Raw genomic sequence first — 60,633 nt, forward strand, 5'->3', positions numbered from 1 at the left:
TCACTGTAGCTGAGCATGCATTTTGGAGGAAGATGAATGCATATTAGTTTTCACGGAGGTTTTGTTTCCAAGAAGAAGAATGGCTTTGTGTTTAGATGAAGGAATTAAATTGTCCATAGGTATCAGATGTTGCTCCAGTCTTTCCTTCTTTGGATGTATACTGTGTACTTCTCTGGCTGGGAGCATAGAGGGCAGATCCTACCCAACAACACCCTTAGATCTTCTTGACTTGCGTCTGTCTTTGTTCCTGCTGAGACAAGGTGGGACCCTTGTTCTGGAAGACCCATGGGATAGCTGCTGTGGGAATCCCCATGGTGATAGGAACAAGAATTCTCACCAGTTTGCTCTTTCAGCCTTGGGTCTCATTAGTCCCCATAGTGGCCCTTACCAGGAAATGGCAAACATTGAATGTTGGTGTCTCAGAGCAGCAGCAGCCTTTTCAGTCTCCCCTCCTATCAGCTTATTTATACTCTGTTGTGATCAACTGCTGTTGGGAAGCCGCTTGCTGTCACTGAACCTCAGTTTCTACAACTGTAAACGGGGGGTAGTAGCATGACCCTGTTTACCACTGCCCAGGGAAGGCAAAAAAAAGGGGCTGGGGGCTAGAAACAAAGTGGAATTCCTGGGACTTTCTACCTTCATTTTCCTGGAGCTCTCTTTCCAGCTTCCCATGTCTGTCCTTTGTTAGTATTCCAGCTTGCAGCCACTTCTCTCCTTAATTCCCTCTCTGTAACGCTCCATTATCCCAGAGATTCCAGAGGTAATCCATGTTCTGAGCAGAGTTATGTGTCTGTCTCCATCCACTGGGATGCTGCTCCTGAAGAAGTGGACTGTATGGCTTCTAGCCCACAGCCAGCAGGATACCTATGTAAAACATTCACTCGCTTGTCCTGGGATCAATGCACAAGTGAGCAGATGTATTTGTGCATTACACTTTCCAGTGGCAGCTATGGATTTTGCCAGGTGCCTCCTTGAGTAAACTGCAACCCGAAGGTGACCAAGTGTCATGGTATAAATTTGGGGTTGCACAAGAATGTCCCAAGTAAATAAAAGGAGGCAGTGAGATACTTTACCAATGAGACATCCACCTTCTCAGGCCGCTGGCACGCAGCCCTGGGGACTTTCAGGTCGGATAATTGGAAAGAGTTGGTGAGCGGAGCGTGTCACTTTCTGCAGAAGGGCTGAAAGTCAGAAGGGATAAAGAGAGCAGGAAATCCACAAACACTGCTTAAATGTCTCTGCTTCTGTCAACTTTAGAGTTTCATTTTCCATATAACCCACCATTTCTCAGGCCAAGCAGACACAGAACCTGGGTCAGAGTGGCAGTGATGAGCTGGTGCAACTTCCAGATGCTCAGCCCTTGGATCTTTCCCATCAGGTGTGTGGTGGGGGGCTTACAGGTGACCATCACTGCTACTGCAGGCTTTCTCCTTACAGTTCCTCACCACCAATTAGAAATTCCCCCACTGGTCAAAAAGCAGGAAGCCATCTGCTCTGACCACTTTGCACCAGAGAAAAAGGTCATGTCATCTTTCTGTGGTCCTGGGTGCTACGTGTGACCCGTGGTGACATCTTTGGTGGCTAAAGTGGTTGGGGTCCTTTTGGCCATCCAAGCTGCTTTCTCCTCTTCACTCCCTTCACATCCGTTGTTCTTGGACATTGATCTTTCCAGGGAGAGAGGGCCATTCTGTGGTGAAGGATCTGTCTAACTGGCTGTCTACTGTAGGACCCTCTGAGGGGCTGGACAGGAAGCAGCATGAATTGATACCACGTGCTACAGCCATCACCACCTTGTCCATTTCCTACCTCTCCATCAGGTGCCCTCTTGACAATAGAATATGATGGACCAGCCTAAACATGCAGTGATGGTGGTCGAGTTATAGCCAGGCCCTGTTGTATTAACTATCCAGGAAGACAGTGTGGCCACCAATGAGCCACAGAGAAAGGACACGCAGGGGGCCCAGCATTTCCATCTCTACCAACTCAACTCCAATAATCTTTCTGGATGTCCCCTCTGCACAAGGCACTCTGTTAGAATATAACAGTGATTAATACCCACACTGTGCCCTTGAGAATCTCTCAGTATAATAGGGGAACTAAGTGTGAAAATCAACAATGATGCTGGAGGGCAGAGAGGACAATAATAGAATTGCGGGGGACAGAAGATGCCCAGAGGAGGAAGTGGTTATAACTGTTCAAGGAGGTTGGTGAGGAAAGACTCTAACTGAGGGGGTTCTGCCTCTGCTGGGTTTTAAAGGATGAGTAGGAGCCTTCTGGGGAGTCCAGGTGCATTTCTGGGCAGAGGAAACTGCATGGGTAAGATCTGTAGATCTAGCTTGTTGGAAGGAGTTCAAGCACTTTGGAGTGCATGCAGCCATGGAGCCAAGTGCAGATCAGAGACTGAAGGCCACTGGCTTTACTTGAGTTTCTGTAACCTTTGGGCTTACTGATAACACTGATTGAGTTGTTTATTTATTTCTCACAGAACAGGAACTCAAAGGATGTCAAACTGGGAGTTCCCATGATGCTGTGCCAGGGTGGAGATGGTACCTGCAGATGGAGCCCAGCTGGCCCTTCTACTGGCTGCAGCTCCAGCCCCACCCCCTTCCGAACATATAAATCTTCCAGCCTCAGTGACTCACTGCTTGGCTGGAAGGGAAGCTCTGTACCCACAGGCCTGGGAACAGCGGCACCGACTGCTGAAAGGAAAATCAGAGGAGAGAATCTCAGCAGGAAAGTGGCCATGGACCTGATCCCAACCTTTTCCATGGAAACCTGGGTTCTCCTGGCTACCAGCCTAGTGCTCGTCTATCTGTGAGTAACTGTCCAGGCTTGTGTCCTCTGTAACTTTGGACTTGAAATGCTAATCAGCCCCCCTTTCCCTTACCGGTTTTGAAGATTAAAAGAGTTAATGAAGGGGAAGTTGCTTACTGTTGGGTGCCACAAACACACGAGGGGTTCTTATTGATCTCATCCAGATCTGCCAAAGGAGTAACCCTCCCACTCCCAATTTCTGTGCTTAGCGGGTTTTAGTGACACTACTTGCTTCTTGGAATGACCTTCTGATTGACCACCAGTGTGGATGTGGACTAACCAAGCAGAATTTAGCAGAGACAGATTAAAAACAACAGACCCCTGGGCATTGGGGTCCTCACCCCCTTCCCAAGGTCTGAGGATCCCAGAGGCAGGAGGAAGTGGCTTGGGTTTTTGTCTCATTATCTTCGACTTCCAGGTTCTTTATCAGCTGCAGCAGAAATGTAGAAGGAATGGCCCCTGTGTCACTCAGGTGGCTCCCGCTTTCTTCCTCCCCACCACTAGGGATCATTTACACAAGGCACCTGGGGCACTCAGAGTTTGCAGGTGGGCTGGAGATTGCTCTGCCCTTCTCCTCAGACTCAGTTCTTCTCTCTTTTCTGTGCCCCTTCCCTGGGAATCCCCTTTTAAGAATCGACTTCCCTATCGTGTAATATGCAGAACTGTTTATCCCTAAATGAGAATCTTTAGAGCAGAGGAGATCTGGCAGAAATCTTCAATTTGTATTCTTCTTTTCACTTTTTCCTTCCATTCTCTGGGAGGGTTAGCATCAGTATAGAGATTTCTTTTCCCTCTGATATGATATCTGCAGGCAGCCTGCAAAGGCACGAGCCTGAAAAACCAATTTGGATTTTAAATATTTTTTCCCTTTAAGTTACAGTACAGGAGGATGAATCAAAACCATCCGGCAGAGAATTCCTTTCAGTGGTGGGATTCCTGGTATCATGGAGCAGGTTGGGAGAGGAGTTATTTTCTATGTGTGAGCAGCAAAGGGCCCTCCTTGTCTCATTTGACCTCTGTCTCAATCTCACTTTCTGAGAGTAGGAAACCATGGACACAGATGTGAGCATAGGAAATAGAATCTGGGTTTAATTCATTGAAAGAAATGTTAGGAATTATGGGTATTTTGGCAACATATTTGCTGACTGATGACATTTTAAAGTTAATTGATGTGCTTTAATTTCATTCTAGTTAATAGTAGATTTTTTCTGAGGAAGATCAGCCCTGAGCTAACATCTGCCACCAATCCTCCTCTTTTTGCTGAGGAAGACTGGCTCTGAGCTAACATCCGTGCCCATCTTCCTCCACTTCATATGTGGGACACCTGCCACAGCATGGCTTGACAAGTGGTGCATAGGTCTGCACCCAGGATCCAAACCAGCAAACCTTGGGCTGCCGAAGCGGAACATGCCACTAGGCCAGCTCCAATTCTAGATGTTTTATTTAGATGAGACTATTTCCAGTATATACTTTCTGAGAGACAAAAGAAGCCTATTGATTCAGTATTTGTGACTAGAAAAGTGCATAAATAACCTCATCTTTGTAGGATAAAGCCAAGAGTATGAATCTAGAGTCCAAATATATACTTCTATGATACAGACAGTATACATTTTTTTTTGGGTGGGAAGATTTGCCCTGCTGCCAATCCTCCTTTTTTTTCTGAGGAAGATTGGCCCTGAGCTAACATCTGTGCTCGTCTTCCTCTATTTTATATGTGGGACACCTGCCACAGCCCGGCTTGATAAGCGGTGCATAGCTCCGTCCCTGAGATCAGAACCAGCAAGCTCTGGGGCACAGAAGTGGAGCGCATGAACTTAACCACTACACCAGTGGGCCGGCCCCATGTATACATATTTTTAAACACCCCTGTTGAGCAGGTTCTTTTAATCTCTCAGTGCAGGTGAGTAAGTGGGACTATGAGCCAGTGAAGATATGAGAGTCCTCCAGGTAGGAGTCAGGAGGAAGTGGGAGAATATTCCTCACCCCTCAGAACAGAGATTCTCCTCAGTTCTGGTCCCACAGGTGGGCCCTCACAGGAGCAGAGTTAGCATCTCATCTGCTTGAAGCATGGAGATAAGGACACCATCTAAGTCACTCTGTGTGTGGTCTGCCTGGCAGTAGGACTGTCACTAGATAGTGTCACCACTGGACAAACAACAGTGTACCTTAGAGACAATGGTGCAGCCAAGAATCAGTTGCTGTAGACACCGCCCTCCTTATGCCAACGCAGTGTGAATGTAATAAAAATGATTGGCTTTATTGTGAGCCCTTCATTTGTACCACAAGCCTAATTACTCTACCACAGAGAGGGAAGCTGGAAAGAAACCTAAGAATTCACCAGCCCACCCTCTGCCGTGATTTGGAACCATGAGAGTTTAGACGCCAGCCGAGATCTTTTCTTGGGACCAATACTGCTGACACACTCACTCAATTGGTTGTCCTTGCTTTCTCATGTAACACACTGAAAGTTCAGAAGCAGAAATTGGTTTAATTGATTTGCCATGGTTGTGATGACAAAGGAAGGACCTGGGGTGGGCCTAACTCAGGCCACCCCTGTTTTGGCAGTTGGTGCACATGCTTCTACCAACTGTTCTGGACGAAGGCTCCAAATGCTCAGCTGGGCCTAGTTGACGTGCCTCTGCAGGGTCCTTCAAACAAAGGTCCTTTCCTGCAATTTTGGGGGTTTATTTTATCACATAAGATTTTCTGGATTTATACAGAATATTTGGAACTTGTACTGCCTTAAAGGCTAACTTCCAAAGAAGAGGAGACAAGGTATTAATTCAACTCTCTGGGACATTTTATGGTTACCCATTGTATGTTGCATAAGGCACGTTTTGGTATCAACAGGAAGGTACGTGAAGTTGGGAAGGCCATCAATCTTTTAGCTGAAATCTGTTGTAGGGCATGTTGAACTGATTCTAGATACCATACTTTTGAGCCATACTTTCCTAATTTGCCTCTATAGGGTTAGCCTTGTAAGCCTAGCAGCTTCGTGGTTAAAATGGTTTTCAGCTGCCTCTTCCCTCAGCCTCTTTTGTTCCTCCCCTCTGCCACCTCTCAGTAACCCTGGGGTGGGAAGACTTGCAAGGATCCAGAAGCCCTAGTTGTGAGATCCCATACATGACACATGGAAGATGAGTTGCAAGCAGCCCTGCCATAGGGAGCACCGACCTTAATGGGTTTCTGAGATGTTTGATGCGCAGAGACAGTAAACTAACTGCTTCATGACTGACCATTTGGAAAAAAAAATTGTGTACCTGGCAGGTGAGTGCCACAGGTGGGGAATCAGATGCCACGAGAGGAAGAATGGTCCGGGAGTGGATTCTTTAGTCTTGGTCCCTTTATACAGTATCATTCAGGAAAGATATGGGTCAGTCACCCTTGTCTTTAGCTCAAATCAACCACATTGCCTGACAACAGAGACTTGGGCGAGACTGAAAGATGCTCACATTTCTATGAGGCCGATGAAAGCGTTGAACACAGTCTTCATTCTATTGAAACAAGAACCCTGGCTGCTCCAAGGCCCGTCTGAAGATAGATTTAAGAAGGACCAAACCCTAAACTGGGGCCAGTGCATAGGGGAAGGAAAAGCATAAAAGTCTTCGAATAAACTGTAAGACCAATGTCACAGTGGGGTCTCGGTAACTCTTATGTTATTGAGTAGATGCAGTTATGCAAAATCCCATCAGAGCAGAAAAATTTTTTCCCCTTTCTACCTAGAATGAGATTCTCCAAGTCATGGGAAAGTCAATTTACTAAATGGACATGAATGAATTCCCTGGAAGGATTCCAGCCTGGACCTCTCAGGAGCACTCTAATTTGGAAACATTTTTCAAGTATTCATTGTAGGATGGGACCATGGAGACTTCAGCTGCTTTTAGCTACTCATCATTCCATTTTGCGGATCTCACAGTGGAGGAGGGAAAGGAGAGGAGGAGTGAATGTAATCACTGCCATTGGAGTTGCTGTTATTATTTATCTCCTACATGTTAACTCCCTTTCTTGACCGTTCCAGTTCTGAGTCAGGGACGGGCCAGCCGCAGCACCTACTCCACAATCCCTGTGATCTGGCTTTCTCTTTCACCTTATAGATATGGGACCTATACGCATGGACTTTTTAAGAAGCTGGGAATTCCTGGGCCAACACCTCTGCCTTTTTTTGGAAATGTTCTGTCCTACCGTAAGGTGAGTGTTGTTTGAAGTCCCTCTTTGCTTTTTATGGCTGCAAATTCCAGCTTAGATTCCTAGTAAAACTGCTCCTCTTCAGCAGGAAGTTCTGAGGCCTCACACATCCCACTAATGGCATCATAGGCCCCACCCGGCACATGGCCAGGTTTACCCCAGGGATCTATTGTCAGCTGTCAGGAGTCTCATGTTTTGCCTCAGTACGACAGCCCAGTTCTCTGGCTTATTCAGCACAGGACTTGATGTTCCAACTTGTGAGCATTGTGAAGAGGGTGTTCTTTCTTCCAGATGCAGATTCCTAGGAAGGCACAGTTGTACTGAGTATTAGGAGAAAAGAATGAAGGGAGTTCCCAGTAGCTCATTCAGCTGTGTACACTAGAGTCAGACTCCCCTGTTTGAGCTTAAGCTCTGGGCAGCTTTTTTTCTTTTCCTTCCTCCTGGGTGGTTTATTTTTGCTGAGGAAGATTAGACCTGAGCTAACATCTGTTGTCAATCTTCCTCTTTTTGTATGTGAGCCACCACCACAGCATGGCCACCGACAGACGAGTGGTGTAGTTCTGCCCCCAGGAACCAAACCCAGGCGATCACAGTGGAGTGCCCTGAACTTAACCATTAAGCCACTGGTGTTGGTGCCCTCCCGGGTAGTTTTAAAACTTCAGTTTACTAGTCAGTGCCAGTATTCACCATCAGGTGTTTGCACATACTTGAATTCTCTCAAGAACTGCTAAACCCTGCAGTTATACCCAGTGCCCTATTCCACCTTTGCTACCCATGGTAACTTTTGGGATTTGGGAGATGGAACAAGAGCTTCCTGCTTCACGTCTCTTCCTTCAAAGGAGGCTCCCTATGGATAAGTCTGAATAGAGAGTGGATATAACTGAGACAAGGTGGTGCTTGTGTATTGACATTAAATTTTTAACTACTTATTGGGTTGTATGGTTTTTTTTTTTTGAACAAATGCAGACTCACTTTTATAAAACCACTAGAAGGGAGATGATTTGACAGCATTATTAAAAATTTAATATAAGTGAACGGATTATAGTAGGTGATGCCTGGACTCTGAGCTTTGGTGGAGCCTTTGTGGTTCATCCAGCTGTGATGCCTCTCCCAGGGCCTGGCCACTGGATGGAAGGTTCCAAGCTCAGGTCCAGAAGGCCAGCAGGCAGAACCATGCATGCAGGCTGCCCTCCGCCTCAGATTTCCTTTCCTGCAGACCTGAGGCTTGCTTCTCAGATCCCAATTCTCCCACCAGGGGCCTTCAGTGTCTAAGTCCTGCCGAAGAACTTTCACATATTTTTCTCTAGAAAAGCAATAATTTCCTTTCTACATTTTGCAGATTAACTCCTTAGCAGATGCATCCCAAGACCCACATTTCTGGGACCTTTCTTTGCATTGTCAAAGCATCATAACTGAAACTTAGTGAGGAGGAGATTTTTTGTTTAAGTTACAGAGTTGAAATCTCAGAGCAAGTGTTTTAATTTCCTCTGTCCTTTGTGGAGTGATGGCTTCTCCCATCCTTTCCATGGTGAGCTGGAAAACTGGAAGGCAAGTCTGCTTTGTCATTGATTCATTCACTCACTCACTTTTTCACTTAACAAACATGGCTTAGTCTTATTTAAATCTGCTAGTCTAAAAAAGGCCCCTGGTGACTTAAACTTCCTAATTCTGCTAGAGTTCTAGAGAGGGCTCATGAGATAAATGAAAAGGTTGCTTAATAGGAGATCAAAGTGTGTGCAGGCCATTCTCGCTTTCCCTCAGCTTCAGTTTTCTCACATGTCCATTGAGGTAATAAGTCAGAGGGTTATTTGATTTCAGAGACAACACATGCACCAGTGGAAACACTTAAGAGGACTTACTTAATATTCATAGACATGGATAAGTCATTTAGTGTCTATGATACTTGGAGAAAATTCAAAATTAAATTCTCCTTGTCAAATAGCTCCTTTATTTTCCCTCCTTTCCCCTAAGACGCCTTTCCAATAAGAGCTTCCCTTCAATGAAAGACAGTAAGACTGATTTTATGGGATTTGAGTCATTTTTGTTCCAATTATAGGTATGGTTCAATACATTTAGATTAGCAATCTAATTTTGTTTCTCCCTGCAGGGTATTTCGAATTTTGACAGGAAATGTTTTAAAAAGTATGGGAAAATGTGGGGGTGAGTATTCTGGAAACTTCCATTGGATAGACTTGTTGTTATGATGATGGCCTCACCGTGTGTAAGACAGTCTCAGTCCAGAGCCACTTTTAGCAATTTTAGAAATAGGGGAATGAAATCATTCATAATCCTACTATCACTTTTTGAGCATTCCAAATCTTTATCCATTTGTAGACACCTTTTCACATATTTGTGATCAGTAAATCTACAATTTTCATCTAATTATATGTCATACGCATTTGTCATGTTTTTGATACATCTTCAAAATTATAATTTTTCATGACTGGGTGGACTTTCCTTAATTAATCATTGTTTTGTTCTAGAAAATTTAAATTGCCTTCAATTATTCACTAACCTGCCTTTATTTTTATAATGAAATATTTTAAATGCGGAAAAAATTATGGGGAATTGTACAGGGAATACCCACGTACACACCACCTAGACTTAGCAAATATTCTAATATTATTTCCAACCGTGATCTCTAGGGTTATGGATTATGTGACATAAGGATGAAAGTCTGGACTCCCAGGTGTGGCTCCAGCTCTAGAATCTGGCTTATTAAATTTATTCAGCTCTGTTTTCCCAACAGGGTTTATGATGGTAGAAGGCCTGTGTTGGCTATCACAGACCCAGACATGATCAAAACAGTACTAGTGAAAGAATGTTATTCTGTCTTCACAAACCGGCGGGTAGGCATTAATTTCTTTTAATTTAAAATTTTATTTATTACATTTTTATTTAGAAATAATTATAGGTTCACAGGAAAAGGGGAGGTGCCATGTCATGTGCCCTTCATCCTGCTTTCCCCATTGGTAATAACTTGCGTAGCTATAGCACAGTATCAAAGCAGGAAATTGACATTGGTACTATCCACTGAGCTTATTCAGGTTTCATCAGTTTTCTGTGCGCTCATTTGTGTGTGTATGTGTTGCTCTATGAAAATTTATCATGTATGTAGATTTTTGTAACAACACCACAATCAAGGTACAGAACTGTTCCATCACCACAAGGCTCCCTCTTACTTCTCTTTTATTGTCACAGTGTGTAGCTTGTATTTTCCTATTCTCAGGTCTTTTGCAGGGCTAACAGTTTTTTCTGATGAGGCCAATTTATTAATTTTTCCTTTTATGTGTTGTGACTTTGGCGTCAAGTCTGGAAACTTCACCTAGCCCTAGGTCCCAAAGATTTTCTCCTATTTTTTCCCCAAACATTATATAATTTTATGTTTTACCTTTAAGTCCTTAATCCATTTTGTGTCAATTTTTGTGTAAGGTGTGAAGTTTAGGTCAAGGTTCATTTTTTTGCCTATGGATGTCTAATTGCTCCAGCACCATTTGTGGAAAGTCTATCTTTCCTCCATTGAATAGCTTTTGCACCACTGTCAAGAATCGGTTGGACCTATTTGTGTGTATCTATTTCCCATTCTCTGTTCTGTTCAATGATCTATAGGTTTATCCCTCCACCAGTACCACACAGTATTGATTACTGTACCTATGGAGTAAATCTTAACATTGTGTAGAATGCTTCTTGTCATTTATTTTTTTTTCAGAATTGTGTTAGCTATCCTAGGTCATTTGCTTTTCCATACAAATTTAGAATAAGCTTATCTATGTTTACAAAAAAAAATTGCTGAGGTTTTCATAATATCTAAAGATCAATTTGGGGAAAATCCGTATCTTTACTAGGTTAAGACTTTCAATCCATGAACACAGTATACCTCTCCATTTATTTAGATTTCCTTTGATTCCTTTCATCAACATTTTGTAGTTCTCAACGTAGAGATTCCATACATGATTTGTTAAATTTAGATGTAAAGTATTTCATTTTCTTTGGAGTGATTGTTAATGGTATTATGTTTTTAAAGTATTTTCACAAATCCGTTGTTATTATATAGAAATGTGGTTGATTTTTGTGTGTTGATCTTGCATCCTACATCCTTGCTAAGCTGATTTATTAGTTATAGAAGGTTTTCTTTTTATGTTCCTTGAGATTTTCTACATTGAAATTATGCCATCCAAAAATTGGGACACTTCTATTTTTTCTTTTGAATCTATATGCCTTTTCTGTCTTTTTCTTGCCTTACTTCACCAGCTAGGACTTCCAGTATAATGTTGAATAAGAATAGTGAGAGTGGATATTTTCCCTTTCTCATTATATTGGGAGGAAGAATTTATTCATTCACCATTTAAAAATTTTTACTTACTTATTTTGGACAAATAAAAAATGTATACGTTTAAGATGTACAGTATGATGTTTTGATATATGAATACATTGTGAAACGATTACCACAAATGAATTACCATATCCATCACCTCTCATAGTTACCTTTTCTCGTGTGTGTGGTAAGAACACTTAAGATCTACTCTCTCAGCAAATTTAAAGTATACAGTACAGTATTGTTAACTATAGTCACCATGCTGTACATTGGATCTCCAGAACTGACTTATCTGATAACCAAATGTTTTTACCCTTTGAACAATACTTCCCCTTCCCGCCGACCCCCAGCCTCTGAACCATCATTGTACTCTCTGTTACCATCAGTTTGACTTTTCGTTTTTAGACTCCACCTATGAGTGAGACCGTGTGATATTGGTCCTTCTGTGTCTGACTTAATTTTCTTAGTACGTTGTCCTCTAGGTTTATCCATGTTGTCACAAATGGAAGGGTGTTTTTTTTTTTAAGCCTGAATAATATTCCACTGTATATTCACCGTATATTCCACTGTATATAGACATATATATACACACATATTTATATATACAGATATGCACACACGCACACATATATATATATACACACATATTTTCTTTATCCATTCATCTGTCCATTTACATTTAAAGTAGTCATTGATTGAAAGGACTCATTATCGACATTTTGTTAATCTGGGTGCTTTGCAGATCCTCTGTTCCTTCTTTCTCTCTTCTTCCCTTTTTCCTTTCTGAGTTGACGCTTTTCTATAATGGTGTGCTTTGGTTCCTTTCTCTTTACCCATGCCATCGCTACGATAGGTTTTTACTTCGTGTTTACCATGAGGCTTCCATAAAACGCCTTAAAGATTTAACAGTCTAATTTAGGCTGATAACAATCTAACTTTGTTCTTACTCAGAAATTCAGTGCTTTTACTCCCCCTGACATTTTATGTTTTTGATGTCACCATTTACGTCTTTTTATATTGTGCATCCATTAACAAATTACTTTAGCTATAGTCATCTTTAATTCTTCTCTGTTAACATTTGCCCTAGAGTTCTAAGTGATTTGCACACCACCATTACGATATTACTGTGTTCTGAATTTGACCATATATTTGTATCTACCAGTGAGCTTTATGCTTTCACGTTACTAGTTAAGGTCCTTTCTTTTTAGCTTGAAGAACTCCCTTTAGCGTTTCTTCTGAGACAGGTCTGGTGGTGATGAACTCTTTCTGCTTTTGTTTGTCTGGAAATGCCTTTATTGCTCCCACATTTTTGAAGGGTCACTTTTCCAGGTAGAGTATTGTTGGTTGCCAGATTTTTTCTTTCAGCGCTCTGAATACATCATTTTATTCTCTCCTGACTTTCACGGTTTCTGCTGAGCAATCCACTGATACCCTTGTTGGGGTTCTTTTGTAGCTCTTATTGCATTTCTTAGTTTAGTCTTTGTATTCTTCAGCTATAAAATTTCTTCTTTTTTTGGTTCTTTTTTATGTTTTATATCTCTTTGTTGAACTTGTCATTTTTTTGGGTAATTTTTTTCTGATTTTGTTAAGCTGGTTTATATATGTTGTCTTGTAGCTCTCTGAGCTTCTTTAGAACAATTATTTCAAATTCTTTGTCATGCAATTTTGGGTCTCCATTTCTTTGGGGTCAGTTACCGGAAGTTGATTGTGTTCTTTGTGGTGTTACTTTTCCCTGAATCTTTGTGATCCCTGCAGACTTGCAATGGTGTCTGTGCATTTGAAGAAGCAGTTACCTCTTCTAGACTTTATGAACTAACTTTAGTAAGCAAAGACCTTCACTTGTGGTTTGGGGTACACTGTAGTGTGTTGTGGTTGTCACTCTGTTGGTGCTTGGTGCCAAGTATGGGGGTGTGTGGTGGCTCCATGTTCAGGCAGCCATGGCTGGCTCAGGCAGCGGGGGTTCACAATATCCTCAACTGCATTATCCTTGGCAGCAAGAGCTATGAAGTTTCCAGAGTGGCTTCAAAGGCTGTTGAGGTCTTCAGCAGCACCTCTTGCTCCAGCAGCAAGGGACTGAGAGGCAGCAGTGGTTGCCAGAGTTGGTGGTATGTGCACACTCGTCTGGGGGAGCTGACTGCAGGCACATGTACTGCCTTGGGGACTAGTGACTGGAGATGAGGCTGGCAGTGTGCAGGTGTGTGGCTGCAGGGGTTAGCTGTGGGCACACATGGCAGTGCAGTCCACTGACAGGAGTCAAGACGGGCTCCAGGCACCTGAACAGCTATGGAGGCCTGGGCTATTGTCATGCACACGCCTTGGCATGGAGAGTGGGGCTGGCTGCTGGTGCGGATCCCAGGGCTCTGGGAGTCACTGGTGGCACTGGCTAAAGCATCTTTGGTAGGAGAGGAGTGGGACAGGACAGGACTCAGGCAGCTGGAGTCTGCGAATGTGAAAACCTGTGAGGCTGTCGGCGCCCAAATCTGCAGGGTGTCTGCAGCATCTATGCTGGCTGTTGGTTTCCTCAGCAGCAAAGGCTTCTGGAGTCTTCTGCAGAATAGGCCAGAGAGAACCATAGTCACTCCCACCACATTGCTGTCACTGGCAATCTCTGCCCTTCTTTGTTCCTAGCTGTCTTAAGACGTGTCAGCTATGCCACTCTCTAGGTGTGGTGAAACCAAAGCAGATCATTTGCGCAGTGCCCTGAAAGGCTGGGGAAACTGATCACTTACCTGCTGTCCTATTCCCAGCAAGTAGAACTTTCTCAGGCTGCGGAGTGCCCTCTTGGCCCTAGCAGTGCTGGCCTGGGGGATCAGATGACTCCGGGAAAATGAAACTATTCTCCTTACCCATTTTGCACAGTTATTCTCAGGGTTTTTTTGCTCCGCTGCGTTGCTGAAGCATCTTGATTGGACTAATGAACTCTCCTAGATCTATTTTCATTTGTGGGTAGCTGTCTAGTTGTTGTTCTTGGAGGGTTGATGGAGGCTGGGGTCTTCTACTTGGCCATCTTGGTGAGGTCACTCCAGTCTTTCATCATTAAGGGTGATGTTAGCTGTAGGATTTTTTGTAGATGCTCCCTATGAAGTTGAAGAAATTTCCCTCTCTTCCTAGTTTTCGAGTTTTTATGGTGAATGGGTCTTGGAGGTATCCATTTAAAAACAAAATATAGTTTTGGAAGATGAAAGGAAGTCTTCAGCAGGTTGGCTTGGTTGGCAGTCTCAAGCTGAGAAATAGAATGATCTCTTTCTTTTCCTTTCTATCCCTAGCAGAAAAATGTAACGGAAAGGGATTTCCATGTGATCGTATCATTTCTTCGGAATAGCAAATAGATTATTAGTCTTTTAAGTATTAACTATTTTTTTAAAAAAATCACCATTTTTGGACATCCCTTTTCCAGGTTACTTTTGCTTTAGTTATATCTAAAGGCAAAACTGGTCTGAGGCAACACAGATATTGGCAAGGCTACCTGGCTATCTGTCACCAATCCCTTTGTATTCCGAGCAGCTTGGAGGATGTATTATGTCTTGTTCTTCTCATTCTCCTGGAAGAACAGTTTCCCTACCACATGGGTCATTTGCATTCAAAAGGAGATTGGAATATAAAGTGTGGAAACCACATCAGTGGCTGAATGCCTCCTCCACACTTACAGGAACCTAGACATTTGGGATAAATATATATTAAGCATCAATCATAGGGTCTGCTACTAAGTAGACAGTCACTAAATATTTGTTGAAAATTTATGCCAATTTTACAAATTTTCCACAGTTGTTGAGACATCCAAAACTCATGTAGGGCAAAATGTCTTTTGCTTTTGAGTCTAGCCTTTTCGTCCAGTGGGATTTATGAAAAGCGCCATCTCTCTGTCTGAGGATGAGGAATGGAAGAGAATACGAACGTTGCTGTCTCCAACCTTCACCAGTGGAAAGCTCAAGGAGGTGAGAAATTAAGAGGACTTTTAAATAGAAACGTAAAGAATGCATCTGGCATCAGGTAGAAAATAAGGTCATAGTCCCTTTTTAAGGAGTATTTTGCTGAATTTGAGCCTCCTAAAAATGCTGTTTTATCTTTATGTTCTAGAGGAGACATTATAAGATTCATTATAAAATGTCACTTACTACTCCATGCTTGTGAAAGCAAGGCCCTTCTAAGACTGGAGTCTCTGCATTTAACTTCAGGTGGTGTTGTATTTTGTATTTAGATGTTCCCAATCATTGGCCAGTATGGAGATGTGTTGGTGAGGAACCTGAGGAAGGAAGCAGAGAAAGGCAAACCCGTCACCTTGAAAGAGTAAGTAGGAGTGCACCTGCTGGGATACTGACCTTGGTCACGAGATCCTCCAGCTGCCTGACACGGAGCTGAAATTCCCACAGTCGAGTCACTCTAGTGACCAAACAGAAGTAGGTGTGTGTTTTTACAACTCCAACGAGTCACCCAAGAAGATGTGGCTCACCCAAAAAAGCAGCACAACTAGGAGAGAAATCTTCTTCTGTGTGCATGAGCCAGGATTAATTGATCTGCTTAATTGTCACCTTGGATATTCTGGAAGACAAAAATACATAGTTTAGAGAGAAGACACAAGATCATATCAAAGATTTGAGAGTAAAGGGTATAGAATGGTGAGAGAGAAAGGCATTTGGTACGTATTGGTGGTCATGGGTGGGGCAGGACAGTTCCAATGTGAAACTTGGAACGCTTAAACCCCTTCACGATTTTGCTGGGCATACCAGCAAAATACTAAATACAAAGTCTTACCACCACTTCTCTTTCCTTCAGTCTCAGAGGAAAGAAGGCCCTGTACAGGCTTCGAGTGGGGTGATCATATCATGTATTGTCTAAAGTGGGATATTTTTAATTATTCAGGAACTACAGTTGTAAACTTGGATTGTCCTTGGAAAACTGGGGACTTATGATCACTTAGCTGTGGGATCACCTAAATCAATGTTGGAATGATTTATTATTATTATGTTTTTAACTAGCAACATTCTTAGTTCTTAGATTTACCATGATGAGCACTCAGGACAATGTGAGATTACTGGAGTTGAGGAAGAGTGGGTCATTCAGGGGCCTTTGCAGGGGTGTAGAAAAGGAGGGATGACATTCCTGGCAACTCAGAACAGGGTGATGCTGTTCTGTAATACGCTAAAGAGGAATCAGCTTTGAGCATAGATACTGTGGTGAGGCAAGTTCCAGATCAATGTCATCTTTCTTGACTCTCCTGGGAAGAGTTAATTATTCCACCCTTTGTCCTGCTCCAACACAGTGCTTATAAAGGCACTATTGCCCATACTGAAAACATACTCCTGTAACTTGCCTATTATGGGTTTCTATTCCTGTATGACTCAGCTCTTTGAGCTCAGAGGTGGGTCTAACTCGCCTTAGTGTCCCCATCATCCCTAGCACAGGGCCAGCTGCATCATTGGAACCTGATAAACACCTCATGGGTGAGTGTGAGGTAACATAGGCTCTTCAGATGATCCAACAGAAGGTTCTGAAGGTGTGTGGCTCTTTACCTGTCTTGTCTGGGCATATGAATTTACATGCACTTCTTGCTGCTTGTGTTGGATAAGGAGAGTAAAGAGGTGCTGATTTTAATTTTTCATGTCTTTCTTTTTCACTCAGCATCTTTGGGGCCTACAGCATGGATGTGATTACTAGCACATCATTTGGAGTAAACATCGATTCCCTCAACAACCCGCAGGATCCCTTTGTGGAAAATAGCAACAAGCTCTTAAGATTTGATTTCCTCAATCCACTCATTCTTTTAATGGGTATGTGGACCAGTATTTTTCTTTTCCTTCCTACCTTGTTTCCTTCCTTCTTCCCACCCTCCCTCCTTTTTCCCCTTCCTTCCTGTTTTCCTTCTTTCTGTAACAGCTTTACTGAGATATGATTCAAATACCATATATTTCACCCATTTAAAACGTACAGTTCAGTTGCTTTTACAACCTAGGCATCCATGCACAGATGAATGGATAAAGTAAATGTGTTATAAATATGCAATGAAATACTATTCAGCCATAAAAAGGATGGAAATCCTGCCATTGCAACAAAGTGGATGAACCCTGAGGGCGATAAGCTAAGTGAAATAAGTCAGACAGAGAAAGGCAAATACTGTATGATTTCACTTATATGTGGAATCTGAAGGAAAAAACCAAACAACTAGAGATAAGATATCCTACCTGTCTTTACCACAGGCAGGGGTTGGGGTGGGGGAAATGGAGGAAGGTGGTCAAAAGGTACAAACTTTCAATTATAAGATAAATAAGTACTGAGGATGTAATGTATGGCATAATGTCTATAGCTAACACTGCCGCATGGTATAGTTTTAAGTTGCTAAGAATAGATCCTAATAGTTCTCATCACAAGGGAAATTTCTTTTTTGTGGATATAGGAGGTGATGGATGTTAATGAAACTTACTGTACTAGTCTTTTCACAATATATGTATATCAAGTTATTGTGCTGTATTCATTAACTTATATGATACTGTATGTCAATTATATTGAATGCAACTGAAAAAAAGATTTTTATTACATTCACATATATATTCAATCATCACTACAGCCAATTGTTAGAACATTTTTGTCAAGAGAGACCCTGTGCATTTTAACTACCACCTCCCACCTCCCTTAGACCTAAGCAACCGCCAATATACTTTCGGTCTGTCTAGATTTACCTAGCTTGGACAGTTCATATAGATGGAACCATACAATATGTGGTCTTTTGTGGCTGGCTTTCTTCATTTAGCATAGTGTTTTCAAGGTTCCCATGCTGAAACATATTTCAGTACTTCATTTCTTTTTATGGTCATATAGTTCCCTAGGGTTTCCATGAAGAAGATCATGTTATCTGGCAATAGAGTTTTACTTCTTCATTTCCTATGTGGATACCTTTTACTTCTTTTTCTTGCCTAATTGCCCAGGGTAGAACCTCTAGTTCAATGTTGAATAGAAGTGGTGAGGGAGGCATCCTTGCGTCGCTCTTAATCTTAGGGTAGAGCATGCAGTCTTCCCCTCTAAAGTACGGTGTTAGCTATGTTGTTTTGTGGATGCCCTTTATCACGTTGAGGAAATTCCCTTCTACTCTTAGGTGGCTGAAGTTTTTTAACACAGAAGGGTGTTGGATTTTGTGAAATGCTTTTTCTGCATCTATTGAGATGATCATGTGGTTTTTGTTTTTTATTCTGTTTATATGGTGAATTGCACAACTTTGCACTCCTGCAATAAACTCCACTTGGTTTTGGTGTGTACTTCTTTTTATATTTTGTTGAATTCAGTTTTCTAGAATTTTTTTGAGGATTTGTGCTTATGAAATGTTGTTCATAAGATATATTGGTGTGTAGTTTACTTTTCTTATGATACGTTTGTCTGGTTGTAGTACAAGTGTCACAGTGACCTTGCAGAATGAGTTTGGGTGTATTCCCTGCTGTTCTATTTTTTGGAAGAGGTTGTGAAAAATTGGTGTTAATTCATTTTTAAATATTTGGTGTAATTCCCCATTAAACCATTTGGATCTGAGCTCTTCTTTGTGATTGGCTTCTTGATTACTAACTCAATCTTTTGACTTGTTATTTGTCTATGAAGATTGTCTTTTTTTAATTGAGATCACATTGGTTTATAACTTTAGATAAATTTCAGGTGTGCATCCTTATATTTTGACTTCTGTATAGAGTGCTTTGTGTTCACCACCAAAAGTCTAGATGCCGTCCGTGACCATACACAAGCACCCCCTTTACCTCTTTTACCTTCCCCTCACCCCATTCTGGTAACACTACAGAGTGTATTTCTTTTTGAGTCAGTTCCTGTAGTTTGCGTCTTTCTAGGAAATTTTCTATTTCACCTAAGTTATTTAATTTATTGGTGTACAATTGTTCATAGTATTCCTTTGTAGTTCTTTTTATTTTATTTATTTTTTGCTGAGGAAGATTAGCTCTCAGCTAATACCTGTTGCCAGTCTCCTTCTTTCTTTTTGCTTGAGGAAGATTAGCCCTGAGCTAATCTGTGCTAATCTTCCTCCACTTTATATGTGGTTGGCTGCCACAGCATGGCTGAGGAGTGGTGTAGATCCACACTGGGGATCCGAACCTGTGAACCCATGTCGCTGAAGTGGAGCAAGCCCCACTTAAGCCCACTGCCATGGGGCTGGCCCCCCTCTTTTTATTTTTTTAATGTCAGTAGTAATGTCCCCTCTTTCATTCGTGATGCTCATAAGTTGAATCTTCACTCCTTTTTTCTTGGTCAATCTAGCTAAAGGTCTTTTCAAAGAATCAGCTTTTGGTTTCATTGATTTTTTTCTACTGTGTTTTATTCTCTATTTCCTTAGTTTTTACTCTTACCTTTATTGTTTCCTTTCTTCTGCTTGCCATAGTTTTTGTTTGCTTTTCTTTTTTCAGTGTGTTAAGGTGGAAAGTTAAGTTATTGGTTTGAGGTATTTGTTCTCTTTAAATGTAGAAATTTGTAGCCATAAAGTTTTCCCTCTGAGCACTGCTTTTGCTACATCCCGTAAGTTTTGGTATATTGTGTCTTTATTTTTATTTATCTCCAAGTAATTTCTATTACCCTTTTAATTTCTTCTTTGACCCATTGGTTATTTAGGAGTGCAATGTTCCATTGCCACATATTTGTGAGTTTCCCAATTTTCTTTCTGTTATTGATTTCTGATTTCATTTCATTGGGGTTAGAAGGCAGCTTGTCTTATTGCTATCCTAAGTCATATTTCTTGAACTGCATGGGTAATTAAAGCAGCAGACTATGGTCTGGATCACCCAAAGAGACTGTAGTGCAATGATAAAAGGCTGAGAACTCCAGCAATTTAATCCTGTTCCTTGAGTCACTCCAAACATGCAAAGAGCCACGGACCTCACTGCTATAGTGATGGCCCCTAAGTGTGGTGTTGCTCTTGTTCAGCCATTTGCTTGGAACTCTGAGCAAAGGTGATAGAGGGAATGGCTCCTCGTTGAGACTTCTGGTGTCTTTTACTCTTCTGATTGTTAGAGGAAATTATAATTGTCTCCAGGTAAAATTTACATTTTTATGTGCTTTCTTTTTTCTTTTCCCCTATAGTACTCTTTCCGTTTCTTCAGCCAATTTTTGAAGTATTAAATATCTCTCTGTTTCCAAAAAGTGCTATTGATTTTTTCGCAAAATCTGTAAAAAGGATGAAAGAGAGTCGCCTCAAAGATAAAGACAAGGTAAAATGTGGGGTGGTTACATGAGGGTGTTCAGTTTTCATAATTTATTGAGCTGTACGCATGTGATTTGTGTAGTTCATTGTAAGTTTTTTCAGGTGGCAGAGATCTCTAGGGTTTAGAGCAGGAGACTTCTAACATTTCGGGGAAATGAAGCAGGAGAAAATTGGGGAGGGAGATAAGAAAGTGAGTCAGAGGACAATGTTTAAACCTTAATAATAGGGATGACTATTATTCTGTCACTGCGTGAATATTGTTGAGACAAAACTTTACCGCTTCCCTTCAATAAATTGTCAAAGGATAAAAATTTCTATTTAAAAATTACTTTACTTGGTATTATAATTCCCCCAGATCTCAGATTGGCAAAGAATCATTTCTATTCTAAGCCTCTTATTTTACACATTCCCCGATGGAAGCCCCCATCAGGTTACTTGTAGTGTAGAGTCTGTGTTAAATTGGTGACCTCTCCTGGTCTGGAGTGTGCAGGAGTATTCTTTGACATTGAGGCTGCAAGTTGGCTCACCCAGCTTTGCCTTCATGAGGCCTGGAGAACAGCACTAGAATGTCTGCAGGTCAGGTAGACAGGGCTGGGTACTCCCAGTAACTTACTGAAGATTGTGTAGAGTTCTGGGAGTTTGGGACATTTGAAGACGTTCAGAGGAAAGCTGCTGATGAACTCTGCAAATGTCAGGGGATTAATATATGTGGCCATTCATTAAAAATTAAGGCTGGAGACAAAAAAATGGAATTGAAGTCAGGAACTTCCTTCTGAGCAAGTAGGCATGACAGGAGAGGGAGCAGGCAACTCTTTGGCTGAGAAAGCGTGTTCAAAAGCCAGAAATACTGAAGATCAGAGAGAGGGAGAGACAAAAAACTGTTGGGCATGAAGGCTGGATATCTCTTAGGGAGACGTCTTGCTGTCCCAGATTTGTAGCTGGTGGTTCTGTTCACTGGTGACTCAGGCAACACTAGTTAGACTTCTGGACTTAAAGGGGTCATATTTTCAGGAAAGCGGATAAGCACTCCTGATTTATTTCTGACTTCAGATATGACTGTCTGTCATTGAAATGTCTCTCCCTCCTTCCAGCACCGAGTTGATTTTCTTCAGCTGATGATTAACTCTCAGAATTCCAAAGAACTGGACACCCATAAAGGTAACCAAAGAGTCTTCAGAGGGCCAACATGGGAAAGCTCAGAGGGAGCAGATGCTTCTGAAAATGTGCAGGAAGCTTTTCCAGACAAATGAGAATTTAAGCCAAATGGAAGAAAGACGCACTTTCAGATATAAATGGTAGCCAGAGGCACTTTCTAGAAACATGCAGGCACAATTGTTTTCAAAGCTTGAGAGAACCATAACAAGTATTCCACGTCCCAAAGACAATCAGTAGTCTGTTGATCCCCTACATCAGAGCCTCTGGGGATCTTGTTTCCACGTCAATTCTCAGGCCTTATCCAGGCCCACTGAATCAGAACCTCCACCTGGCAATTTGCATCAAGGTTTCATTACAGAAGACAATTACCCCAGTGTTGGTGACTTTAACTTAGAGGATTGTTTAAAGTTGTGTTCACTAGTTTAATCTATTGTAAAGTTTTATTTTTCCCTTTGTATTAGCAAGCAACTTGTGAAGGAGGCCTCTGAGACCGTGTAAACATTCTGTCCCTCTTCAAATGTCTCCTACTACTTTTATCATCCATTGATGGTTCTAGATTGAAGTCATTATTACTATGACAGTTGCCAAATGATGACTTTCCAATTTCATCATTTCTTCTACCTTCATGAGTTGATGTTCCATTGTAAGGAGAGCTTTCCATTCTCTTTCATTTATTTATTTGTTTATATATTTGTATCAATCAGATCTCATATATTACTAATTTACTCTCTTATAGCATTCCTTATTTTGATGCTCAAATTCTCTCAGGTTTGTCAACGGGAAGCCCTTTCAAGTGGATTCCTGTGTCCTTATTTTCTTCTTCTTTTTTTTAATTTTATTTTTTCAATAGACTTATTTAGAGCAGTTTTAGATTCCCAGCAATATTGAGTGGAAGATACAGAGATTTCCAATATACTCCCTTCCCCCAACTATGCACAGTCTCCCTCACTGTCGAAATCCCTACCAGACTGGTACATTTGTCACAATCAATGAACCTGCATTGACAGATTATCACCCAAAGTCCATAGTTTTCTTTAGGGTTCACTCTTGCTGTTGTACTTTGTATGGGTTTGAACAAATGTATAATGTTGTGCATCCACCATTATAATATACAGAGTATTCTGTATCATTTCACATATTATTTTCCGAACACTTCCTTGCTTTGGAAGATATTCTGCGTTTCTCTTCTATTCCCCCAACCAGCCCTGGAATCAACCAATTCCCCAAGGAGCTCTGGTTCTTTGTAATGAGAAATGGTATTTAAAAACTGAAATCTGGGATCTAGGAGTGCCCATTGCTACTAGGGTTTCTTTCCTTCTAGATCCTCTCAGTGGACAAAGCTAAGAACACCAAATATATTTGCACAGAATTGATAAACTTAAATATTTCTATATCGACACCTAACCAGTGGTCTAAACATGCTCTGTATCTCTCTTTCTCTAAAAGGGCTCTGATTTATAATTTACTTCCTTGACACGAATACTCCCATGTAGTTTATTTCAAGTACCAATCATTCGACAACCATCTCACAGAATTCCTGAATATTTAATGTTGCTTCTTGGGGCTGGCCTGGTGGCATTAGTGGTTAATACCACGTGCTCTGCTTCAGTGGCCTGGGGTTTACAGGTTCAGATCCCGGATGTGGACCTATGCACCATTCATCAAGCCGTGCTGTGGCAGCGACCCATATACAAAGTAGAGGTAGATTGGCACAGATGTTAGCTCAGGGACAATCCTCATAAGCAAAAAGAGGAATATCATCAACAGATGTTAGCTCAGGGCCAAACTTCCTCACCCAAAAAAACCCCCCCAAAAAAATTGTTTCTGAAGAGCAGGGCTAATCTGAGTCTAGCACACCACTATTAATGTATCCATGTCTATGTCTATGTCTATGTCTATGTCTATCTATCTATCTAACTGCATGGTCCAATACAACTTTCTGTGATGAAGGTAATATTCGGTATCTGCCCTGTTCAATGCAGTAAGCACTAGACACATGTGGCTATTGAATACTTGGGATGTGGCCACTGAATCGTATATTGTATTTAAATTTAAGTGATTAAAATTTAAATTTAAATAGCCACATGTGGCTACCATATTGTTCATCACAGCTCTAAACTTTGAGTATCATGAGGTTCATGCTAACCAGGGGGGAGCACTTGGCAGTTGAATTTACCTACAGCAGCATCAGAGAAATCATCATTGGGAAGTCAGAACTCTGTAGATCTTTCTTAAACTTGTTTTCTAGTGTTTTAGTTGTGAATCTTATGGTTGGAGCAGGTAGTAACCATGTTTATTTCAGCACTCTAAGTATCTATATGTTCTAATCTACTCCCAAGCAAATAGATTAGAGTATGACCATGCTTAGTTTCTTCTAGGAGAAATTCAAAATGGAGGCTAACTTATAAACACAAGGGTTCTTTGCTGACCCTGCAGGAGGGCAAAGAAAGGCTGCATGTGCTGAGGAAGATGATATTCAGGCGATGATCAAACAAGCATTGCTGTTCCACTCACTGGAACCTATTTTTCTACATTTCATGCTGGCCAATGCCCTCTACTGACATATTCTTTTTTCTGCTGTTTAGATGCCTCTGATTAGACTAGGGTCAATCACCACTCTTCTGTCATTTTGTGTGTCTCTGTAGTTTCTGTTCATATCTGGGATCTTCCATTTGAAGACTTGTGCCTCAGGTTTTCCATTACCTGATGCCTCTCAATGTGCAATCAATGCTTCTGAGGTTAGGTTGTGCACACAAAGCACATCTCGTGAAATCAGATTTTGATTCGATAGCTCTAGGGTGGGAGTTGAGATCCTGCACTTCTAATGAGCTCCCAGCTGTTGTTGATGCTGCTGGTCCACGGACCATACTTTGAGTAGCAAGAGTTTATGTGTAGTCCAATATTATTCTCTTAAATTCCCTCATATATGTTAGGGAAACGATCCTTTAATTTTCTCTATGATTAAGCCTTATTCTTGTACACTCTCTTAAAAAATTTCCAGCTATATTTTAGTGAGTTATTAAGTTTTTCCTGTGGGTAATGCTATTCCATACTACTTGTAGCTAAAGTTCTTTTCAGACTCTCCAAGGGACATACTGAACACTGTTTATGTTAGACAGAAATGCTATCTCTTAAGTTACCCAGCTGTGTTGCTGGAGATGGGCAGCATAACCAGGAGGCGATGGCCAAGAACAGTGTAGACCTCAGGAGAAACTGAATTAAGACAATCTTTTCCTTTTTCTGTTCTCTCAGATAGACAGCAGAGTGCAAACCACTTTCAGTTAGACTCTGACCTGCTTTTCTCTTTTTTCCCCTATGGTATTGAGAGTTTCCTTTGGATTTATAAACATCTAAACTGTGCTGTGTTATACTGACCTGCTTTACCTAAAATGTCTTTCCTCTCCTTTTAGGTCTGTCTGATCTGGAGCTCGTGGCCCAATCTATTGTCTTTATTTTTGCTGGCTATGAGACCACAAGCACTTCTCTTTCCTTCCTTTTGTATCTTTTGGCCACTCACCCTGATGTCCAGCAGAAGCTGCAGGAGGAGATTGATGCAATTTTCCCGAATAAGGTGAGTGGATGATACCTGGAGAGGGAGGGAGAAGGTGAAGTCTTAGGAAGAATGTCTCCTCACCTCTTCCTAGGAGTTTTGCAAAAAGCATAAGTATCAATTCTTTCACCTATTCTATTTAAGATGGATCTAAAGAGACAAAAAAGGGAGAGACCTAGGCAGTGTATGCTACTCACATAAATATAAGATCTTTGAAAAAGTGCTGATCCAGGCATATCTGTTGTCTTTCACCACATTGTTGCCAAGTGAAATTCACAAAACCTCAGTGGCATCTGACAATACGTTATCTCTGTTGATGTTGGCTGGAGTTACTCTGGGCTGGTTGTGAGCTGGTCTAGGCTTGCCTTGGCTAAGCTGGGTGGGATGACTCAGCTCCTCCCGTCTCTCATGCTCCAGAAAACCAGCCTGGATGTCCACTTCTTAGGGCAATGGCAGAAGGCAACAGCAAGAAGCCCAGTCACATGGGTGCCTTTCAAAACTGTGCTTGCATCACACTTAGCCAACATTCCGTTGGTTCAAAGGAAGCCACAAGGCCAACCCCAGAGTCAGAGACTGAGGGAAAAGTGGATCCCAAATCTCATTTTATCAAAACCTGTTTCTCTCTTCCAAGGCACCTCCCACCTATGATGCCCTGGTACAGATGGACTATCTTGACATGGTGTTGAATGAATCTCTCAGATTATTCCCAGTTGCTGTTAGACTTGAGAGAGTCTGTAAGAAAGATGCGGAAATCAATGGAGTGTTCATTCCCAAAGGGACAGTGGTGATGGTGCCAACCTTTAGTCTTCACCGAGCCTCAGAGTTTTGGCCTGAGCCCGAGGAGTTCCGTCCTGAAAGGTACAGGGCCCCTGGGAAAGGGAACCCACCCTGATTATGGCAGCTTTGAGCATATTCTGACATCTCTTAGTATAGATGAGAAATGTGTGATTGCACAATCATTTATTTGTACCTCTTATTATTTTTGGCTTCTTTTTTTCTTATTACAATAGGGGTCATTGTTGTCAAAATTTTATGAACTGAAGACCAGAAAAAGGAAAATTGTAACTGTCCACATTGCTGATACCTCAAGATAGGCCTCATTAACAATGTGATATATATCCTTATACACATATTTCTATACATATTTACATTTAAAAAATTAGAATGGGGAGCTGGCCCTGTGGTGTAGTGGTTATGTTCGGCGTGCTCTACTTCAGTGACCCAGGTTTACAGGTTTACATCTGGGTGCGAACCTACACCACTCACCAGCCATGCCGTGGTGGCAACCCACCTATAAAGTGGAGGTAGATTGGCACAGATGTTAGATCAGGGCTAATCTTCCTCAGCAAAAAAAAAAAAAAAAAAAAAAAATTAGATTGGTATTACATTTTATTTGGTTTTGAACTGCTTTATTTACCAATAAATTATAAACAACATTCTATGTTACTGTATCCATATATATTATATGTATTTTTGCGTGATTGCATGCATTTGCCATAATTTACTGAACTACTATCTGATTTTGGGAATATTGGCTCATTTTTCCTTTATGTTTTTCTATGATGTTCTCTTCAGCTCTCCTAATTTACCGTCAGCATTCCCACATTCCACTTTTTTAAGCTTTTCTACTGTTTCCTCTAGCACTATTGTAAGAGTGCTCATGATGACGTGCAAGGTCCTCATCCCTGATGGTTTAAGCAGCCTCATTCAGGATGAATGTGAACCCATGTCCTCTGGTACTGTCTGTGGCTGCAGTCTTGTCCCAGTTCCCTTCTACTCTCAGTATTCGGTAACCTTTCCAAAGGGTATTCACCTGCTGTCTAGACATCTGAGACATCCTCCTTGGTGGGGTCTTGGGCATGCTCTTCTGGGAATTCAGAGCCAAGGTCTGACTTTGGGCACAGCTTGAACTCTGGGAAGAGCTGATTCTTTCACATTTATTGCATTGGTGAGCAAAATTTGGAATGAACTGTTTAGGACACTAGCAGGGATCTAGACTTTTCTTAGCCCCTGACTTTAACCTCCCTGATGGCAGGGACCTCGTCTTGTTGGCCATGGTGTCCCTAGTGCTGGCATAGCATTTCCACATAGTACTAGTTGAAAGAAGAAGTCAGAGTTGACCAACTCTGTTTTCTGGGCCAGAGAGCCTCTGAGATGCCTCCAAGCTTAGCAGTTCTCCTGTGGTTTCACCAGCATCAAACTAGAGAGTGCTCGCTGTACTTCTCTTTGATTAATTCATTCATCAAACAGAGAGTAAGTGATTTCTGTGTGTCAGGGACTGGGCCAGACAATGAGAAATCCAAATGTTAAAAAAAACCTATCATGAAGGATTTTGATATATACGCGAGTATATGTGTTTTGACGTATACGTAAGTATATTCTATGGACACAAGTCTATGGACTACTTTTAATGTACTTATATGTGTCTACCTCCTGCCCAACAACCATCAGCCTATGTCAGCTGTGTCATCCTCATACCATTACTACCCTTCTCCTGATTCCCGTACTATTTTAAGGCATATCATGTATAGCTATTCCAGGATGTCCTCCAAAATATAAAGACTCTTTAAAAGTAGATAGCCACAATGCCATCATCACTCTCCCGACATCCACAATTTTTCTTCATGTGATCGCATATTGAGCAATCATATTGAATAAAGCATAGGTCTAACCTTCAAGGAATTTATAGCTTAGTGGAACAGATAGAAAAGGAAATCAGTGATTATAGCAAAGTAGAGTAGCATCACATGCCCATGTACGTTATCTGATGTAAGCTATTCTATGGGAGACACACCCACACACACCACACACACCCACACACGCACAGGAAGACAGAGAGAGACTGAGAGAGAGTAGAGAGAGAGAGATAGAGAGAGAAGGAGAGAGAGAGAAGGGTAGGGAGAGAAGGGAAAATAACAATTTAAATAATAGGAGGCATTTCCCCTGCTTTTTTCAAAAATTTCTTATCGTTTTCAGTGTATAGGTATTTCAGCTACTTGGTTAAATTTATTCCTTGGTATTTTATTTTTTGCTGCAATTGTAAATGTAATTGTATTCTTGATCCTCTTTCTGCTAGTTGGTTGTTAGTGTATAGAAATGCAACTGATTTTTGTATGTTGATTTTGTGCTCTGCAACTTTGGTGTATTCATTGATTATTCCTAATAGTTTTGGGGTGGATTCTTTGGGTTTTATATATATAGAATCATGTGATCTGCAAATAGTGAGAGTTTTACTTCTTTGTCTCCAATTTGGATCCCTTTTGTTTCTTTGCTCTGGCTAAAACTTCCAGTACTATGTTGAATAAGAGTGGTGAGAGCGGGTATCCTTGTCTTGTTCCTGCTCTCTGAGGAACAGCTTTCAAGTTTTCATCATTGATTATGTTGTTGGCTGTGCGTTTGTCATGTATGGGCTTTATTATGTTGAGGTCGTTTCCTTCTATACCCATTTTATTGACAGTTTTTTAAATTATAAATGAATGTTGGACCTTGTCAAATGCTTTCTCTGCATATATTGAGATGATCTTGTGACTGTTCTTCTTCATTTTGTTAATGTGATGTATGACATTGATTGATTTGTGGATGTTAAGCCATCCCTGCATCCCTGGAATAAATCCCACTTGATCATGGTGTATGATCCTCTTAATGTATTGTATTCAATTTGCTAATATTTTGTTGGGGATTTTTGCATCTATGTTCATCAATGATATTGGCCTGTAATTTTCTTTTTTTGTGTGTTGTCCTTGTGTGGTTTTAGTATCAGGGTAATGTTGCCCTTGTAAAATGAGTTAGGAAGCATCCTGTCCTCTTCACTTCACAGCGTCTGAGAGGATAGGTATTAAATGTTCTTTGAATGTTGGTAGAGAACATTCAGAGACAGAGAAGCTGTGTGGTCCTGGACTTTTGTTACTTTGAAGTTTTTGATTTCTGTTTCAATCTCTTCACTTGTAATTGGTCTATTCAGATTCTCTGTTTCTTCTTGATTCGGTTTTGGAATGTTGTGTGATGCTTAGAATTTGTTCATTTCTTCCAGGTTATCTGACTTATAGGCCTATAGCTTTTCATAGTGTTCTCTTATAATCCCTTGTATTTCTGTGGCGTCTGTAGTAATTTCTCCTCTTTCATTTCTTATTTTATTTATTTGTATCTTGTATCTTTTTTTTTAGTGAGTCCTGGTAAGGGTTTGTCAATTTTGTTTATCTTTTCAAAGAATGAGCTCTTACTTTCATTGGAGCTTTCTATTGTTTTTGATCTCTATTTATTTCTGCTCTAATTTTTATTATTTCCTTCCTTCTACTGACTTTAGGCTTTGCTTGTTCTTTTTCTAGTTCTTTTAGATGTATTGTAAGCTTGTTTATTTGAGATTTTTCTTGTTTCTCAGGTAGGCCTGTATTGCTGTAAACTTCCCTCTCTACCACTTTTACTGCATCCCTTAATTTTTGGTATGTTGTGTTTTAATTTTCCTTTGTCTCCAGAAATTTCTTGATTTCTCCTTTGATTTCGTCATTGATCCAGTAGTTGTTCACTAGCGTGTTGCTTATTCTCCATATGTTTGTGACTTTCTCAGCTTTTTTCTGGCAGTTGATTTCCAGTTTCATAGCGGTGTGGTTGGTAAAGATGCTTGATATGATTTCAATCTTCTTAAATTTACTGAGGCTTGCTTTGTTTCCCAACATATAGTCTACCTTTGAGAAAGTTCCATGTGCACTTCCATATCTTCCACTGTTTTTGATGGAATGTTCTTTATATATCCATTAAGTCCATCTGGTCTAGTGTTTCATTTAAGGCCACTGTTTCCTTCTTGACTTTACAGGAACTGTCCGTTGATGTAAGTGTGGTATTAAAGTCCCCTACTAATATTGTGTCGCTGTCAATTTCTCCCTTTAGGTCTGTTAATAATTGCTTTATATACTTTGGTGTTACTATCTGAGGTTTATCTATATTAATAAATGTTGTATCTTTTTCATGGTTTCTTCCATCTATCATTATATAATGACCATCTTAGTCTCTAGTTATCTTTTTTGGCTTGAAGTCTATTTTGTCTGATATTAGTATGGCAACACCCACAGTTTTTGGTTGTCATTTCCTTGGGGTATCATCTTTCATCCCTTCACTCTGAGCTTATGTTTATCTTTAGAGCTGAGATGTGTTTTCTGGAGGAAGCATATTGTTGGGTCTCAGGTTTTAATCCATCCGGCCACTCTGTGTCTTTTGATTGGTGAATTCAATCCATTTACATTTAGAGTGATTATTATATATGAGGGCTTCATACTGCCATTTTATCTTTTGTTTTCTGCTTGTTCTATATTTCCATTGTTTCTTTTTCTTGTATTTCTGTCTTCCATTTCAGTTTGGTGGTTTTCTGTGATGTTTTCCTCAGTTTTGTCTTGATTTATGATCTGTGACTGTGCTCTGATTTTTTGTTTCATAGTTATCATGAAGTTTGTATAAAGGATCTCAGAGATCAGGTAGTCCTTTTTCTGATAGCCTCTTATCTCCAATAGCCTATGCTTGTTCTATCCTTTCTCTCTTTCCCATGTACCTTATTGTTGTTATTAATTATTCCATTTTTTGTGTTGTGAGTTTGTGACCAAATTGAAGTATGTATAGTTATTTTTGATGCTTTCTTTCCCTTTAGCCTTCATGTTATAATTAAGTGTTTACTAACCTATTCTGATAGAGATTTTAAATTTTCTGATTCTGTCTATTTATCACCTTGCTCAAAACTTTGTAAAGCTTTGCTTTGTTGTTTCATGTAGGAGGGATCCTTTCAACATTTCTTGTAAGGCAGATCTCGTGGCGATATACTCCCTCAGCTTCTGGTTGTTTGTGAAAACTTTTATTTCTTCGTCACATCTGAAGGATAATTTCCCTGGATATAGTATTCTTGGCTGTTAGTTTTTGTCTTTCAGTATGTTGAGTATATTATTCCACACTCTCCTGCCCTGTAGGGATTCTGCTGATAAGTGCACTGAAAATCTAATGGGAGTTCCTTTGTGAGTTGTGTTCTTCTCTCTTGCTGCCTTTAATATTTTTCCTTTGTTATTGACTTTCGACAGTTTTAATATTACATGCCTTGGAGAAGGTCTTTGTGGATTGATGCAATTAAGAGTTATGTTGGCTTCAAGGACTTGCATGTCCAGTTCCTTTTCCAGGTTTGGGACGTTCTCAGGTATTTCCTGCAGCTGATGGAGCTGGTGTTGGTGGTGCCACCAGTGGGGGCTGAATCACTGGTTGTGCTGTGGTTCCTGATGCTTCTGGTCACAGGTCCGCTGTACACCCATAGGTGGAGAGCAGGGGCTGAGCCAGGAGAGGTTGTTTTTTCTGCTTCTTCATGCAGCCTCTGGTCTCTGGTGCTAGTTGGTGTGTTTTGAAAACTCAGGTCAAGCTAGGCCACTCCTGCCAGGAAAATCTGAGTTTTTTATACTATCCCTACCTTGGGAAGACCTGGCCACTGCCAGGAGAGGGGGAGGGGACATACATGCTGGATCCCCTGGAAGACAGGAAGGGACACACTGATTTTGCTCCGACCACATCTGCTTGCAGTTGTGCGAGGCATGATGCACACTTCCTCTCCTCCCGCTGTGCCAGCTCTTTCTGCTCTTCTCAGAGTTGCATGAGCAGTGGTGCCTGCTGTTTATGCTCCACTCGCAGTCATGCTAGCCATGGTATCTGCTATTTCTTCTCCACTTGCAGTGACTGTTTGCAGGTGCATGTGCTGGCATAAGGATCCACACCCTGGATTGCTGCTGCCAGGCGAGGGAGAGGTGTCTGTTCCCCTAGTTCCACTGCCTCCGAGGATTGCAGTCCACCTCCCTTCAGATGTACAGATGTATGGATGTCTTATGCACCTTGTTTTGCTGTGTAGGGAATCCCCTGTTGATGAATGGATGCTTGATCGGTTGTAACTTAGAGGAGAGAGACAGAGGAACAGCTCTCTCCACTATGATGCTGATGTCAGTCTCCTACCTCTTGTGATTTTTATGTTTCAATAACTTGTTTATATCTACTATTGTGGAACCAGATTCAGTAAGAAGAACAAGGACAACATAAATCCTTGTATATACATGCCTTTTGGAAACGGACCCCGAAATTGCATCGGCATGAGGTTTGCTATGGTGAATATGAAACTTGCTCTTGTCAGAGTGCTGCAGAACTTCTCCTTCAAACCTTGTAAAGAAACACAGGTCAGACAGTTAACATTCTGCATAAATAATGTCTTATTGGGAGTTTTTTTTTTTTTTTTTTTTACTTGGGGTCGGGTCTTTCTCTCTTTATAGGAAAGAATGTGTTCTATTCAAAGAATAATTTACTACTGTCCAGAGAATCTGTTTGGAGCCATCTGTGACTTTAGGGCCCTTCAACTCTGGACTGCTAAGTCTGTGGTGTTAAAAGACCCAACTATAAAGGTCATCTAGAGTCAATTCAATTAGCATGACAGGAAGATGTGCAGGCCTTTGAACTAGAGCAAAGTTTTAAACTCTCTTTCAAGTCCACTGGAAGGAAGGGGAAGTGTTGTGAATAGCCATGAAATACAGAAATTACCACATCATGACTTTTGAATGATACTCTTCTCCACCAGACCTTAAAGAAGATTTGCGAGAACAGTTCTCAACCACTCTCAATATAATGAAATCAATGGGGAGCTTTAAAAAATGCTGATGCCTAGGTCATCTCAGAAATTCTAAAATAGCTCATGAGAGTGGGGCTTAAAAGCACCCCTGTTGTATCTCATGTGTAGCCAAAGTTGAGAATCGTTGATTTAAAGCTTCTCTGCCAGATGTGAAGGACTCCCACAACCAGGGTCATCCTGGGTATTTGACCTCACCTTACAGGAACCCTGCTCCAGTCAAGCTTGGCTCCTTTTACATCCTCATAATAACTTGATGAATATTCGTCCTGCTTTCCTCCACATTCTGTTCCCATCCTTCAAGTCAAATTTCATCCCCCAAACCCCTCCATGGAGCCTTCCCCATATAGTCTAGGAGCCCATTTTCTCCTCTGCTCTGTTATGAGTTTCTGCAGGCTGGTATCATTGGTCAGACCACCTAAGCTAATAGTTTGTCATTAAACCATCCTGTTTGGTTCTCTATGTTTTCTTTGTACGTAAGAATGTCTTTAACTCTAGCTGGTGCCTTGAAGTCATCCACTAAATGCTTAAGGAGTCATTTGAGTTGATTTCGAGCTCTTGGACACAAATTTTGAACTATTTTAACTATAAAAATGTAAATGACATTTGTGTATGTGCATGTTGTATGTGTGTGTGTCTGTCTGCAAGGGAAATATATGTATGTCATGTTAAATTATAAAATAACAAGGTTTTATATTTATAGAAAGATCTGGAATCTCTCCTCTGGAGAACATAAAGAATGGTTGCCATTGATTCAAGTCCCTATAATAAGGATTATTTCTAGGACTCGTGCATTTAATAGTTAAGTCCTCCCCTTAAATAAGTTCTCTTCAGGGGAGAGGTGGATAGAGATGGTTTCCATCTTAGTTTTCACTTTAGGGAAATTGTGTGGCAGTCCTGTAAGTGTGTACAAACAGGGGACTCAGTCCTGAGAGAAAGTCAGCCTCTGACACACCTGGGGTGGGCAGACACTCCCTATAAGCTCCCAGTCATCCACAGACTGGTGCTTCTCACCCTCCATGACAATTTGCTTGCCCTTCAGTCAACTGAGTCCCAAAGATGACTCTGCTGCTGGCTCAACCACCACTGAAGGAATGACTGGGTGAGAATGAAGCTAAAACTATCAGTCAAAACACTGTAGGTGAGAAGTTCACCATTTGCACTACACGTGGGATCCAAGAGATGTTAGAAAACAGGCATAATGCTTCACAAAGACCCCTTCCCATCATGAAACTGGATGAGTTCCACTGGGAGTGATGACTGGACTCTTTAGAAGTTGAGGATGGTTCATACAATTAAAATGTCTCATACTCATTCAGGAGTACTTTGCAAGTTCCAACATACAGAAAATTAATTCTATATGTCTTTTCACAATAGTTTGCCATAATCCCTAAGAATCTGGTTTACATTTTAATAGTTCATTCATTTTACTTAAAATTTATGTCAAAAATGAAGAGAAGCCAACATGATTTTGTCTCTGACCTGCTCCAAAATGGTGCTGCATGGATATTTTGTTGAATGAATGGATGGATGAAAGCTTTACTGTCCAGTCTCATGCAGCTTATAGACTAAATATAAAGAGTCAAAGATATGTGATGTTAAAAGTAGTTTATATGTTTTAAAAGTATTATTGTCCTTAATGTATCTCATCTACTTTGCTTCTGTTGTTGGGAGAGTTTGTCAGTCAGTTAACACATGGTTGTTTAACTTTTGCAGATTCCCCTGAAATTAGGCAATCAAGGACTTCTTCAACCGCAAAAACCCATTGTTCTAAAGGTTGAGTCCAGAGATGGGACCGTCAATGGAGCCTGACTCTCCCTAAGGACCTCCATTTTGTTATTCAGGGAAACTTTATTCCAGAACCCCAGAGACATCAATTTCTTTTGTGAATAAAACCCAGAATGAAGATGGGCTTAGCCTACTGCACTTGATGGATGCCTAGGGATTCTTACATCCATTGCACTTTCTTAGTGTCTGTGTAGAGTATTATAGGTTGTGTAATAAAAAGGAGGGGACTAAGTAAGCACCAGAAATGTGGACTCAGCTTATCTGGTTCTCACAGGATGGTCTCCATCCACCCCCACTTAGTACCATCTACTCTTCCTGAGCACTGATCAAGAATAAAGTTTCTCAACAATTTTATTAGCAAACTTTAATGAAAACAAGAATTATTGTGCTGATTGTCATAGTGACATTTATATCACATGTTAATTTTGAATCTTCTATGAAGTATTATATACTGAGCAAGTCAATAAACATCTCTTTGCTAAAGTGTTATCTGTTGCCTTTGTGCACATTAGGGGGAATCAACAGAACTGAATCAATGAGAGGCAGTGAGTAAATGTTTTTGACAATCACAATCACCAGTTGGGTGGGCCTTTTCCAGAACTCTCCTTTGATACATTAATATAGATGAGAGTTAATCCACTGTGACTTTGCCTGTTCCTTAGAAAGTATATTCATAGTTTAATCTCCCTTTTTGGGGGCACACATTTTTTGTAACACTCAACTAGGGCACTTATTACATTGTTTTGATTTAATTTTTGCATCTCATCTCCCCTGACATCTCTGAATGGCAGGAATCATGTTTGCTTCTAACACTTTTTACTCCATCCAAAACTAAATGATTGGTTGGTCAATTGATTGGACAGAAAGGCCACTAGTTTTCATCACTTTCAGTTGGTATCAGAAGCTGCACAGGTTCTTCCTTTTCCTTTTTTGCCCCTCCCTTCCCCTTCCTTCCTTTTCTCTTCCTGGATAATTCAGTCCTAAAGCCAGTAGGTAGGGAACAGCAAGGTTGGCAGCCACACAGTGGGGGCCAGGGGCAGAAACAGGAGTCACAGTGGCTCCAAGTCAGAGCAGAGTAGGGTGAAGGGTGTGTAGAGGGAGGGGCAGGCTGGCATGGGTGTGGGAGACAAGCAGGGTGACTCGGGGGTCCACGCAGAGCAGTGGGCTGGTGAGAGCAGCCTGAGCCTAGATAGGGTGTAGAGAACCCAAGTATGGTGAGGAGGGCATCCATGAGTGGAAAGGGGTGGAGTGGGGATTGACCACGTAAAGGGGGGATTGATCAAATAAGTAAATATATTAAGGATGATGGAAGCCAGGTTTCCCATTGTTGGGGAAGGGAATCACTGAGTTGGAAAGGGAGAGAACCTTTCCAAATGGAACCCTGAGGAGCCAGAGATGGAAACTTAATATATCAGTGTAAATTCATGTTTTCTGTATAGTATATGGTTGATAGACAGGAAGGTGTATGTGTGTGTGTGTGTGTGTATGTGTGTGTACGTGTGTTTGTTTCGATATAAAAACATATCACTCCTGCTTGTCTCCACTAATAGTACTTAGAAAGTGTGACACCCTAATAGCAATCACACACCTCGTGCCCAGGTATTGGCTTATAGATACTATTTTTTGCTAAAAGGAACCAAGGCTCCTTAGAGAAATGGCTTATTTCAGGGCTGGGACTGGGAAAGTACAGGATGAGCCTGAAAGATTTTGTGGTGCTAGGAGGGAAGAGGATGCTAAAGTGTGATGGTGACATGTCAACAGGGCCCAGAAGCCAACCTGAAGGGCTTCCACTGACCAATTCAGAGACAATTTGAGCATCATAATAGAGAAAGATGGTCAGAGATTATGACCCACTGTATAAAGGGAAAACATTAATACATACAATATGTATAAATAAATGAATAAATTGCAATTTGATGAACATAATTACACAGTTTCAAAGTGCTGCTGCTCAAAATACCCATTAATTATAATGGCAAAGTGTAGCTTCACGGTGAAGACTGGGAGACACCCCGTTAATCAAATGATGAAAGACAGCATCATCAGGAACAGGGGGAGTTGATTGAGTGTCACCTGATGGGTTTGCAGAGAGAACTTATTGTCACCTCTGTGACAGTCCTGCCAAGGAGGGAAGCCTGAAAGAAATCCTGAAATAGTCAGGCAAACCCAAACTGAGGAATATTCTAGTCCTCCTCATCTGTGACTGGTTTATAACCTTCAAAAGAGTCAAGGTCATGAAAGCCAAAGACTGAGGCAGGGTTCCAGACTGAAGGAGACTAAAGGGAGGTGACATTTAAACACAGCACATGGTTTGGGTCCTTCTGCTATGAAGGACATTGTTGGGACAACTGGGGGGATTCAATGGGGAGTTAGGGTTAGATGGCAGTAACGTAGCAGCATTAACTCCCTGACTTTGATGGTCGTATTGGGGTAATGTAGGAGAATGTCCTTTTCATAGGAAATACAGGGGGTTATAAAGTATTGGGTTGGCAATTTACTCTGAGATGGTTCAGGAAAATAGTTCCTTGAACAGTCTCTTCTGTAAGTTTATGATTGTTTGTGGGGTAAGAACCACAGAGGCACCTTTTCACTTATCCAGCTTTCCTACCCTCTCACCGTAGTCTTACTTGTATTATTTTAATATGATGAGGCAACACCTCGTGGTGATTGAGAGATGGGGGCTCTGAAGCTGGATCTCCTGAGTTGTGAATCCCAGCTCAGTCCAGGGCTGAGTCTGGACCAACCAATGGCTTTGGGCAAATGCTTAAACTCCCAGCTGAAGTGGCTTTAGTTTGGCCAAGGGTGATTCTATAGAGAATGGGGCAGCTATGAGCTAGTAACAGCCCATACTCCCAGCACCTGGGGATAGGTGTGCAGCCCAGGGAAAGGGACCTGGCACCTTCCTACACTACATACATTTACAAGTGCAACCTGGAACACGTTGCTTAATACCTTCCTACCTTCGTACTTAGTGCCTCAGGGTCCCCATTGTGAAATAGGGGAATAACACACTACCTACCTCAAGTGACAATGGAATCAGATGATGTGTGTGGAGTATTTAGGACACAGACCACGGGGCAGGAAGTGAGCACTTAATACATGTCAGCTATTATTTTCATAGACATATTATCCTCCATCCTCAGGGAGTTGAAGTTTGGGCTCCAGTATGATCCACTCCAGCTTCGTCTTCCGTTTTAGAAAATAATTGCTGACATCTTTCTCGGAGGTTTAAGTATGCAGTCATTGGTGTCACAACTAATGCTGTTCAATAATTTCCCTAAGAACAACATAAACATCCCCATTTTAGGAGTGCCTTTGTCATAGCAACTAAGTGTAGGCAACTTTGTGGGGGATGCGTTGAAGTCGGTCAAGGGAAATGCTCTCACTGCATTCATGTGGGCCCTTTCCTCCCCTCCCTTAGAATTGCTTTTCTGGTCCCAGAGTTCTGACAAGTCTCTCTAGTCATGTCCAGGCTGTGTGGTGTCCCAGATACATGAAAAGCTAGGATGAGACAGATTTATCCCTTCAGGGCTCAAAGACAGGCAGGACCAGGGAATTGTTGAGTCAGTGCTGGTTTCTTCAGGGATTCACTTCATCTTCTCTGAGGGACTAGCTGAGAACTTCTGCAGAGTGAGCGATGATCCGTTGATCTCGTAGGCCCTCATTTGGGTGTCTGAACTTCTACCTTCACTTCTTTAGGCCAAGAATTGTCCTCTTCACGGAGTATGGTTTGAAGATGCAAAATGTCCTTATAAGTGTCATAGTGTGAGTCTGTATATCATTCTATATCATCTACTTATCTATATATCTGTCCATAACTCTCAATCATGTATCTATATTTTCCTCTTTACCTACCATTTATCTATATCGATCTATCTCTCTCTTATCCATTTCTGCATCTATATCTATCTACCTACTTATCTATCATCTATCTACATTTATTTATCTATACATATCTATCTATCTATCATCATCATCTTTGTATCTAGCTAGAAAGGCAGAAGTGACTTTGGAGACCCAGGCATTCCAGCCCCCAGCTGTTTGAGTCTTTCCAACCCAGACACGTGAGGAGAGCCTTTGTGATGACCCAGATCCAGCCTGCCTGCAGCCACATGAGAGACCCCAAGCAAGAGCTGCCATGTGAGTCCAGTCAACGCCAGATTCATGTGCAAAATAAAGGATCATCATTGTCCTGTCTTTCAGGTAGTAAATTATGCCACAATAGATAATTTGAACATCCTTTCTTCACTTAAGGTAGAGTAAGATGTATAGGACCCAGAAGAGAGATGAGAACTGAGGGAAATTGGATGAAGCAATGAACCTTTAAGTTACTGTGAATCACTGGAAGCAGCAGTGGGGTAGCAGGTCAGCTCAGAGGAAGGTCTGCCAAGGTCTAAGTGAGGTGACAGTAGGAGTCACATGGAGAAAAGGGAAAGGGATGGTACTGACTTTATTGAGTACTTATCATGTGCAGCGTCTTCTCAACACCAAGCCTTCGTGTTCCCACAATACCTTTCAGTAGGGAACTCTGTGGCTGTAGGCTGTCCAAAGCACCCCGAATGATTCTTTCCTCCCGCCATTCACAACCTTGTGTGCTCTCCTTCCACATGAATTGGCCTGACCTCTGAATATCCTCTGAAGCCACTAGGATATTGTGGAGATGATAATGTTTGACTTCTGAGGCTGAGTCATAAGAGATGTAGATGCTCCACCTTGTTCCCTCTTGATCATTCACTCTGAGGGAAGCCAGCTGCCGTAATGTGAGGACACTCAAGTAGCCACATGGCAAGGAACTGAGACCTCCTGCCACAATTAGTCCTGACTTTCCAGGCTCATGACTGAGCTACATTTGAAATCGATTATTTAGCCCAGTCCAGCTTTCAAATGATGGCAGTCCCTGCCAACAGCTTGGCTGCAATCTCATGAGAGACTCTGAGCTGGAACCACTCACTGAAGTCACTGCTGAATTCCTTACCCAGAGAATCGGGGATAAAAAATTGTTAAGTGACTAAGTTTTAGAGTAATTTGTGACAGGGCAAACTGTAACTAATACAGAGATAGAGGAGCTGAGACATCATCTTGGATGGCTGCAGCAGAGAACTCTGAAGACTGTCCAGGGACAAGACTGTCAGCTGAAATTTCTGGGCAAGTGAGGGACTTAGTTTTAGTGGTGATGTCTCTGTGTGTGTGTGTGTGTGTGTGTGTTTACAGGGGTATGAAGACAACTGCGAAGGGTGTGGTCCCAGCAGTTGTCCTGAAGGGAGGTTGAAGATACTGCTGCCAATAGAGTGTAGCAGTTGAGAAGACAGCTCTCCCTGGATTCATTAACCAGTTCTGCCACTTGCAAGCTGGGAGAACTAGTTATTTAACATTGCTGAGCCTCAGTTTCCTCTTCTTTGAAGGAGTGATGATAACAGCACCTATTTCATGGGGCGGTAGGGAGGATTAAGAAAGTTAATACAATTGAGACTCTGAGAATGATGCCAGGCACGTGGTGAACCCCCAACAGTGCTGGCCATTGTTGTTCAGATTCATACCCCTGAGCTGCAGAAACGATGGAAGCAGCTCTGTTTGTCACAGATCAATTTGCTGGAGAGTCTGTTTGCTAAATGACTCAGTCACTAGATTTCTGAGGATACTTTCTGAGGTTTCAGTTCTTGCCCCACCCCTGACCTTTGTGATGCTGCACTGTGAGGTGAAGAAGTGGGTTTTCCCATAAACACACTTTACTATTGTCACTCTGGACTTATGTCCTGCCCTGACTTCTGCCCCACCCCCTCCATTGTCCCTTTCTTGGGTCCACCTGCTGCTGCCATTCTATGGGCACATTGATGCATTGGTGGGCTTTCCCTCAAACCCACATTACTATATTGTCTATTTTTGTGGGCTTATGTCTCTCTCCGGCAGAGAAATGGCAGTGACAGAATATCTAGGTCTTAATATCTTATGGTTTATATGAATTGACTTATTTTGAATTGACTTCAAGTGAAGAGCCATAAGCAGTCATTCGGCTTACAGCCAGCTGCTGCAAGTGTCCATGGTCCCATGGCCCTAGCCACACTTGCCCAAAACTGGACACTCCCTATACCAGTGACTTGCAAGTGGCTAACGTCATTGCACCCATGACACTCATGTTATGCCATGAAAACTGGTACTAATGATTAATTAATTGTCCTACTTCCAGAGTGATGTGACCTCTGCACTCCCCATCTTACTAAAATTTGAAAGTACTTGTATAAAGTGGAGACAATTCCTTCATTGAAGTATTCATTCAAAATCACCATCCAGCTATAGCACGCTTGGGCCCCAGGGATATAGAAATGGACAATTAAAGTTCCTACCCAGGAGGATCTCATAAATTAATTAGAGAGACAGAAACATAATTACCGTATGATCAGTGTAGTCCTAGACACCCTCTGCCTTGGCCCACAAGGGAAGGAGGAGGGATCTGTATTAATTTGCTGGGGCTGCCATAGCAAAGTATGACAGACTGAGTGGCTTAAAGAACGGAAATATATTCTCTCACAATTCTAGAGGCTAGGATTCAAAGATCTAGGTGTCACTAGGGTTCATTCCTTCTGAGGCCTCTCTGATTGGCTTACATATGGCTGTCTTCTTCCTGGTCTTCACACGGTCTTCCTTCTGTACATGTCTGTGTCCTAATCTCCTCTTCTTATAAGAACTGCAATAAATTGGACTAGGACCCACCCATATGACCCCATGTAATCTTAATTAGCTCTTTAAAGATCCTATTTCAAGTACAGTCATATTCTGAGGTGCTGGAGGTTAGGACTTCAATGTATAAACCTGGAGGGGCCACAATTTAGCCTATGATAGGATCTGAAGAGAGAGCCTGTGGGTCTGCAGGTGGCTGTCACAGGAAAGCTAAGGGGACTGGAAGCAGTGCATGTGCACTCTCTGCAAGACAGGGTGGAGGGTGGGGCTGGCACCTGGGTGCCAGTGAGAAGGGCCCAGGTCAGCAGGGGTGACTCTCAGCTCTGATAGAATCAGGAACACAGCGTGAATACTCGAGGACCTTCTGCAGAACCAGGGCAGGGAGCAGGTTTCACCTGCAAGGCCCAGGTCAGGGGAGGGTCTCAGCCCACTTTCCCATTCCCGTAAGTTATACCCCCAAACATCCTGACCTCATCCTAAGAAGACCAGGGAAAGAAGGGGGTGGATCAGAGAGACCAAACTCAGAAAAGTTTGTAACCCAAGTGAGACCAAGAAGTTGTTTTCTGTTAACAAGAAATTCTCCCTCCCTAATCCCACCCATGGTCTCATGGGGATGATCATCTCAGTTATGAGAAGTTAAAAAGCTCCATTTCCTTTGAGCCTCTCTATGCAGTTTCAAAAGCACTATGTCTCTCATTTCTGCAGTTGGTATCATAACAAGGTTGATTGATGAACGTAGATGTAATGAAAGAAGCGGAGAGTTGGAAGGAGTCTCAGTGTTTGAGTACAAGGCTTTAATCTGACAGATTTCTCACTTAACCCTCCAAGAGTTCACTGAAGAACCTGAGGCACAGAGAGGTTAATGACTTGCCCAAGGTGAGAGAGCAGGAAAAGGTGGAGCCACCACACCTATCGCTTTAATCCTTATGCTGTGCTGTTTCCAAATAAGCTCGTTAGTCTCACTGCTGGGATGGTGCCCAGCAGGTCCCCAAAGTGCAGGGGTGGCTTTGAGGCCAATGTTGGCCCCAGTGGTGTCCTCTCAGGGCCTAGAATGCTGGAGAGCACATAGTAGGAGTTCAGTGAAAACATCTCATGGCTGTTTGTGAAACGTGTATTGGAAATGCCAAGTGGACTCCCACTGGCACCACTCATCCTTATGGCCTTTGTAGATTTCCCAACACCTGCCATCAGGAGGTTCATCTGAACTACAAACACCCCTGGCAAGTCAGCAGGAAGTTTCTTTTCCAGTCTTCTGTTTTGATCGACGGATATTTCTGAGCACCACTGTGGATCAGGTACGAGATGTTCCCAGTTTCGTGGGGAAACATCAGACCCGTGAACACACCCATTCATTATGGCAGGAAGTCAACTCTGGTGCTTTTGGTGCACGGAGAAGGAGCACTTGTCTCCAGAGGGCGTTGGGAGCAGGTGACATCTGATCTGGTGCTTTAAAAAATTTATTTTTAGTAGTAAAGTTTATGGATATACATGCTTGATAAAGTCACACAGTCCTACAATGTTCATAACAACACTAGTGGTGGCTTGCCCTCCCTGATGTCTACTCTGATTTTTCCCTCCGGGGTCCACTTTCAACCTGTTTAGTAGTTTTTTTCTAGTGTTTATCATCATGTTATTAAGTGACATGTGTTTACTACTGGTTCTTGATTGCTCTGGAAGAGGAGAGGTTAGGTTTCCTATATCCTCCTAGCCTCAGACCCACTTCCTTCCTTCCCAAACAGGGTTAAGAATTGGACTCCCATTCGGGGTTTGAATCAATATGACCTAAGTACTTATTGTTCACAGTTGAGCCAGGCACTCTTCTATGTTTCCATTGCTGTTCTTGACAACTTTGTATTTTCCTTGGAATCAATAGTTCCTTTTTGTAATTTGATGAGTTTTCTCTGTCCCTATTATCCATATTCTGCAAGAAGTGTAGCTCTGCTCTGTGAGTTTGAGCCCTTGCGATGCTCTCTCATTGTGTCAGTCTAGGCTGCTTGCTCCTGGCAGCTTCTGCAGAGCTGTGGTTTTGGGCATTTCCCTCCCCTCTCTCCTGCCCTGGATTGCCTGGTCCCGCATCCGATGCCTTCTCTTTGTTGGTTTTCTCCCTTGTTTTGGTAGAGGGCACTTTCTTGTAACTTTCTAGGAAAGATGTGCAAGAGTAAATCTTTTTTGAAAGAACTTGCATGTCTGAATAATTCTGTATTCTACCCTCAGGCTTGATTGATAGTTTAGACGTAGAATTCTAGGTGGCATAGAATTTTTTCTCTGAATTTGAAGCCATAGAGTCTTGCTTTTACTATTGTTGTTGAGAAGTTGAATGCCCTTCAGATTTCTGATCCTTTGTAGGTGACCTCTTTCTTGCTCCCCTACCCTCTTTGGAAGCTTTTGGGATCTTCATTTTGTTCCTGGTGTTCTGAAAGTTCATGGCCTTGTGCCTTGGTGGATCTGCTTTCATCCATTATTCTAGGCCAGGGTTATCCAATCAGGGTTTCTCCAGTGATGCAAATGCTCTATGTCTGTGTTGTCCAATATGGTAGCCTCCATCGCACGAGGCTATTGAGGACCTGAATTGTGGCTGGTGTGACCAAGAAATCGTGTTTCTCATTTTATCTGATTTTAATAAATTTGTACTTAAATTTAGCCACATTTGTCTAGGGGGCTCCTCTGTTTGACAATGCAGTGTATGGGCCTTCGGTTATGGGAAATTTTCTTGAATTATTTCTTTCATTTTTTCTTTTCTCTATTCTGAAAACCCTATTTGTCAGATGAGGGAACTCCTGGAATGATTCTCCAATTTTCTTATTTTTCTCTCGCATTTTCGTCTATTCTCTTTTGGAGTCAAATGCTTAACTATATCTTTGTACCTTTCTACAGAGTGTTACATCTTCTGTTATATATTTTTATTCCCAAGAGTTCCTTTTTGCTCTCCATTCTGATTTCACGTGAATTCAGCTCTCAGGCTGCTGTAACAGTTTTCGAAGCTCCCTTCTTCCTCCCACATTCATTCATGTCCTTTGAATGTGTTTCTCTGTTTTTTGGGTGTTTTTGACATGCCATTGAATGTTGGCTGGACCTTGCCTGGCAGCTTGTATTTGAGAGTGCATGGGATTTGTGGATGGTGAGCTTCCAGGTAGAACCATCGGGCTGGAGACTGCCTAATATCAGGATCTATAGATCCTTTGGGCTGTGCAGCTTCCCAAGGAAGAATTCTCTGGTTTTCTGCCCAGGAGGTGGACATCTGGCCTCCTGGCCAGGTGGCTGAGGGTGATGGAAATCTCATGGTTCCTTCAAGTTTCCATTAAGCATCCCATCCTCCTTTCTGCCAGTGTCTCCAAGTTCAGTGAGTGTTCAGTTCAATAAGTGCAGAGAATAGTCCTTCACTCTTCTGCAGGATTGATGAGTTGGTCGTAGCAAGGTACCACTAACTGTTGTCTTAAAACAACAGAAATTGATTCTCTCACTGTTCTGGAGTCTAGGATCCCAAGAGTAAAGCGTTGGCAGGGTGAGTTCCTACTGGAGACTCTGAGCGAGAATCTGCTCCATGCCTCTTCCAAGCATCTGGTGGTTGCCAGCAATCCTTGGTGTTCCTTGACTTGTGGCAGTGTCAGTTCAATCTCTGCACTGAGCTTCACACAGCTGCCTTCCCTCTTGGTGTCTCTGTGTGTCTTCTTATAAGGACATCAGTCATTGAATTAGGGCTCCCTCAACTCCAGTTTGACCATATCTTAACTAGTCACATCTGAAAAGACCCTGTTTCCAAATAGGGCCACATACTGAGGTTGCCGGTGGACATGACTTGGTGGAGAATTATATTCAACCAAGTACAGGAGGGAATCTGGAAGTCTAACACTTTCTCATACAGACTTTAAACAGTTTTCTGTTTTCAGCCTCCCTCTCACCTTCCAATTTCAAACATACCTGGTTAATTCAGTTTCTGAGTGTTTCTGGGCTCCAACAGCCTGGTTCTGGTTGCTGCTGGTCTCCCCAGTGCTGTGAGCCTCAGTTTCAACCTTCTCTGCTTTGAGAATTGAGAGATATTTCATGGAAGACATACAGTGGTCACAGGCATAGACTCTAGGTCCAGACCACCTGGGTTTACATCGTGGCTCTGTGGTTGTGTGACCTTTCCCGAGTGACTTAACCTCTCTGTTCCTGTAGAAAGGGGGAGATAATAAGATGATAAAACTTACTGCATACAGTTATTCTGAGGACTAAGGAGAGCACTTAGAAATTTGTCTGGAATGAAGAGCTTCTGATGACTCTTGGCTATGTCTACTTGCATGTTTAAAGGTTTGGTGGCTCTCATCTCCTCTCTGGTTGTCTTTGTCCCCATTGACTTATGTGTTTTAAGAAAGTCCCTTAGTGCATTTTTACTGAGACCGCAGGAGGGTTTAGAAGTAAATGCACGTGTTCTATCCACTATGTTTAAGTTTCTGAAGGACTCTGAAAGATGAGGAGGTATTTGGGAGTGAATAGGCAGGCAGAGCACCCTTAGCAAAGGTGTGGAGCATGGGGTATGCAGGGACCTGCAAAGACTCCAGTTTGAGACACTATGGGGTCTGAGCAGGGGCTCTAGGAACCCAGCTGGGCTGTGATCTCTCACCGGACAAAGCACAGCAGCACTTGACCATGGGAGGGGTCTAACCTGGGAGCACCTGAGTAGATGTGCAAAGGTCCCCTCTGAAAGGAGATCAGCCAGGAGGCTGTGGTTATTGTCTAGGTCAGAGATGATGAGGTTCTGACTGGGGCATGGGGAGTGGGGAGTCAACTAAAGTGTATTTTGTCTGATATGAGTATAGCCACCCTTGCTCCCCTTTGGTTTTCCTTTACATGGAACATTTTTTTCTAGCCTTTCAATTTTAAAATCTGTGTGTCATTAGATCTAAAGTGAATCTCTTGCAGACACAACATAGTTGCATTCTATTTGTTTTACTTGATCTCATAATCTATGTCTTTTGCTTGGGTCATTTAGTTCATCTATATTTACCTTTATAGTAATTACTGTTAGGCAAGGACTTGCTCTTGCCATTTTGATGTCTTCTGCACGTCTTACCACTGTTGGCCCCTCAGTTCCTCCCTTACTACCTTCCTTTGAGTTTGGTGGACGTGTTGTAGTGACATAGTTTCATTCCCTTCTCATATCTTATTGTGCATATTCTACAGAGATTCTCTTTGTGGTTACCATAAGGATTACAGAAAACATCCCAAAGTTATAACAATATGCTTTAAACTAACTTCAATTGCATAAAAGTCTTTACTCCTTTACAGCTCTGCACTGCCCCTCCCATGTTATGTTACTGATGCCATAAATTAGATCTTTATGTAGTGTGTACCCATTAATATGGATTTATAGTTATTTTTTATGCTTTTGTGGTTATTTTTTTTCCTGAGGAAGATTTGCCCTGATCTAACATCTGTGCCATCTTCCGCTATTTTGGATGTGGTTTCCCGCCACAGTAGGGCTGCTGCTGAGTGGTGCAGATTTGCACAGGGGAACTGAACCCAGGCTGCTGAAGCAGAACATGCCGAACTTTACCACTAGGCCATGTGGCCAGCCCCTGTGGTTTTGTCTTTTAAATCCTATAGTAGAATAAAAAGTGGAATCACAAACCAAAATTACAATCACACAGGTTTTTATATTTGTCCATACGTTTACCTTTACTAGAGCACTATATATTTTTGTATGGTATGATTTATTGTGTAGCAACAAGAAAAGAAATGAGAATCCATTTCTACAAGCCTACCTGAGTCCTAAGGGAATGGTACACAGTCCCTTCTTCCTTTCTGAGAGGTATTTTAAAAATATTGGCTTCTGTCGTTGCTAAAATAAGTTCCCCAGTTTTGGGTTTTATTGATGAAAGTCCCCCAGATAATTAAGTGGGTATGAACCTATTATGTTTCAGTCAACTTCCATAGGGCCTTTGCTTTGGTGATTATAATGTCTGGACATCAAGAAACTGCCTTTTAGGTTCTACTTCATTGGCTACATTCTGGGAGAAGTGAAACTGTCAAAGAAATCTTGATGTTTAGTGGCAGGCACTAGAGTTGTCCCATAATAGCGTGTTCCTGGGGTGAGTTGAATTCATATTCTCAACTTGACTGAACTTTTCTGATTATAAGTGAAGTTGCTAAGGTTCATGTGCCAAGTTGCGGTAATTGTTTAATATTCAATAAGGATTATGCCAGGAGGCAGTGTTGTAGGAAAACATCAGATAAGTGTCATCATTGGTGATTTGATTTGAGTTGCAACATATTCCATCTGGCTACTGATCTCAGCCACCACCCCTGCCTTATCCTCTCTCTATCTCTGCAGTCTTGGAAGCTTTGAACTTTAATCATGGACTCCTAGTACCTGGGAACTGATAAGATGGAGTACAACCTCCCTATGTGACAGATGGGGAGTTGAGGATGGAAGGGTCAAGTGAGTGAATGACAGATTGGAGTGGGACGCTGGGGTCTAGAGTCCCATTATGACATCCCTTAACAAGAAGCTTCCATTTGTCCCTTCATTTCGTCCATAATGTCATGTCTGGTCTGATCTGGCTGTTTCCTGCTTTCTACTCCTTGCCTTCTCCAGTGCCCCTTTCCATAAGTCACTCTGTGACTCAGAGACTGACTGTGACCCTTGGCCACAGTCTTAGAAGGTATGCTAAGTCTCAATTTACAAGGCTCTTCTGGGTGAAGCCAATGGGCTTGTCCACTTGGGCATTGTCATCTGCTGACATCTGTTTTCCACCTGTGGTGGTGCCTTGGCTTGAACAGAGCTGATTTAGAAGGTCAGACAGGACACTTTGGCTCATCTTGGAGTGCTCACTTAAGCTGCTGCCCTGTTTTTTCCCTTCTCCATCTTTCATCCTCTAGACCTATCCCCTGTTTCAACCCAGGAATTCTGTGTGTTGTCTCTCTGCAAGGACGTTGTCTTCCAGGACTATGCTGGACCCATGGAGATTGCTGCAGGCCTTTGGGAGCAGCTTTTTGAAGGCTCTGTGACAGGACACGAGGGCAGCACCAGCCGTTGGCAGGCCAGGAGGGAAGGCTGAGCATAGAACGACCCTCACCGTCATCCTTGGATAAGCAAATCTTCCTAAGCTCTCTTGCCAGGCATGGTGCTTGCTGGTGGAGAAATAAAAGGAATTTTACTTCTATCAAGATATTCAACCAGTGATGTTTTACTTTTCTTCTCCTGAGAACTTTTGCTTTAGGTAGAAAGGAGAAAAAGGGAAGTAAAACTAACAGTCAGCTTTGTGTGTATCAGAGTAGGTACTTTGGTGCCCTCACACATTCGTGCAGTCTATGCTGAGAGCTCCTTGGCTTGAGGGACTGAGGATGCTCTGTGCCCTCTAGTATGTACTCGGCTCCCTGAGGGACAAGCAGGAAGTGCTTGGTGGTTCATGTCCAAAGGAGCTGCTGCTGAGCACATAGTAGTCCCTCAGTAAAAACATCTCATGGTTGTTTGTGAAAGACAGATTAGAAACACCACATGGACTCCCACTGTCACCAGTCGTCTGTATGGTATTTGGGGAATTTCCAACACCTGATATGAGGAGGTCATCTGAACCTCAGTCACCCCTGGGAGGTCAGCCGGAAGGCTCTTCTCAGCATTTCTGTTTGGACCCACAGACATTTCCTGACCCACTCTGGTCAAGCATGAGATGCCCAAGTTTGGTGGGGAAAAGTCAGACCCATGGATGCACCAATTCAATGTGGTGGGAGGTCATCCTTGGCACTTTGGGTGCACCAGGAGGAGCACTTGTCCCCAAAGAGGATTGAGAGAAGCTGACAACTGATCTGAGGCTTTAAAAAATTTATTTAAAAAATGAAATTTATAGACGTACACGTTTTATAATATCACCCAGTCCTACCAGTTTATAACAACACGGGGAGTGCCTTGCCCTACCTGATCCCTACTGATTTTTCCCTCCAGAATCGGGTTTTGACCAGTCTAATGGTTTCATCTTGTGATTATTGCCATGCCATTAAATGACATGCTTATATTACTGTTTCTTGATTGCTCTGGAAGATGACAGTTTAGTTTTCTGACAACCTCCTTGCCCTATACCCACTTCCCGCCTTCCCCAGACAGGGATGGGAATTAGATACTTCTTTGGTGTCTGCATCAGTATGATTTAGGTACTTCTTATTCAAAATTGAGCCACACACACTTCTATGCTTTCATTTTTGTTCTTGACAACTTTTCATTTTCCTTGGAATCAAGAATTACGTTTTGTAATTTGAAGAGTTTTGTATGCCCCATAATCTGTTTTTCACCAGAAGCGTAACCCTGCTCTCTGCATGTTGAAGCCCTCCTAATGCTCTCTTCTTGCTTTAGTCCAGCCTGCTTGCTCCGGTGGCTTCCACAGTGTCACTGTCCTGGACATTCCTCTTGCTTCTTTGCTGCACTGGAGTGCCTGTTCCCAGATCCCACGGCTGTCTCTTTCTTGGTTTTTGCTCTCATTTCGTGGAGAGCATCTTCTTGTTGCTTTCTGATGAATGATGCAGAGGAGCAAGTTTGTTTTTATAGAATTGCTTGTCTGAATAATTCTGTGTTCTACCCTCACACTTGATTGATAGTTTGGGTAAAGAATTCTAGGTAGGCTAGTATTTTCTCTCTGAATTTGAAGACATGGCGTCTTGCTTCTAGTATTGCTTTTGAGAAGCGTAATCCCTTTCTGATTTCTGAGTCTTTTTATGTGACCTGTTTCTTGTTCCCCCTACCCTTTCTGGAAGCTTTTGAGATCTTTGTTTTGTTCTTGGTGTTGTGAAATTCCATGACCATGTGCTTTGGTGGCTCTTCTTACATCCATTGCACTAACACCAGAGTTGTCAGATCAAACTTCTTGATGATGCAAATGTTCTGTACCTGTGTTGTCCAATATGGCAGCCTTCACCACATGAGGCTATTGAACACTAGAATCATGGTTAGTGTGACCAATGAACTGCATTATCTAATTTTAATAAATCTACATTTAAATTTCACTAATTGCGTGTATGTATGAGCTACTCTTTTGGACAACACAGAGTATTGACTTTTGTTTCTGGAATGTTTTCTTGGATCATTTCTTTGTTTTTTCTGTTCTGTTTTCTGAAACCCATATTGGTCATATGATGGAACTCCCTGAGTGATTCTCTACTTCTCTTATTTTTTCTCTCCCATTTTCCATCTCTTTATTTTTTTGGGGGTGACTGACTTAATTTCGTCTTCCTACCTCTATAGAATGATACATTTTCTGTTATATTTTTTATTTCCAAGAGTTCCATTTTTGCTTCCTGTTCTGATTTCACATGAGCACAGTTTCCAGGCTACTGTAAGTACTTTCCAAAGTTTTCTTCCTCCTCTCACATTGCTTCAGTCCCTTTGAGTCCCTTTGTTTGTTTGTTTTTTTGGTCATTTCCTTGAATGTTGGGTGGTCCTTGCCTCTCTGCTTGTATTTGAAAGTATGTGGAATTTGTCAATGGTGGGCTTCAGTATAGAGCCTTCTTGCTGGACACCCCCTCAATATCAGGATCTGTGGATCCTTTGAGCTGTGTAGATTCTCAAAGAGGAATTCTGTGGTTTTCCGCCCAGGAGATGGTTGACTGGTCTGCTGGCCAGGTGGCAGAGGGTGGTGGAAATCTCATCATTTTCCCCACTTGCAATTTGCATCTTGTCCTTCTCTCTGCCAGGGGTCCCAGGGTCCAGAGTCTGTCCAGTTCTACATGTTCAGAGAAGTCTCCTCCAGTCTTCTGTAGGGTACATGAGGTAGCCGTAATAAGTACCACTAATTGGGTGGCTTAAAATAACAGGAATTCATTCTCTCTCAGTTTGGAGGCCAGAATTTCAAGATCAAAGTGTTGGCAGGGTGGATTCCTACTGGAGGCTGTGAGGGCGAATCTGCTTCATGCCTCTTCTAAGCTTCTGTTGGTTACCAGGATTCCTTGGTGCCCCTTCGCTTATGGCAGCATCACTCCAGTCTCTGCCTCCATCTTCACACAGCTGACTTCCCTCTGTGTGTGTCTCTATGTGTCTTCATATAAGGACACCAGTCATTGAATTAGGGCCCACACACTCCAGTATGACCACATGTCAAGTAATTACATCTACAAAGACCCTATTTGCAAATAGGGTCACATTCTGGGGTTGCTGGTGGACTGGAATCTTTTTTAGGGGGGAATGCTGTTCAATCCAGTACAGGCAAGCATCTGGAAGTTTAACTCTTTCTTATACAGACTTTAAACAATATTCTGTTTTCAGCCTCACTTACACCTCCTGATTTCAGAGGTCCCTGGTGCATTCAGTTCTTGAATCTTCCTGGGCTCCAGCAGCCTGGTTCTGTTTGCTTCTGGTGTCTGCAGCACTGCAGGCTTCAGCACTGCAGGCTTCAGCTTCAACTTTCTCTGCTCTGCCCAGTGAGTGCCCTTTCATGGCAGACATACAGTGGTCGTAGGCATAGACTCTTGGGCCAGACCACCTGGGTTTATAACCTGACTCTGTGTCTGTGTGACCTTGCCCAGGAAACTTAGCCTTTCTGTGCCTGTAAAAAGGGGATGATAATGAGTACCTCCTATGTACGGTTATTGTGAGGACTAAGGAGAATGCTTAGAAAGGTGTCTGGCATGAAGAGCTTATGATGACTCTTGGCTACATCTACTTGTAGGTTCAAACTCTTGTCTCCTCTCTGGTTGTCTGTCTCTGTGGATTTATGCCTTTTAAGAAACCCTTTAGTGTACTTTACTGGGACTTCAGATGGCTTCAGAGGTAAATGTAAGTGTCAAACCACCATGTTTAAGTTTGCGAAGGAGCCTTATAGATGAAGAGGCATTTGGGAGAGAATAAGGCAGGCACAGCAGCCTGAGCAAAGGTGCAGAGCAGGGTGTACAGGGACCTGCAAAGACTCCGGTGTGACATAGCATGGGGTCTGAGAAGGGGCACTGGGAACCTAGCTGGGCGTGGCCAACTCTCCCCTGTAGGAGGCATAGGCAGTGCTGGACTGAGGGAGGGGTCAAATTTGAGAGTGCCCTGATTAAATGTGCGAAGGTGGCCCTCTGTAGTGAGGTCAGCAGGAGGCTGTGGTTGTTGTCTACGTGGGAGATGATGAGGGTCTGACCACGGCAGGATGATTGGGGAGTGAGGAGAGGAGAATGTTTGAAAGACATTTAAGCTCTTAAAAAACATTGATAGTTATCACCTCCCAAAATTTATAATGACAATTTTTGAATGCAGAAAATTTGAAGAATGTGATGAAAATAATGTCTTAGTAACAACCATGTAGCCACCACCTAGACTGAACAATTAGCATTTTGCTTTATTTGCTTTATCACTTATCTTTACTCCTCTATCCATCCATTGATCCATTTTACTTTTTGTCTCATTTAGGTGTGAGATGCTGAAAAATAACACTCTGCCTCTCAACACTGCAGTACATGTGTTATTAACTAGATGAATCCTAATATAGAAGTAAAATTAACCTATTGATCCCATCTTTCTTTAAAATTTTGATATTTTGCCTCTCATAGATTCTTTTGCATTAATATTGACTTTTAAAAATATTAATTAGTGCATAATTCACCATGATTACTGTAAATTTTGGCAGTTTTGTTCTCACGTGGAATGCCTCACTCTCGCTCCCCCATTTCCAGCCTTGCCTGGAAGTCCTGACTGAATTTTAGAAACATGCTTTGCCTATAGGGAGGGAATGAGTTCTCCCTACCCATTTTCATGGTTGCTTTGAGGTTAGCCTTTTCTCTGCCTACAATGCACTCACATTTGTGAATTGTTTAGACACAGATTAGGTCCAGTCTAGGAGGATGAATGTGGAAAAAACTTCAACCAAGCAGGGCTTTAAGATCCTACGTGGGTGGGGAAAGGTGGGACTTCGTGCTCCAGCTCTGGGCCCTGTGCTCACATTGTTGGACAGACACTGCCAGCCCCTGTTAGAATCCTGGATTTAAGTTTCTGAACATTTGTGACCTCATTGCCTGCTACACAGAAGGTGGTAAAAGTATTCCTTAAACACAACTGAAAAGAAGGAAATTTTAAGCAATCCACACTCAGAAAACCCCCAACCTTGTAATTATTTTTTCAACTAAAACTTGAACTCACATCTTCTCTTCTTGCTAAAAGAAAATATATTACATAATTTGTGGTTACTCTATAACTCTGGTCCTCTCTCAGCCGCTGCTTGAACTGTCCATGAGTTCATACCGGGCGAACTTTTCCTGAGGCCCTTTTGAGTGTCAGTTGTCTGGCTGTACAACATCTCGTGTTTTCTTCAGTCTAAGCCACCAGGAGCCAGACTTGCAGATCTAGGCCCCAAATTCCTGCAGGTCATGGGCCAGAGGTGGTCTGGTCTGGTTTCCTTTGGAAGGAACAACATAATTATTAATGCTCATTTATAGATTAGGCAACTGAGGCTGAGAGTGTTTATGTAACTCACAGAGGGCCTGCATATCAGTCACATTCTGTGCATCCTTACCTGCCTGCTGTCTACACAACAGAGAGCACACATGTCCCTGGAGTCCATAGAGAGCTCAGAGGCCACCTGGGCTAGGTTCTCAGCCACACTCTTTCTTTGTCCCCCTCTAGCTCTGGCATGTTCTCACAGATTCTTCCCCATTGTGGTTGCACAAAGTCAAAATCTCAAAAATTTTACTACTTCACAACCACTAGAATGGCTTTAAAATAAAAGGAAAATAAGAAGTGTTGGTGAGACGATGGAGAAATCGGAACCCTCCGACATTGCTGGTGGGAATGTAAAATGGTGCAGAAACTGTGGAGAATAGTTTGACAGTTCCTCAAAAGGTTAAGCATAGAATTGCTGTATGACCCAGCAATTCCACTCCTGAGTATACACCTGAGAGAACTGAAAACAGTTTCTCAAACAAATACATGTATCTTCATGTTCATAGCAGCACCAGTCGCAATAGCCAAAAGTTGGAGACAATGCAAATGAGTGGTTGAATGGATAAAGAAATTGTGGCACGGCCATACAGTAGAACATTATTCAGCCATGAAAGGAATGAAGTACTGACACATGCTCTCTGCTCCAACAGGGATGAATGTTGGGAACATTATCCTAAGAGAAAGAATCCAGGTACAAAGGCCACATATTACATGGTTCCATTTATATGAAACATCTAGAGTGAGTAAATCCAAGAAGACGGAATGTAGACTGGAGGTTACCAGGCTGGGGAGAGGAGAGGGAGGGGAGAAACTGCTAATGGGCAAGGGATTTTCTTTGGTGGAATGGAAATGCTGTGGAACTAGATAGAGGTGGAGGCTGCACAACATTGTGAACGTATCAAATGACACTGGATTGTTCACTTTAAATTGGTTAATTTTATATTACATGAATTTTCCCTCAATAAATTGTTTAAAATCCCAGAAATGTACCCTAACAAGTACAAGACAGGTCACTTTGGTGACTGCCAAGCCCAGTGGCTTCTTCCAGAGGCCCTGCCCAGTCTCCAACCCCTGCCGACCAATACAGGGCCAAGCCTTGGCCCTAGAAGCAGAGGATCCCTAGCTCGGCCTGTGTTCTGATTACTTCCTCTTAGCAGTGATAAAGTTGACTTGATTTAGACACTGTGTTTGCAACCAAGAAGTGACAAACATACTCAGCAGTGAGAATGACGGTTCGCTGGACAATTCTCACAGCCTGAAATGCCCTCTCTCCTTGTCTTCTTTTGGCCAACACTCCTGTGTGCATGGTGTGCAAGCACAGTGTCACCTTCTCTGGGAAGCTCATCCCCCCACGTGGCTCCAGATCCCACTTATCTCTGCCTTCCCAAAGCTCCTGTTGCCTTTCGAGGTGTCTGCTCACAGGGGAGCACCCCACCTGGGTCCTCTGCATAGATGCCTTTGTGATGGTCTTTTCACACTTTCAACCCATGGTGCATCATAGCGCCAGGACAGTGAAGACCCAACTCAGACTTATAGAGAGGGACCCATGGCCCTGGGATCACTGTGTGATCAGTCAGAATAGGGCATCTTGTGCTGGAGTTCAGGAGTAGAGTGACTTGGCTGGGCTGGGCCCCTTGAAAAGTCACTGGGCGTGCTGGCACCATGGTGACATGTCTCCTTGGGAACTCCTTGGAATGGGGTGCAAAAATGATGAGTGTTTGTCTATTTCCTGGGGAGATGGTTCAATAATAGTTCCATCTGATTATCAAAGGTGTTGGTTTTCTAACTAACGGTCAAGAACGCCAGCCTGTGTACCTAGGCTGAATGAACCACTGGTCCTGTCCTTTCGCCACTGCCTCTTGCTGGTCAGTTGCAGAAGCCTCACAAAGGAGAAAGATATTTTTTTTCAGTGATTTTAGAATTGTTTACCCTCATATAGACAAACTGGATTCCTGACAAAAACAAATAATGCTGTTTTCCCCATTTACAGCAAACAGTTTAGTTAATTGACGGGATTTTCTTTGATTTTGAAAATCTTAGTAATTTTGAAAAGGCTGTATGTGCATGTGGTAAAACGTTAAAGTGATATCAAAGGATAATGCTTTCATACTATGAAGATTGCTGTTTTCTTATGTTTGTTCGTATAAACTTTGATCAGCTAAGGAAATTCCCAGCTATTAGCAGCTTAAGATTCTGTTTATATCCTAATGGGAGTTGAATATCATCAAACGCTTTTCCTGAAATTATTCCTATGATGTGACTTTTCTTTTTAATCAATTAACATGTTAAATGATATTTATACTTTTTCTCTGTTAACCACTCTTGACTTCTAGGCTCGAATCCAAGTTGGCCATGGTATGTCATCACGGCTGCATTTGATTTTATGTGACACTTCAGATTCTCTTGGCTTCACCTCTGGGGTCCTGGCTCTAAGATGGCTGTCAATGGTCGCTGCCTCCTAGTAGTTATGCCCCTGTACAACCCCCTCTCCTTTTCTGGGAAACCAGACTGAGACCTATTTATTCCTTGAAGGTTAGTGTAAAACACTCTGGATGTGGTGTTATCCTTGTGGGACGATGTTGATTTCTGCTTAATTTTTTTTAGGAGCTTTTGGACTATTTCTCTTACTATTTCTTTTAGGGTTGGTTTAAGTCCATTATATTTTCCTAGGAACTAGCCTATTGCTTCTAATATTTCAGCTAATAATTTTCAGTATTCTTAGCAGCAATTAAATTAACAGGTATGAATTTCTTGAGTTTAGGTATTTACCCCACAAGTTTGAAGGAAACTACCAGTGTGTGCTGCTAGCTAACTGGTAGTAAGTGCTTGCTTTTGACAAAGGAAATGCAGAAGCAGCAAGCGAATATTGATTGATCAGCTGAGAAATGGCAGATTACGCCTTTTCCCTCTCAGATGTGTACTTGTAGACGTAACTTTATATTCCAAGTCATATGTCACAGTATATTGTTTGCTTAGTATTATATCTCCCAGTTGGAATGATGGAATAAAAACCAATATTTTTTGAAACTAGACTCGTGTTTTCTAGAAGCAGTTACCTCTTAAAGAGGCTTCAACAAGGCTGGCTTCTCTCTGGTGTGTGGCCAGGATTGGACCTAGCCATGCCCTCCAACTTCTCTACAAGTCCCTGCTTTGAGTCTGGTCCACAGGGAGCAGTGACAACAGTCCCCAGAGACTCTTAAATCACAGTGATGGTGAGTTTATATTACGTGTGAAACTGTTTTGTTTTCCCCACACCTGAGGCAAACAACCGCCTTAAATAAGCAGACTTCCCCAAGTGGTATTTGCATGTATTTTGCCATAACATGGTTGGCTGCCTCACACGGTCAGTCAGATTATCCTTGGTCATTATTCTCATTACTTGACTGTTTCCCAAATTTATCTCCCTGGTTACTAGGTTACTAGCTAGTTACCAGCTTAGGAGATGTTCAGTGTCTGGCTTGCTACTGTTTCTTATTTGGGATTTCCAGGCTACTCCTTGCTATTCTCTTGGCTCTCATTAAACTTCATGTATTTTACTCATTCACAGTCTTTAATTCATTCATAAACAAACATTTACTAGTGTCTGTGATATGCCAGGCAGTGTGCTGGGCCAGGGATTCAGAATCGGTAAGACAAACTTCCTGCTCTCAAGGAGAAGATCCACGTGATATGTACCTCATCTCCATCAGCGATTATCATCTGCATGTTAGAGAGGCTTAGCGGAGAAATTTTTAAATTTTGTTGTTCTGTTTCATTTTTTAATGCTGATTCTTTCCTCCTACTTTCAGATATTCTGGTGGGCCCAGCATCTGTACTTTTAAATCTCCGATGTACGTGGATTGTAATGAGCATCCTGGGCTGAGAGTCACAATGTGTTCCTCTGTAGCATCTGTGGGTGTGCAGAAACGGGGCATATCCCACCCCCTAACTACCGAGGCAGTGGAGATGATGCCCTAGCTGACTCTGGGAGGATGGTTAGGAATTCACCAGATGGAAAAGGAGTTAAACCCACTCCAGGCGCAAGAAGAGACTGTGCAGACATAGATAACACAGAGATGTCTCATTTGGAGAGTTTTGGGAGTAAGACATTTTACCCTTTGCTTAAAACTCTGTGTACACACGGGGAAGTGGACTGAGATAGGACTGAAGAAGCCAGCCGTGGCCAGATGAACAAAGGTCCTGCATTCCTATCCTGAGTTGTTTTGGTTTTATCCTGGGGATGAGTGAGTGGTTGGAGGGAGTTTAGCAATGGAAGAACGTTACAAGGTCCACGTTTACCAGGCTTTGCTTTGTGACTGAGTAGGAGATTCCCTGGATGAGGCCAGCCAACGATATGATCAAACACTTTAGAAGTTTATTGCAAGAATTAGGAGAAACCTCCAAGGGTTTGCCCCTCTTCTGAACATACCCCATGACACTCTTCTTTGCCTTCATCTGACACTTTTTGTTGCATTAATTCTCCCACACATGGTCTTCTGAAGTTTACCTTCCATTCTCTGATTCCTCTTTCAGTCATTGGTTTCATTTCCTTTTACTATCTGCTTCCTGGAAACACAAATGATTCCTGTTGTGACATATGGGAACTATTTGCAACATCCTGTATCTGCCATCACCTCGAGCTTAGTGAATACATAATTTAGTAATGGGTAGAAAGATGTGCCTGTCTTTTTTGTGGTTACAATCATCTCTGTAGCATTTTTGCTACTACAGTGGAAGTGTGTTGGGAGGCATGGAAGGAAATATTTATCCTTTGTGAGGCTGACACAACATGCCAAGTTATTTCAGGAGGCCCCTTGGGATCCAAGCAAGCATGCTACTGGTGTAATTTGGAATCACCAGATCTGCTCCATGCTCTGGGTTCATGATTTAATTGCTTGGGCGAGATTCTTCCCCACCCTGAGCTTCTGTTTCCACATCTGTAAAGTGGGAATTAAAATAATCCCAACACTGTTTATCTGATTGGGTTGTCTGGAGGATCAATTAAGAGGGACGTGAAAGGACTTTAGAAATTCTTCACCACTGTAGAGATCTCAGTGGTTAGTTTATGGGGAAGAGACACTCTGGGATGGAGTAGAAAGTGAGCATCCATGAGGAAGTCTCCTCCTCCTCTTCTCTATGTGTAAAGTCTATGGATGTGCTTCTTCTGCAGGGCAAGGGGACTTTCCGCATGGTGCAATGTGTGTGTCCGTCAGAAGGGACATTCCCCCCACCTCACCCCAGCCTTCATTGAGGGGCTTCTAGGGGGCCTCACCTTGTCTCTCTGTTGGGGCAGAGCACTGGTCACTACCTCCTCAGAAGGCCTGGGCTCTAGTGCTAGTGCTCTCTAATTCTGCGTGGCCTTGGGCAAGGCTGAGCTTGGATAAAGTTAACACGTTTTGCTCTGAAGCTACAGGATCTAAATTTCAGTGCCAGCTATGCTGGCAATTAGTGATGAGACCTTGGATGGTCACTTAACCTTTCTGTGCCAGGGTTTGCTTGTCTATCAAATAGGGATCACAATGAGACCTATCGCATAGGATCGTTGGGTGGATTGAACCAGTTCACGCAGACCAAGTACTCAGAACAATATATATTATCTCTCACTGACTGAGGTTAGGTCTTGTTCTGTGTGAGTGTGTATGTGTGCAGTGTGTGGTGTGCTTCTTTTTCTGCAGTACCAGTTGAGAGATCACTCTAGAATTTATAATTGAGGGCCTAAATGGGTGGTTGCCTTCTCCTGGGTCCATCCTACTACATCTTCGCTCTCCTACTTGTCCCCTAGGACTGGTCTGAGAGGCCCTGGGGGACCCTAAATGACAGGAAGGATAATAAAGGAGGAGGAAGGAGGGTTTAGAAAATCCGCAAGAGATACAGAGGCTGAGAGAGGCAGACAGTGAAGGGGACTTGTGGTTGGGATGATGTCTCTTAGGTTGATTCTCGTCAATTTCCTTCAAAGACAGATGAGGACAGAAGCCAAGGCATGCTCAAGTTCACACACTTCCGATGTGTCAAGTCCTGTTGATTCTATTGTCTTCCTATCTTTAAAAGGAGGGGAGAGTTTAAGGAAAGAAAGAAGGGTCAACTGCATCCAACACTGCTGCTTTGTAGCATGTGTCCTGATTTATAACTCAATATTTCTTTGTGTGGTTATTTGTTTAGCATCTCTATCCTCCATGCCTTCCTGAGGGCAGGGATCCTGATTCTTTTATATTCAGTCTTGGTCGCTGGTCTGAACACAGCAGGCATGGAGCCCAACCAACATACCATGTCACTGGGGAGAGGTGCCCCCACCTCCAGGGCTGAGAGAGAATGTCCAAGCACCTACCACGTTCCTCACCATTCTCCCACCTACAATGAAGCCTAGCCACCTAAACTTAGCTAACACCTGGTTACCCCAAGTTGGCAAGATCAAGGTTAGCCCTACTGAGAAGAATGGGGGCTCAAGAGCTGAGTTACAGACACATAATCTTGTTTTCATTTCTTTGTACACTCCAGACTGTGACCTGTGAAACTTGAATCAAACGCCCAAATTATGCCTCCCCATACCAGGAGCAATTTGCTTGGCCGGTGGAAGTCAGGACTGGCTTCCCAAAGAGGAGCCATATGGCCTAACGATATGAAAGGATGGGATTGTCAGACTGATGGTGATCTCTGCGTCACTGAGTCCCTGACAACCTGTCCATCTGTACTGATATTGAGCCTAGTGCTTCCCTGAATGCTAGTTGAGCTTCAACTTTGACCGATAGCTGAGGAGACTGAGAAAGCAGATAAGGCATTCTCTGTTAATGAGGACACTACGTTTTTTCATAACTGTATAATTACTTTGACTTGTCTGTACTGTAATTATCTATTAATTTGTCTCTATCTTCAACCTGAATAATGTCTGGGTCTTGGTCATATTTTTACCCTATTTGGAACAGAGCTTTGAAAGTACACGAGGAGCCCATTAGTACACAAACACGTAGATGAAAGACACAGGGTATGT

At 42.3% G+C, this 60,633-nt stretch overlaps 1 protein-coding gene across 3 annotated transcripts; it reads left to right on the forward strand.

The window, feature by feature from the left end:
- The first annotated feature begins 2,189 nt into the window (after positions 1-2,189).
- LOC138917086 (cytochrome P450 3A12-like) lies at positions 2,190-35,098 on the forward strand. 3 transcript variants are annotated; one of them, XM_070231651.1, is made up of 14 exons: positions 2,190-2,316; positions 2,486-2,814; positions 6,909-7,002; positions 9,107-9,159; positions 9,749-9,848; positions 15,136-15,249; positions 15,513-15,601; positions 16,934-17,082; positions 20,375-20,502; positions 21,587-21,653; positions 25,061-25,221; positions 25,832-26,058; positions 32,222-32,384; positions 34,544-35,098. In XM_070231651.1, the coding sequence occupies exons 2-14, from the start codon at positions 2,522-2,524 to the stop codon at positions 34,637-34,639; spliced, it is 1,734 nt and encodes a 577-aa protein (XP_070087752.1). In that variant the 5' UTR covers positions 2,190-2,316; positions 2,486-2,521; the 3' UTR covers positions 34,640-35,098. The 3 variants fall into 3 exon arrangements, with proteins under 3 accessions (XP_070087752.1, XP_070087750.1, XP_070087751.1); XM_070231649.1 differs by lacking the exon at positions 2,190-2,316 and having other exon boundaries at positions 2,588-2,814; XM_070231650.1 differs by lacking the exons at positions 2,190-2,316; positions 9,107-9,159; positions 9,749-9,848 and having other exon boundaries at positions 2,589-2,814.
- The last annotated feature ends 25,535 nt before the right edge of the window (positions 35,099-60,633 follow it).

This window comes from Equus caballus, chromosome 13 (assembly GCF_041296265.1).
Source record: "Equus caballus isolate H_3958 breed thoroughbred chromosome 13, TB-T2T, whole genome shotgun sequence".
Lineage (NCBI taxonomy): Eukaryota > Metazoa > Chordata > Mammalia > Perissodactyla > Equidae > Equus > Equus caballus.

Coding starts and splice junctions, on each gene's coding strand:
- LOC138917086 (XM_070231651.1), top strand. CDS start 2,522: ATGATGCTGTGCCAGGGTGGAGATGGTACCTGCAGATGGAGCCCAGCT. Junction 9,849..15,135: donor CTGTCTTCACAAACCGGCGG/GTAGGCATTAAT, acceptor TTTTGAGTCTAG/CCTTTTCGTCCAGTGGGATT. Junction 25,222..25,831: donor ATGCAATTTTCCCGAATAAG/GTGAGTGGATGA, acceptor CTCTCTTCCAAG/GCACCTCCCACCTATGATGC.